The sequence below is a fragment of the Zea mays genome, chromosome 6 (genome assembly GCF_902167145.1).
Source record: "Zea mays cultivar B73 chromosome 6, Zm-B73-REFERENCE-NAM-5.0, whole genome shotgun sequence".
In the NCBI taxonomy this organism is placed as follows: Eukaryota; Viridiplantae; Streptophyta; class Magnoliopsida; order Poales; family Poaceae; genus Zea; species Zea mays.
In genome coordinates this window covers 141,395,172-141,467,260 of record NC_050101.1, presented here as the reverse complement: position 1 = coordinate 141,467,260, position 72,089 = coordinate 141,395,172, and the positions used below count along the sequence as shown (strand labels likewise).

At 48.2% G+C, this 72,089-nt stretch overlaps 1 protein-coding gene and 1 long non-coding RNA gene across 2 annotated transcripts; one reads left to right on the top strand and one right to left on the bottom strand.

Annotated features, from left to right (window-relative positions):
- Positions 1-37,265: 37,265 nt before the first annotated feature.
- Positions 37,266-39,301, top strand: LOC103630119 (UDP-glycosyltransferase 75C1). Its single transcript, XM_008651208.4, has one exon. The coding sequence runs from the start codon at positions 37,566-37,568 to the stop codon at positions 39,120-39,122; it is 1,557 nt and encodes a 518-aa protein (XP_008649430.3). The 5' UTR covers positions 37,266-37,565; the 3' UTR covers positions 39,123-39,301.
- Positions 39,302-43,597: 4,296 nt separating this feature from the next.
- On the bottom strand, positions 43,598-64,151 carry LOC103630118 (uncharacterized). Its single transcript, XR_554845.3, has 6 exons — positions 63,946-64,151; positions 63,700-63,843; positions 63,463-63,588; positions 44,402-44,489; positions 44,249-44,329; positions 43,598-44,166 (listed from the first exon to the last, which is right to left on the bottom strand). It is a non-coding gene; the product is annotated as an uncharacterized lncRNA (long non-coding RNA).
- Positions 64,152-72,089: the final 7,938 nt, after the last annotated feature.

Genomic DNA, 72,089 nt, shown 5'->3' with positions numbered 1-72,089 from the left:
TGCTTGATGATTTTCTTGGAGCCTTTGATCATCAATTCAAAGTTCACAAATTTTCCTATCACTTTCTCGGGAGACATTAGCTTGTATCTAGGATCACCACGAATTAATTGAACTTGAGTGGGATTAAGAAATACAAGTGATCTTAGAATAACCTTAACCATCTCATGGTCATCCCATTTGGTGCTCCTGAGGTTGCGCACTTGGTTCACCAAGGTCTTGAGCCGGTTGTACATAGCTTGTGGCTCCTCCCCTTGGTGAAGCATGAATCGACCGAGCTCCCCCTCGATCGTCTCCCTCTTGGTGATTTTGGTCACCTCGTCTCCTTCGTGCGCGGTCTTGAGCACGTCCCAAATCTCCTTTGCACTCATCAACCCTTGCACTTTATTATACTCCTCTCGACTTAGAGAGGCGAGGAGTATAGTAGTGGCTTGGGAGTTGAAGTGTTGGATTTGTTCGACCTCCTCCGAATCATAATCCTTGTCCCCTTCCTTTGGTACCTGCGCTCCATACTCAACAATATCCCATATGCTTTTGTGGAGTGAGGTTAGGTGATGCCTCATTTTATCACTCCACATAGAATAATCTTCACCATCAAACATAGGTGGTTTGCCTAATGGGACAGAAAGTAATGGAGTGCGTTTTGAAATGCGAGGATAGCAAAGGGGCATCTTACTATACTTCTTGCGCTCATGGCGCTTAGAAGTGGCGGATGTCGATTCCGAGCCGGAGGTGGAGGGTGACGAAGAGTCGGTCTCGTAGTAGACCACCTTCTTCATCTTCTTCTTCTTGTCACCCATCCGTTGAGACTTGGAGGAAGAGGATTCCTCCTTGTGCTTGTGGGCGGACTCTCTTGAGTGCGTTCTCCCCAAGCTTGCGGACTTGTCGCCAGTCCCGATCTCCCTTATGGCGGATGCTCCCGACATCACTTCGAGCGGTTAGGCTCTAATAAAGCATCAGGCTCTGATACCAATTGAAAGTCGCCTAGAGGGGGGTGAATAGAGCGAATCTGAAATTTATAAACTTAAGCACACACTATAAGCCGGGTTAACGTTAGAATTAAATGTGAGTCCGAAAGAGAGGGCGAAAAACAAATCACAAGCAAATAAGGCGGATGACACGGTGATTTGTTTTACCGAGGTTCGATTCTTGCAAACCTACTCCCCGTTGAGGTGGTCACAAAGACCGGGTCTCTTTCAACCCTTTCCCCCTCTCAAACGGTCACTTAGACCGAGTGAGCTTCTCTTCTCAATCAAATGGGACACTAAGTCCCCACAAGGACCACCACACAATTGGTGTCTCTTGTCTTGGTTACAATTGAGTTGATCACAAGAAAGAATTAAGAAGAAAAGCAATCCAAGCGCAAGAGCTCAAATGAACACAAGTTTCTCTCTCACTAGTCACTATTTGATTGGAATGATCTTTGGACTTGGGAGAGGATTTGATCTCTTTGATTGTGTCTTGTATTGAATGCTATAGCTCTTGTAAGGTGTTTGAAGGCTGAAAACTTGGATGCCTTGAATTGTGGTGGTTGGGGTATTTATAGCCCCAACCACCAAAAGAACCGTTGGTGAGGGCTTCTGTCGCATGGCGCACCGGACACTGTCCGGTGCGCCAGCCACGTCACCCGGCCGTTGGATTCTGACCATTGGAGCTTCTGACATCTGGGTCATCGAACAGTCCGGTGGTGCACCGGTCAGTCACTGTTCACTGTCCGGTGCGCCTTCTGGCTCTGCTCTGACTTCTGCGCGCACTGTAGCGCATTAACTGCTGTTGCAGACGACCGTTGGCGCTATAGTAGCTGTTACTCCGCTGGCACACCGGATAGTCCGGTGCTACACCGGACAGTCCGGTGAATTATAGCGGAGCGGCTTCCAGAATTCCCGAAGGTGAGCAGTTTGGAGTTTGGTTCCCTGGTGCACCGGACACTGTCCGGTGATACACCGGACAGTCCGGTGCGCCAGACCAGGGCACAGTTCGGTTGTCTTTCGCTCTCTTTATTTGAATCCTTTCTTGGTATTTTTATTGGTTTGTTGTGAACCTTTGGCACCTGTAAAACTTATAATCTAGAGCAAACTAGTTAGTCCAATTATTTGTGTTGGGCAATTCAACCACCAAAATCAATTAGGAAAAGGTGTAAGCCTATTTCCCTTTCAGAGATACCCATAATGAATTCTAGTTCTCCAACTTCTCCCTTGGGCATTTCAGAATCTACAACCGATTGTTCCTCACTTTCCATAGGGTCTCTAGCCATTTTTTGCAAAATTAGATTGTGCAAAAGGGCACATGCCATTATTATACGATATTGCATCTTTATAGGAAAATATGAAGCGGATCTAAGAATCACCCATTGCCCTTTAAGCCTTCCAAAAGCCCTCTCTATGATATTTCTTGCTCGAGCATGACACATATTGAAATACTCCCCAGCACTATGTGGTGGATTTTGCACTGTCCAACCACCCAAATGGTACTGTCGACCTCGATAAGGTTCTAGAAATCCATTGGCATTTGTATAACCCGCGTCAACAAGATAATAACAACCTAAAAGGATATTTTCAAGTTAATATCCACACTTAAAACACTATACCAACAAACCAAATGGAAGTTATTGAAATAAAACTCGCCTTGAGGGACACACAATCCGTTTGGCCTCGAGATAGCATCACACAACACACGATCGTCATGCGATGAACCCTCCCAACTAGGCAGCATATAGATGAATTGCATATCAGGTGCACAAACACCAAATACATTTGTCATAATGTCCGCTTTCCTCGACCTATATCTTCCTTTTAGATGTGTTGGCACAGTTACCTTGATAGCGGTTCCGTCTAATGCACCCAAACAATCCTACATATATGTCATAAAAGAAATATCACTTCAATGCGTCTATTTATAGTTGAAGAAAAACTAAAGAACCCTATAGGTCTTATGTATTTACCTTAACAGGGCGTTTGGATCGCTTTATTTTAGAGGAATTGGAATTCACTCAATAAAGTAACTTATTTAGTTTAGAATTTGACATTCCACCACTTTCCAAAGTTCAGATATAAGTCTATCTCAAATTCATGGGGTGGAGGATGGGAAATGATTTTATGCATTAGTATAATTTGTTTCTACTCTGTAACTTACATGACACTCTTCATCTCACTCCTCTATAGTAAAAATGTAGCACATAAATATCTCCAAACTTGCTAAGAATAGTATACAAATATATTTTGTATAAAACTGAATTAGCTTAATTGATATATGTCTCAATTACTATTATTAGTATGGAATTCAATTCCAATGATCCAAACGGGACGTAAAGTTTTTCCAAGTATTATCCGTGCTATTCTCTAGAATTGGCTCAGGGGTCTTAAGAAGCAAATGTTGCAACTTTAGAACACCTAGAAGGCATAAGTTGAACTGCCTACTAACTGTCTCACCGCTTCGAAAGAAAAACCTTCCAATTGTTCGGTTCTTTGAATGATGAGCCAACATATACAAAAAATGAGTCACTATCTCCTCTAGGGTCATATTGTGAAGCGCCCCGATCCTTTGGGACTCAAATGTGATACAATTACTAGTCCCAGGAGGCTAGTAACCACATTCCTTACTTCAAATAGTACAGAGTTCGAATAAAAGTTATTACAATACCAGAGTACAAGCTCGAGAGCCAGAAATACAAAGCGCAGTAGAAGATAAACTAGCCCAAGCCAGAGGCAGAACTGGGTGAAGACACAACCCCCTCAATCAAGCATAGCAGAAAAGAAGTCTCCAGCTGCTGAAAAACATAAATAAATTTGGGTGAATACACTAAGTATTTCGCAAGCCCACCCCGCTCCCGTAAAGAGAAAGAGACCTATATCATACATGCTTCATATGGTGGAGTTGAAGTCACTCTTCTTTTTCTTAGAAAGGCCGTACTGTTTAGGGTTTTCTCGAAGAAATAGAAATAACACGTTGCTTAACCACCACTGAGCTTCCCGCTCCCGTGGCACCATTTTCTTTTTCAGAGACACACTCACACACACATATTTCCCTGTTCACGGATGTTGTAAAACACTAATTGTCATACCACACCAGACTCATCCATTCCAGTGGACATGGACTATTCGAATAGGTTTGAACTCTGCGCAGAGGGGTACACTTTACCCACTAGTCCGGCTCTGCGATCTCATGGCCAATGAGATCTGAATCCGAATCTCTTTCCTTCCTCGCATGTCCTAACCTTAACGGTTATCCAGGAAGGAGTCAGGCCACCGCCATGTCCAAATCGGACAAAACATTCCCCCTCCTTATCCTCCCGGTGCTTCCTAGCCTTCATAACCCTAGGGTTGGACCGTACGAGTTCAGATCGAGTGACTGCCCACACAGCCTCGAGTGGTTGTACTTTTCATGAGTACCGGTAGTGAAGGATGACAAACCGGTCCTTATATGAAGGGACAATCCTTCTGCTCACACCTAAACTAGCTGAGCCAATACCTTAGGCCCTCCCCTAAACCAGGGAGTCCCTGATCATCCCACTCCCCAGGTGATGAGGGTGAATACCCTTCATCGCACACTTTTTAAAAACATCGTTTGGTTAAAACAACTGCCCCTTTTTCCCATCCCATATCTTGTGATCAAAAGATGTTAGTTAATGTGGCTATCTCTCTACTCACCATGAAATTAATTCCATCCCTTAATCCCGGCTTAGGTAGTGGTAGAGAGAATAAGTAAATTATGCATCAAGGGAAGGATGGACTTGCCTTCGTCGAAGCTTTCCTCGCACAAAAGATTTATCTCGGAGGGGTCGGGTTCCTGGCTTTTTTCCGGAGCTACAAATTCCGGAGGATCGGATCCCTCTTCCGCTAACAAGCACAGATAAGAACAATACATCAATCATGGTGACTTAGTGGGGTGTGACAATTCTTATACCTTATTATTTTTGTGCCCTATAATTTATTTAAACTATTTTGGTGCATAAAATATCAGCATATAATCATATATCTGAAAAGGGGAAAAAGAAATGGAAAAAGTAAAAAAGAAAAGGAATTCCAGGTTAACCGGGCCGGGGGGGGGGATTTCGGCCTGGTCGGGCGCGGGCGCGCGCGCGGCCGCAGCCAATTGGGCCCAGACGGCCCACGAGCAGCGGGGGACGGCGTGGCGGACGCCGTGGGCGTGGGCCCACGTGCTAGGGAGAGGGGGGAGGCTGACGGCGTTTGAACAGTGGCGGGGGAGAGGGAGCCGGCCAGGGTTCAGTCATCGGTGAAATCCCACGGCGGTTCTCCATCGTGGGTCCGGTTTTGCAACGGAGAAGTGGTGGCGAGGCATGGGCGGGGGTAGGGGGTCACAGATGTAAGGAAAATGGACCCCGGGTCATTTGGCTAATTGAGTTTTGGTGTTTGATGAACAACACAATCCGTGAACTAATGTATTTCCCAAGTGTTTGTGTGTTGTAGTTCACAGGATGCAAAGTGGATTGCACTGAGGCTCTGAGGATGCAACACCTCAAAGAAGACATTATAAGACTCATAGAAGACATTACAAAGTAATATTGAAGACACTTTATATATGCTAAGAGTCCAACACATCAAGAAGTAGAAGTGAGATACAAAGCTACAAAACAAAAGTGAAGTTGATAAAGTTGAGAGGAAGGGCTGACTGAATTGGAAGTGTTTCATAACATCAAATCTGTTCAAACTGACATGGCTTCAACTCTGAGATGTAGACAATTTTATAAGCTTTCCAAAAAGTCCAAGATCATCAAAATCGGAGTTCGGAGCTAAAAGTTATGCCCATAATACGAAGTCGGAATTGCTGAAAAACTGCAGAAGCATATGGGATGTCCGGTGCACACCGGACTGTCCGGTGTGCCAAATTTGCTCAAACTGGTATGGCTTCAACTTTGGGATGTAGGGAATTTCATAAGCTTTCCAAAAAGTACAAGATCATCGAAATCGGAGTTCGGAGCTAAAAGTTACGGCCAAAATACGACAAGCGGACATGGGCTGTCCGGTGCACACCGGACCGTCCGGTGCGCCATGTCCGGTGCGCCATCTTCGGAAGCTCAAACGGCTACTTTTAACGGCTAGTACACGTGGGATGTCCGGTGCACCACCGGACAGTCCGGTGCACCTGTCCGGTGCGCCGCAGAAAGCTGCAGAACTGCTTTCCAACGGCTATATTTGAGTTGGGGCCTATATATACTTCACCCAACCGGCCATTTGGAGGTGTGGGAGCCCAAGAAACATACCAAGGCATATTGTAGACATTTCCAAGTGCTCAAACACCCAAGTGCTTAATAGAATCACTCGGTGATTAGCGTAGGTGCTGTGTGAAGTGCTTAGGTTAGTTAGACCGCATTAGCGCTTGCTCTAGGTGAATCCTAGTTAGTTGAGTGAGTTTTGTAAAACCACACAACCCCTCGGCTCTTGCGTGAGTCGTTGTAATTGTACCGAGTGGGGCGAGAGTCTTGCGAGACCGTGACAACCGCGTTTGTGTCACGGCCGCCACCGTGTACCGGAGGGAACGAGGCCCACGGCGTTTCGGCCGGAAGCTCGATAGTGGAGACGGCGGGGAGCGTCCGAGAGGAGCCGGAAGCGGAGCACCACTTGCGCGTGGAGAAGGCCCGCGGCTCTCTACGGAGTTACTCGACCGAGGTGCTTGGCCCTCGCGTGGGCTTCCCTTTGCATAGGGGCACCAACGAGGATTAGTCGGGACCTTGCGTGGTTCCGGATACCTCGGTAAAAATACCGACGTCATCCACGAGAGTTTGCTTCTCTACCTAGCTCTTTACTTTCCATATTTATATTAAGCATTTAAGTTTCAATCTTGTAGTCAAACTTGTTTAGTGTAGATTGAAACTTAACCTTTGCGGTAGAGATAGCAACACTTAGACAAAACCTAGTTTGCACACTCTAGTTTGATTACTTGCAAAGGTTTTGCTCTAGGGATTTAATTGTGGCCTAGTTTAGTAAAAGTTTTGGAAGTCCTAATTCACCCCCCCCTCTTAGGCGTCACCCGTTTCCTACAAGTGGTATCAGAGGCCGGTTTGGCTCATTTGAAACGTTTTAGCTTCACCGCTAAAAGAGCCGACGTTTTTTAGAGGAAGGGATGGATACCCATAGGCCACCACACTTCGACGGCACTAACTTCCCATATTATAGTGCTAGAATGGCTTGTTACCTAGAGGCCGTTGATCTAGGTGTTTGGAGAGTCACTCGTGACGGGATGAAACCCCTCAAGAATCCCGAGAAACCCACCACGAGTGAAGAAAAAGAAATTCATTTAAATGCTAGAGCCAAAAATTGCTTGTATGAATCTCTTAGCATGGATATTTTCAATCAAGTATTTACCCTAAAAACTGCTAATGAGATTTGGCTAAAATTGCATGAGCTCCATGACGGCACATCAAATGTCCGTGAGCAAAAACATTGCCTAGTCTTAAATGAGTATAATTCTTTTGCTATGAAAGATGATGAGCTTGTTAGAGACATGTATTCTCGCTTGAATCTAATTATCAATGAGCTCAATTCTATTGGCATTAATAAGCTAGGTGATGCGGACATTGTGAGGAAGATTATCTCCCTGCTACCACAACAAAGATATGGGAGCATCATCACCATCCTTCACAACATGGAGGACTTAAGCAACATGACCCCGACCATTGTGATTGGGAAAATCGCGGCCTTTGAGATGTCGCGAAAAATGAGTCGGGGAGAGGAGCCAACTTCCTCAAGACCATATGCTTTTGCATGTGATGAAAGGAAGGGCAAAAAGAAGGCTCCCACTCCAAGTTCCTCAAGTGAAGAAGAGGAAGAAGAAGAAAGTGATGATGATGAAGATAATCAACCATGCACATCATCCTCCGAGGACGAAGAAATGATTCGACGCGTCGGAAAGGTAATGGGGATGATCCGCAAGATTAATCTAATGGGTGTGCCCCTGCAGGTCGAGGATCTTCTCTTTAACATTGACAGGAAAAAGCAAAGGAAGAGAGGATGCTTCGCATGTGGGGAGAAGGGTCACTTCAGGGACAACTGTCCAAATATGGCCAAACCCAAAAAGGAGAGGAGCAAAGGCAAGGTGCTAACAAGTGTTAGAACTTGGGATGATTCTTCAAGTGAAGATGAACCTCCAAGGACACGCACCCACCGGTCCTCATCACGATCATCACGGTCATCACACAAATGCCTTATGGCAAGAGGTAACAAAAGCATTCCATCCTCTAGTGATGAAAGTAGTAGTAATGATGAAGGTGAGGGAAAGCCCTCTCTAGATGAGCTTGCGGAAGCCGTAGAATTTTTCCAGGATGTTTGCACTAAGCAAAAAGCTCAACTTAAAACTTTGAAAAATAAGTTGGTTAGCTCTCAAAATGATTACAAAGGTTTGCTAGAAAAATTTGAAACTTTTGCAAACTTAAATAGTGAGCTATCAACTAAAATTGAGCTATTAGAATATAGTGCTCCATCCACTGCTACCGATGATAGCCTTATTAAAAAGAATGAAAAACTTAAGGCTAAGTTAGCTAGCTCCCAAGAAGCTATTGAAAATTTGCTAGAGAAAATGGAAATTCTTAGCATACACAATAATGAGCTAACTACTAAGCTAGAAAACATTGGTAGCACCCCAGCAGCATCTTTAGTTGAAATACCTGAAATAATTAAGAAAGATGCTTCTACTTCCTGCTTTGATTTAATTGATGATTCTAACCCCTGCAACCAAGTCGTTGTTGAGAATATTGTTGTAAAGACATGTTCGGATGAGGTTGCAAAGGAAAATGAACAATTAAAGCAAGAAGTGGCTCGCCTTGGCAAGGCTTTGTATGACAAGAAAGGCAAAGCCAAACAAATCCGACCTTCACAGGATAACACCACTGCGGGAGTGAACAAGCCTATGGAGGGAGAAACTGTGATTTGTAGACTATGCCACATGGAAGGCCACAAGTCTTTCCAATGCAAGGCGATGATCGGGGATAAACAAAGGCGAAAGCTCAAGCAAAAGCCATCAAGCAAAATCTCCAACACCTACATCAAAAAGGTGAACAAAAAGGATGCTACACCATATTTGATCAAGAAAAAAAAGAACGGAAAGGTGATAGCAATCAAGGCCAACAAGCAAGCCAACAAAGGAAAGGGGGCCAAACGCATCTGGGTGCCAAAGGAGATAATTTCAACCATGAAAAGCACCAAGAAGGTTTGGATCCCGAAAGGGAAGTGAGTGGACCGAAGGTCCTTGGGAAATTTGGAGACTTGGCAAATTTGGATGTATATCATGGGATACATCATATTAGATCAAGTTTATTGCCAAGTGGGTTAGTGAAAATTTTTGACCCAAATTTCCCACCCATGACTAAGGTAACTAGTTGTATTATATTTCTCGTTTTTAGATATGCGTATCTATTTACCTTTTATCTAGTTTACCTTTCTTGCCTAGTATTACATTTGTTATGTACTTTTGTTCAAAATCATGCATACTAGGTAAATCATATTGTAGGATTGCTTGTTTTTAAATTCATATACTTGAGCAAACCTACATGGCTTAAAATGTTTATTTAAGCACGGCACATAGCTTCTATATCTCTCCATAGTAAATGATGCATAAATTGAAAATTTTGATTCCTACAAGTTGTATCATTTAACTTATATGTGCCAAAGTTAGGATTATGAATAATTTACCCCTCTTGATATCAAATCAAAGTGCATGTCTCCTACAAGTATTCAAAACTTGTATGCACACCTTTAGGGGGAGGTTACTCTATAATCTAACACTTTGAGACTAACACCTTTTCAAGTCTATTTCTTGTGATAGTCTCATTGTAAGGAAAATAAGGTCCCCGGAGAAAGACAACAATCTTCCACTGCAAAATCTCCAAGAACTCTCATGTCTCTCAAGCTCGTCATTGATCTTCAATCGGTATCTTTTGAGACTACATTCAGTATCGTTTACATGTCTTCTCCAATATTTGATTAGACTATATTTCATATCATATGCTTCCATGTTGCTAAAAATGCATAAGTAGTTAACTCATATTCTGTTACCTATGCATAAGGGAAGTTAGTCTTTTCAAATCATGTCTTGCACCTCTAATTTTCACATGCTTTTTCCTAAGTAGAGGATCTCTGTCAGGGGGAGTATTTCTTCATCTCTAAAAAGGGGGAGAAACTTCTTTCTAAAGAGAACACTCATTTAGGGGGAGTTCCTTTCAACTGGTATCATTCATGTGGTTTAATTTAATATCCTTCTAAGTGATATCATTTGATAAGATTCTTGATGAGGGCAAGCTTTTTTTTTACTTCCTACATGCTTTTAATGTCTTCCTTTTCGGTGGTTGATGCCAAAGGGGGAGAAGTTTAAGGACCAAAGCAATGAAAACTATATCAAACACCAAACACCACCAATTTTAAATTTTATATCTACAAATGGTTTTTCCAGTGGTTTTGGTTATTTGGTCCAAAATAGGAAGTAAGTGAATTATGGAGTTAGGGGAGGCTTAAGTCCATAATATCACATTGTGGGGACAAACTTGCATCCTAGCAAGTAGATTGCATATTTTCATTCAAATACTTGTAATATTTGCTTGCTTTGGTTGTGTTGTCATCAATCACCAAAAAGGGGGAGATTGTAAGGAAAATGGACCCCGGGTCATTTGGCTAATTGAGTTTTGGTGTTTGATGAACAACACAATCCGTGAACTAATGTATTTCCCAAGTGTTTGTGTGTTGTAGTTCACAGGATGCAAAGTGGATTGCACTGAGGCTCTGAGGATGCAACACCTCAAAGAAGACATTATAAGACTCATAGAAGACATTACAAAGTAATATTGAAGACACTTTATATATGCTAAGAGTCCAACACATCAAGAAGTAGAAGTGAGATACAAAGCTACAAAACAAAAGTGAAGTTGATAAAGTTGAGAGGAAGGGCTGACTGAATTGGAAGTGTTTCATAACATCAAATCTGTTCAAACTGACATGGCTTCAACTCTGAGATGTAGACAATTTTATAAGCTTTCCAAAAAGTCCAAGATCATCAAAATCGGAGTTCGGAGCTAAAAGTTATGCCCATAATACGAAGTCGGAATTGCTGAAAAACTGCAGAAGCATATGGGATGTCCGGTGCACACCGGACTGTCCGGTGTGCCAAATTTGCTCAAACTGGTATGGCTTCAACTTTGGGATGTAGGGAATTTCATAAGCTTTCCAAAAAGTACAAGATCATCGAAATCGGAGTTCGGAGCTAAAAGTTACGGCCAAAATACGACAAGCGGACATGGGCTGTCCGGTGCACACCGGACCGTCCGGTGCGCCATGTCCGGTGCGCCATCTTCGGAAGCTCAAACGGCTACTTTTAACGGCTAGTACACGTGGGATGTCCGGTGCACCACCGGACAGTCCGGTGCACCTGTCCGGTGCGCCGCAGAAAGCTGCAGAACTGCTTTCCAACGGCTATATTTGAGTTGGGGCCTATATATACTTCACCCAACCGGCCATTTGGAGGTGTGGGAGCCCAAGAAACATACCAAGGCATATTGTAGACATTTCCAAGTGCTCAAACACCCAAGTGCTTAATAGAATCACTCGGTGATTAGCGTAGGTGCTGTGTGAAGTGCTTAGGTTAGTTAGACCGCATTAGCGCTTGCTCTAGGTGAATCCTAGTTAGTTGAGTGAGTTTTGTAAAACCACACAACCCCTCGGCTCTTGCGTGAGTCGTTGTAATTGTACCGAGTGGGGCGAGAGTCTTGCGAGACCGTGACAACCGCGTTTGTGTCACGGCCGCCACCGTGTACCGGAGGGAACGAGGCCCACGGCGTTTCGGCCGGAAGCTCGATAGTGGAGACGGCGGGGAGCGTCCGAGAGGAGCCGGAAGCGGAGCACCACTTGCGCGTGGAGAAGGCCCGCGGCTCTCTACGGAGTTACTCGACCGAGGTGCTTGGCCCTCGCGTGGGCTTCCCTTTGCATAGGGGCACCAACGAGGATTAGTCGGGACCTTGCGTGGTTCCGGATACCTCGGTAAAAATACCGACGTCATCCACGAGAGTTTGCTTCTCTACCTAGCTCTTTACTTTCCATATTTATATTAAGCATTTAAGTTTCAATCTTGTAGTCAAACTTGTTTAGTGTAGATTGAAACTTAACCTTTGCGGTAGAGATAGCAACACTTAGACAAAACCTAGTTTGCACACTCTAGTTTGATTACTTGCAAAGGTTTTGCTCTAGGGATTTAATTGTGGCCTAGTTTAGTAAAAGTTTTGGAAGTCCTAATTCACCCCCCCCTCTTAGGCGTCACCCGTTTCCTACAACAGAGATGGGGTCAATTTGACCGGTGGAGGCTTGGGGTGGCTGGTCCACGGCGGGTGGCGGGCGCTCGCGGCGGTGAAGCCGCCGACGAGGCCACCGGGCGCAATAGGTGATGAGTTTGTGTGCGCTAGGCTCGTGACAGAGTGGCGGGCCTTAAGAGCTAGAGCAATTCGACCGAACGCTACTAGAGAGTGGAGGACGGAGCTCACCGGAGCGAAGGGAGGACGCGGCGGCGCTGGCTCAATTGGGCTCAGGAAGGGGAGGGGGAGGTAGCCAAGGCTGGTGTGGAGAAGGCGGAGCTCGGGCGGTCCCTTTTATAGGCGCCTGGGGAGGGGGAAAGGGAGGAGGGACGACAAGCGCCGAGGAGCTCGCCATGATGGCGGTGATGGCGCAAACGGCGACGGGACGGCTCGGGTAGGCGGGGGGTGAAGGGACGGTTCGTGCACAGTGAGCGGGTGCGCATGGCGCCAACCGGGCTGGTGAGCGCGTTAATGGCGAGGAGACGGGGCGGCGGTGGTCGACGGCGAACGCACCGGTGAAGGCATGGGCGGGACGAGGGATCTGACGAGCGGGCCCGGGCTGCTAGCGGGAGAGCGACGCGAGAGGGAGAGGGGAGGAGCAGCTGACGGGTGGGGCTGGGCTGTCAGGTGCGGGCGCGGGCGCTGCTGGGCTACTTGGGCCGCGGGAGGAGAGGAGAGGAGCGGGCGCGGGAGTGGCTTGGGCCGGAAACGGCCCAGCCGAGGGGGGAAGGGTTTTTCCTTTTTCTTTTTCTGTTTTCTATTTCTCATTTCTCATTTCTATTTCTATTTTCTTTTTATCTCCTTTTCTTTTGAACAACAATTAGCTAAATAATCTTAGGTGCTAAAAATAATCTATGTGAGGTGCTCTAACAATCAAAGCGTATGCACATGATGAGATGACCTAAGGGGTGGAGTTTAGGGAGAGATAAAATAAGGGGGGTTAGGAGATTAGGGTTCCAAACCTTGGGTTGAAATTTTGGGATGTTACAAACCTACCCCACTTAAAGGAATCTCGCCCTCGAGATTTAGACTGGATTTTGAGAAAAGATAAGGGTATTCCCTCCTCAAAGAGTCCTCACTCTCCCAGGTAGCTTCCTCTTCTCCTTCTCTGCTCCACTGAACTTTACAGAGTTTCAATTCTGAGTTGCGGGTCTTCCGGACTGTTGAGTCAAGAATCTTTATCGGCTTCTCTCGGTACTAAAGATCTTTCTGAATCTGTATTGCCTCCTCTTCGATGTGACTTTCTGGTGCTTGCAGGCATTTGTGGAGCTAGGACATGTGAAACACATTGTGGATATCAGACATGGATTCTGGTAATTCAAGACGGTACGCTGCGGGTCCCACTCTGCCAATGATGGGATAGGGGCCGACGAATCGCGGTGCTAGCTTTCCTTTCACTTGGAACCTTCTGACACCATGCATCGGGGAGACCTTGAGGTAGACGAAGTCTCCTTCCTCAAATCTGAGTTCTCTCCGCCTGTTGTCCGCATAACTCTTCTGCCGACTCTGAGCTTCAAGTAATCTTCTGCGGATCAGGGCAACTTTCTCCTCAGCCTCTTTAACAAAGGCAAGTCCTTCTAGTGCCTTTTTTTCCTACGTTGGACCACATGAGAGGGGTCTGGCATTTTCGTCCATACAATGCTTCGAACAGTGACACCTTGATGCTGGCCTGATGGCTGTTGTTATACGAGAACTCCGCATAAGGCAAACTGGATTCCCAGCTTCTATCGAATGTTAACACATAGGCTCTTAATAAATCTTCGAGGACCTTGTTGACCCTTTCTATCTGACCATCTGTCTGAGGGTGATAGGCGGTGCTGAAGTCTAGCTTGGTGCCCATAGCTTTCTGAAGGCTCGTCCAAAATTTGGAGGTGAACTGGGTTCCTTTGTCTGACACTATCTTTCTTGGGATGCCATGGAGTCTGACTATCTCTTTAAGATAAATTCGGGCAAGGGTGGCTCCTCCAAAGGTAGTTTTCACTGGGATGAAGTGGGCTACCTTGGTAAGACGGTCTATTATTACCCAGATAGAGTCGTTCCCTTTTTGCGTCCAGGGTAGTCCGGTTACAAAATCCATGCCTATTTCCTCCCACTTCCATTCAGGCACTGGAAGGGGTTGCAATAGGCCTGCAGGCTTCTGTTGCTCGGCTTTCGTTCGTTTGCAGGTGTCACATCGGGCCACATACTGTGCTATCTCTCTCTTCATCCCTCTCCACCAGTATCTGTTTTTGAGGTCTAGGTACATCTTGGTAGTTCCTGGGTGGATGGAGTAGGCTGAGTTGTGAGCTTCATCGAGCAGGACTTCTCGTGCCTCCCCTTTTGGTACACACAGATGATTCTTGAACCAAAGGACTCCTTGATCATCTGTCCTGAGGTCTGGAAGTCGTTCTTTGCGAGCTTTTTCCATAAGTCTTGTTGTCTCTGAGTCCAGGCGTTGAGCTTTGCATATGAGGTCTTCTAGCATTGGTTTGACTTCGAGGCTGCCGTTGTTTCCCAAACATGCATTTAGTTGAGCTGATTCCTTCTTTCAATCTTCTAAAAAGTTGGTTCCCTTTATCTCAAAAGGTTTTCGGCTAAGGGCGTCTGCTACCACGTTGGATCTTCCGGGGTGATAATGAATCTCAAGGTCATAATCTTTGATTAGTTCCAGCCATTGTCAGGTACCATAATTAGGGGTACCCCCAAGACTCCTAAACTCGGCTGGTAATCACCATCAGCGCAAACTGCAGAGGCTGATGGGCGCAATTCAGGTCAAGGCTCCGTCCACTCAAGGGACGTGATCTCGCCTCGCTCGAGCCCAGCCTCAGGCAGGAACAGTAGACCCAGGTGGGTTCACGCCTCGTCCGAGGGCCTCCTCAAAGCAACGGGCGCACCCCCGACTCGCCCGAGGCCCAGCTCGGGCAGGCTTCGCCGTGAAGCAACCTTGGCCAGATCGCCTCGCCAACCGACCATATCGCAGGTGCATTCAATGCAAGGATCGCCTGACACCTTATCCTGACACACGTTCCTCAGTCGGCAGGACCGAAGTGACCGCAGTCACTTCGCCTCCCCCCCACTGACTGACCTGATAGGAAAGCAGTGCTGCCTGCCCCGCTTCGACTGTTGTGCCACCTGCCAAGATGAGGCTGATAGCAGCTGAGTCCAGCCTCAGGCACCACAGAAAGCTCCGCCTCGCCCGACCCTAGGGCTCGGCCCCCGCCTCGGCCTTGGAAGATGGACTCCGTCTCGCCCGACCCTAGGGCTCGGCCCCTGCCTTAGCCTCGGAAGATGGGCTCCGCCTCGCCCGACCCCAGGGCTCGGCCTCAACCTCGACCGCGGGCGGAATCGTGTCCTCGCCCGACCCCGACCTCGGCCTCAGGAGGAGTCTCCGCCTCGCCCGACCTTGGGCTCAGACCGACCACGCCATAGGGGGGATCATCATTACCCTACCCCTAGCTAGCTCAGGCTACGGGGAACAAGACCAGCGTCCCATCTGGCTCGCCCCGGTAAACAAGTAATGATGGCTCCCCACGTGCGCCCATGACGACGGCGGCTCTCAGCCCCTTACGGAAGCAAGGAGACGTCAGCAAGGTCCCGACAGCCCCGACAGTTGTGCTTCTACAGGGCTCAAGCGCTCCTCCGACGGCCACGACATCGCATGCACAGGGCTCTAACACCTCTCCGACACCCACGTTGGCATGTACATAGGGCTCTGGCTCCTCTCTACCGGACACGTTAGCATATTGCTACACCCCCCATTGTACACCTGGACCCTCTCCTTACATCTATAAAAGGAAGGTCCAGGGCCCTCATAGAGGAGGGTGGTCGCGCGGGAGGACGGGCTGACGAACGGGCTATCTCTCTCTCCCTCGCGAACGCTTGTAACCCCCTACTGCAAGTGCATCCACTCTGGCGCAGGACAACACGAAGCCGCGGTTTTCCCCCTCTGTGTTCCGTCTCGCGCCAACCCATCTAGGCTGGGGCACGCAGCGACAATTTACTCGTCGGTCCAGGGACCCCCCGGGGTCGAAACGCCGACAGTTGGCGCGCCAGGTAGGGGCCTGCTGCGTGTTGACGAACAACTTCCCATCAAGTTCCAGATGGGTAGTCTCCAGCAACCTCTTCAATCGGGGACGCTGCTCTGTTTCGGGAGTCTCGAGTTCATGTCCCTCGACGGCAGCTACGACATGGTGCTCCTTCCCCCACAGCGCGACAGCGATAACGGCGGCCGTCAGCCCACCCGACGGCGGTGGACTCGGCGACGTCTTCCCCCATTGGCGGAAGAGCAGCATCCGGGTTTGTCTCGTCACCTTCCTCGCCGCAGGAGAAGGAGGCGGGGCAACCGTGGCCAAGCAGGAGGCGGCACCTCGTCGGCTGTCGAGCGAGTCGACGACGCCGGCGCCCCAGCGGGGGACATGTCGGGCGTTGACCTCGCGCCTAAGACGACGACGAGCGTCGTTTCCCCGCAACACACCAACCCCAAGCGGACAGATGACGCCAGCACGCTCGCGACGGGCCTGCTGGGCGTTAGCCTCGTACCTGAGATAACGGTGCAGTCCGTCCCTGACGCGACTTCGTCACCATCCATCGATCGAGAGGTACCATCCGTTTTCCACCCTGTGCCTTTTAGATTCAGCTTCGATCCACCAAGCGATCCCGCTTCGGTGAGCGCTTTCATAAAGGCATATCCTAACCTTCCAGGGTACCATATGTGGTCGACCTGGGACCGACTGATGGCCATCTCAACCTACGGGCCCCCGGGCTCCGAGGAAGACGACGAGCCCGACTCTGGTTGGGATTTCTTCGGGCTCGGTAATCCTAGCGCCATGCGAGACTTCATGACCGCATGTGACTACTGCCTCTCCGATTGTTCCGATGATGGCCACAACCTTGACGACGAAGGTTGTGGCCCAAGTCGCGAATGCTTCCACGTCGATCTAGGGGGTCACAACGAAGGCAACCACCTGGGTATGCCGGAGGACGATGATCCCCCTTGGCCTGTGCCTCGCGTTGACATCCTTCGGGAGCTAGCTGTGGTCCCAGTCCCTGCGGGGGTCAGTACACACAGCTCGAGCAAATCCGCGAGATGCAGGCCAAGCTCGACGAAAAAGCAGGACAACTTGTGCAGCTCCGACAAAACATCGGGCAGGAGTGGGCAGGCCGAGCACTAGCCGGAGAAGCACCTCATCAGGCCTAGGACATCCAGCGTCGTATCACTGACGATGGCAGGGCAAGGCTGCCCCCGGCTTCCAGTGGGGTCGGCCAGAACCTGGCTGCAGCGGCAATACTACTCCGAGCGATGCTGGAGCCATCCACCACCGAGGGGCGGCGTATCTAGGGAGAACTCAAGAATCTTCTGGAGGATGCCGCGGTCCGACGGGCCGAGAGCTCTGCCTCCCGGAGGCAAGGGTACCCCCCAGAGCATCACGCCGCGACTTCCCGATTCATGCGGGAAGCCTCGGTCCACACCGGGCGCACGCGGGACGCGACGCCTGCGGCCCCGGGTCGCCTCGGCAACGAGCATCGCCGCCACGACCGTCGAGCTCGCCTCGACGAAAAGGTGCGCCGAGGCTACCACCCCAGGCGTGGGGGACGCTACGACAGCAGGAAGGATCAGAGCCCCTCGCCGAACCACCCGGTCCGCAACCTTTCAGCCGAGCCATACGACGAGTGCCGTTCCCGACCCGTTTCCGAGCCCCAACTACCATCACTAAGTACTCGGGGGAAATGAGGCCGGAACTGTGGCTTGCAGACTACCGGCTGGCCTGCCAGCTAGGTGGAATGGATGATGACAACCTCATCATCCGCAACCTCCCCCTGTTCCTCTCCGACGCCGCCTGAGCCTGGCTGGAGCATCTGCCTCCTGCGTAGATCTCCAACTGGGACGACCTGGTCAAAGCCTTCGCTGGAAACTTCCAGGGCACATACGTGTGCCCTGGGAACTCCTGGGATCTCCGAAGCTGCCGCCAGCAGCCAGGGGAATCCCTGCGAGACTACATCCGGCGATTTTCGAAGCAGCGCACCGAGCTGCCCAACATCACCGACTCAGATGTCATCAGCGTGTTCCTCGCCGGCACCACTTGCCGCGACCTGGTGAGCAAGTTGGGTCGCAAGACTCCCACCAGGGCGAGCGAGCTGATGGACATCGCCACCAAGTTCGCCTCTGGTCAGGAGGCGGCCGAGGCCATCTTCCGGAAGGACAAGCAGCCACAGGGACGCCAACAGGAGGACGTCCCCGAGGCGTCCGCCCAGCGCGGCACGAAGAAGAAAGGCAAGAAGAAGTCGCAAGCGAAACGTGACGCTACCGACACAGATCTTGTCGCCACCGCCGAGCACAGGAACCCTCGGAAGCCTCCCGGAGGGGCCAACCTGTTCGACAAGATGCTCAAGGAATAGTGCCCCTATCATCAGGGCCCCGTCAAGCACACCCTTGAGGAATGCGTCATGTTTCGGCGCTACTTCCATAAGGCCGGGCCCCCGGGAGAAGGTGGCAGAGGCCACGACAACGACAAGGAGGGCAAGAAGGCAGAGGAGTTCCCCGAGGTCCACGACTGTTCCATGATCTACAGTGGGAAAGTGGCGAACGCCTCGGCTCGGCACCGCAAGCAGGAGCGCCGAGAGGTCTGCTCGGTGAAGGTGGCGGCGCCAGTCTACCTAGACTGGTCCGACAAGCCCATGACATTCGACCAAGGCGACCACCCCGACCGCGTGCCGAGCCCAGGAAAGTACCCGCTTGTTGTCGACCCCGTCATCGGCAACGTCAGGCTCACCAAGGTCCTCATGGACGGAGGCAGCAGCCTCAACATCATCTACGCTGAGACCCTCGGGCTCTTGCAGATCGATCTGTCCACGATCTGGGCTGGTGCAGTGCCTTTTCACGGGATCATCCTCGGGAAGCGCGTCCAGCCCCTTGGACAACTCGATCTGCCCGTCTGCTTCGGGATTCCCTCCAACTTCCGAAAGGAAACCCTCACGTTCGAGGTGGTCGGGTTCCGAGGAACCTACCACGCGGTGCTGGGGAGACCATGCTACGCCAGGTTCATGGTCATCCCCAACTACACCTACCTCAAGCTCAAGATGTTGGGCCCCAACAGGGTCATCACCGTCGGAACCACATACCGACACGCGTACGAATGCGACGTGGAGTGCGTGGAGTACGCTGAGGCCCTCGCCGAATCCGAGGCCCTCATCGCCGACCTGGAGTGCCTCTCCAAGGAGGTGCCTGATGCGAAGCGCCACGCCGGCAACTTCGAGCCAGTAGAGGCGGTTAAGTCCGTCCCTCTCGACCCCAGCAACGACGCCTCCAAGCAGGTCCAGATCGACTCCGAGCTCGACCCCAAATAAGAAGCAGTGCTCGTCGACTTTCTCCGCGCAAACGCCGAGGTATTTGCATGGAGTCCCTCGGACATGCCCGCCATACCGAGGGATGTCGCCGAGCACTCGCTGGATATCCGAGCTGGAGCCCGACCCATGAAGCAGCCTATGCGCCGATTCGACGAAGAAAAGCGCAGAGCCATAGGCGAGGAGATCCACAAGCTGACGGCTGCGGGTTCATCAAAGAGGTATTCCATCCCGAATGGTTAGCCAACCCTGTGCTTGTGAGAAAGAAAGGTGGGAAATGGAGGATGTGTGTAGACTACACTGGTCTAAACAAAGCATGTCCGAAGGTTCCCTACCCTCTGCCTCGCATCGAACAAATCGTGGATTCCACTGCTGGGTGTGAAACCCTGTCATTCCTCGATGCCTACTCAGGGTATCACCAAATCAGGATGAAAGAGTCCGACCAGCTCACGACTTCTTTCATCACACCTTTTGGCATGTACTGCTATATTACTATGCCATTTGGTTTGAGGAATGCAGGCGCGATATACCAAAGGTGCATGAACCACGTGTTCGGAGAGCACATCGGCCGAACGGTCGAGGCTTACGTCGATGACATCGTAGTCAAGACGAGAAAAGCCTCCGACCTCCTCTCTGACCTTGAAACGACATTCAAGTGTCTGAGGGCGAAGGGCGTGAAACTCAATCTCGAGAAGTGTGTCGTCGGTCCCCGAGGCATGCTCCTGGTGTTCATCGTCTCTGAGCGGGGCATCGAGGCCAACCCGGAGAAAATCGCGGCCATAACCAACATGGGCCCTATCAAAGACTTGAAAGGAGTACAGAGGGTCATGGGATGCCTTGCGGCTCTGAGCCGCTTCATCTCGTGCCTCGGCGAAAGAGGCCTACCCTTGTACCGCCTCTTAAGGAAGACCGAGCGCTTCTCTTGGACCCCCGAGGCCGAGGAAGCCCTCGGAAACTTAAAGGCACTCCTTACAAGTGCGCCCATCTTGGTGTCCCCACTGCAGAAGAAGCCCTCTTGATCTACGTAGCCGCAACCACTCAGGTGGTCAGCGTCGCGATCGTAGTCGAGAGACGAGAAGAAGGCCATGCACTGCTCGTCCAGAGGCCGGTCTACTTCATCAGCGAAGTGCTATCCGAGACCAAGATCTGCTACCCACAAATTCAGAAGCTACTATATGTAGTAATTCTGACGCGGCAAAAGTTGCGACACTACTTCGAGTCTCATCCGGTGACTGTGGTCTCATCCTTCCCCCTGGGGGAGATCATCCAGTGCCGAGAGGCCTCGGGTAGGATAGCAAAATGGGCGGTGGAAATCATGGGCGAGACAATCTCGTTTGCTCCTTGGAAGGCCATCAAGTCCCAAGTCTTGGCAGACTTCGTGGCTGAATGGGTCGACACCCAGCTACCAACAGCTCCGATCCAACCGGAACTCTGGACCATGTACTTCGATGGGTCGCTGATGAAAACAGGAGCGGGTGCGGGCCTGCTCTTCATCTCACCCCTCGGGAAGCACCTCTGCTACGTGCTGCGCCTCCATTTCCCGGCGTCAAACAATGTGGCCGAGTACGAGGCTCTGGTTAACGGGTTGCACATCGCCATCGAGCTAGGGGTTCGGTGCCTCGACGCTCATGGCGACTCGCAGCTCGTCATCGACCAAGTCATGAAGAACTCCCGCTGCCGCGACCGGAAGATGGAGGCCTACTGCGACGAGGTTCGGCGCCTAGAAGACAAGTTCTACGGACTCGAGCTCAACCACGTCGCTCGACGGTACAACGAGACTGCGGACGAGCTGGCTAAAATAGCCTCGGGGCGGACAACGTTTCCCCCGGACGTCTTCTCCCGAGACCTACATCAACCCTCCGTCAAGACCGACGACACGCCCAAGCCCGAGGCACCCTCGGCCGCCGAAGGTGAGGCACTGCGCGTCGAGGAAGAGCGGAATGGGGTCACGCCTAATCGAAATTGGCAGATCCTGTACCTGCAATATCTCCACCGAGGAGAGCTCCCCCTCAACAAAGCCGAAGCTCGGCGACTGGCGCGGCGCGCCAAGTCGTTCGTCTTATTGGGCGATGAAAAGGAGCTCTACCACCGCAGCCCCTCAAGCATTCTCCAACGATGCATATCCATCGCTGAAGGACAGGAGCTATTGCAAGAGATACACTCGGGGGCTTGCGGTCACCACGCAGCACCTCGAGCCCTCGTTGGAAACGCCTTTCGACAAGGTTTCTACTGGCCGACCGCGGTGGCTGACGCCACTAGGATTGTACGCTCCTGCCAGGGGTGTCAATTCTACGCAAGGCAGACACACCTGCCCGCTTAGGCCCTGCAAACAATACCCATCACCTGGTCGTTTGCTATGTGGGGTCTGGACCTCGTCGGTCCCCTGCAGAAGGCACCCGGGGGCTTCACGCACCTGCTGGTCTCTATCGACAAATTCTCCAAGTGGACCGAGGTCCGACCCCTAAACAGCATCAGGTCCGAGCAGGCGGTGACGTTCTTCACCAACATCATCCATCGCTTCGGGGTCCCAAACTCCATCATCACTGACAATGGCACCTAGTTCACTGGCAAGAAGTTCCTGGACTTCTGCGAGGACCACCACATCCGGGTGGACTGGGCCGCCGTGGCTCACCCCATGTTGGGGACCTTCGGCATCCGAAGGTCCTCAAAAACAGGATTTAACAGTATTTCTGGAGTACAATGTGTGAACAGGTATCTTCGGACTCAAGTCGGCATCACAGTAGACTAGAATAATACGAAGGTTGGTACAGCGCCGAAGGTGTGAGCAGGAAAGCTTCGGCGTGACAGCAAAGAGTGAAACCGACTTAAAGATGAAAAGGCTATTTAGACCTCGACAGATTACTATAGAATTATTATCAAGTGTAAAGGGCATGAATGTAATTTTGTATGGGTTGTGTCTCGTGCCTATAAATAGGTGAACAGTGTCCCCGTACTGTTCACGCTGACTGGGCATTCGCTTTTTGCGTCACGCTTGTACTATCATCTCCTTCCAGTTGAAGGTACACTTGTAATTCAACGTTATTTCTGTTCATGCCTGATAATAATATATAATTGTTTATGTTGACTTTTATATTCCTTACATTTCATCCTTCGTCATTGTACAATGAATTTATGAAGGTACGCCCTTCATAACCTTCGTCCGAAAACCATTATATCCTAAGGGAGATAATGCTTCGAAAGACGAAGGACTTTAACAATTAACATTTTCTATGTTGCCTTGTTCTTGACTCATAGCATTTGAGAACAAGTCTCCAACATTGGCGCCCACCTCCGGTGAACTCACTTCCACTCTGAGTTTTTGAACACCTTCGGCGATCATAAACCTTCGTTATGGCGCCGAAGAAAGCTTCAGCGACTGGGGCTGCAGCTCTGCAACCGCTGGATCACAATCAGGAGACAGTCTCCCTTCGGGAGGCCCGAAGCCAGAAAAGGAAGGCTGTCAGCCCGACACCACCAGAGGACGAGATAGATCAAGAAATCAGAGATATGGAGATGCTTCATCAACAAGTACAGAGGAAGAAAGAAAAGATGGCCAGGCTAGCTGAACTGCAGAGGCAGATAGACGAAGCCTCTGAAGAAGTTTGTCATCTTGCCCAGGATGAGCAACACCGAAGGCCTCAGCACCAAGACCTTCATCAGGAGGGTTTTCCCAACGAAGATGACTGGTATGACAATTTCCATCATGGGAATTTTGTTTTTGATGATGCTTCTCCTCTGTCCGCTGAGCTGCAGGCTACACCTTGGCCTCCGTCCTACAAGCCGCCTCAGCTTCCCGTATTCGATGGCCACTCAGACCCGAAGCAGTTTTTGATGAGCTACGAAGCAACAGTATCTTCGTATGGTGGCAATGCTGCAGTCATGGCCAAATCTTTCGTTATGGCTGTCAGGAGTGTTGCTCAAACCTGGTATTCCTCCCTTCGACCAGGAACGATCACTTCATGGCAGAAGCTGAAGGACTTGTTGTTAACTAGCTTCCAAGGGTTTCAGACGAAGCCGGTCACTGCTCAAGCTCTGTTCCAGTGCACCCAGGATCATGAAGAATACCTTCAGGCGTATGTCCGAAGGTTCTTGCGTTTGAGGGCACAGGCACCAACGGTGCCCAATGAAATTGTCATTGAGGCCATGATCAAGGGGCTCCGGCCAGGACCATCAGCTCAGTACTTCGCTAGGAAGCCCCCTCAAACTTTGGAGAAGCTACTCCAGAAGATGGACGAGTACATTCGGGCCGATAATGATTTTCGCCAAAGAAGGGAGGAGGCTTTCAGGTTTTCTGAAATGACCAGGGGCTTTAGAGGGAGGTTCTACCCGAGGCACGTTAGATCAATTCATAACTCTACACAAAATGATGATAGAGGGAGCCAACAACAAAGGCCACAATGTTCCTCACAGGCTTCGGGGCAACAGCAAGGCTCCTTCCGACCACCAGCTCCAAGAGGCAGAGGCGCCAGGGGCTTCGGAGGAAGATTTGGTGATCAACCGAGAAGAATCTTTTGCTTATTCTGTGGTGAGAACAAAGGTCATACCACCAGGATGTGCCATGTTACCATCCAGAAGCAAAAAGAAATAGCCGAAGCGGCAGCACAACAGGCTCAGCCGAAGCAGGTCATGCACACTGCTTCGTATCATTCGCCTTACATCCCAGAGTATGTAGGCAATCACCCTGCAGTTTCTGTTGCTTCGGCGAGTCAACCTCAGGCTTCCTGGCAACAACCTCCGCCTCCACCACCGCTGCAACAAGGCCAGTAGCCAGAAGGGAGCCAATATGCTCCACACCAAAGGGACTTCAGAGAACAGTCCGAAGCTCGCACATTCAACAGCACTGTGCCAGAGTCAAAGCACATCTATTGACAAATATCCTACCTTAATAGCAATCTTTTTCATTCAATTTTATTTGCTGTAATAAAGGACATTGTTCAAGTTTCATGTAAATAGTTTCGTTGATTCCCACAAGGAAAATATATTTTCTTCACAGGCTTAAATTGTTGAAAGACTTGTGACAACAAAGAGGACCTTCGAACTATCGAAAATTCTTCGAAGTAACAAAAAGTCGTTCTAAGGAACGCAGAGTAAGTTTGCCGAAGTCACAAAAAGCCGCTCCAGAGGGAGCGCAGTGTAAGTTTTCTGCTCCAAAGTCGTTCCAAAGGGAATGCAGAGCATACAGCGAAAAGTCAACGCTGATACCGCCTAAGTAAAAGGCGAAGCGCGAAACGTCAACGCGAATACCGCTGAAAGTAAAAGGCGAAGAAGCTCCTAAGGGAGGCTTACAGCGAAAAATAAACGCTGATTCCGCCGAAGTAAAAGGCGAAGAAGCTCCTAAGGGAGGCTTGTAAAAGATTATGTGTTTTATTGCAGGGATGCGTGTGCATCTTCGGAATAAGCAACGCCTCACATAACATAACATCATCGCATCATTTCGCATAGCATAAGCATCATACATCATGTTGCATATGGCACAAGAGGTGGACACAATATTAATCCACAGAAGAACGTTTTGAAAATATTCTCCTAAGGGAGATACATTATTGATCTTCGGAGGTGTAGCTTCGGAAAATATTTTCACGAAGCCTGGATATTATTCATCAGAACACTGGATATTGTTGAAAAAATTCTTCTTCACGAAGCATGAAAAGAAGGGAAGGTGTTTTTTCGTCAAAGACTCAAAAGTGGTACGTGTAAAGTTTCATGCATCGTAAAGAATTAAGCAAGAAAAACAGGTATATTACATTCAGGGTTACAAAATGTTACAATATATTACATTTCAGAAGTTTTTACAATAATACTTAATCCTCTCTCATAACGACTTCTGCAGCTTCGTTTAGGAGTCGATTGACGACTTCGTCCATAATAGCTTCAGCCATCTTTTTTATTTCGTCGTCTCCTTTCGGCTGGGGGTCCGAAGGGGCTTTAGCAGAATCTGAAGTAGAACAGGATACGGCTACATTGCTATGATAAATTGCAAACGAATCTTAAAACCTAAAATTACAGCACAATAAAAACTATTAGATAATACCTAATTGACCTTCGGGCTCTACGCTCTTCTCAGCAGCCTCAGCTACTTCTCTAGCATCGTGAATGCCCTTTTCGCTTCTTTGAATAATCTCTCGGGCCATTTCTCGGCCACCATTATCCCAGATATCGGTGAAAAATTTTCCACCAACCATGCTAGCTTCGGCCGATGGATCCCTTGCATCTTCGAAGGACAAAGCACCTTCGGATTGCGCTAGAATCTTTACATGTTCGCAGCCTTTTTTCTCTAAAATGGTGGCAATTCCTCTGGCACCCGAGAAGGCACATATATCTCCACGGCTATTTAAAATTTCTTCGAAGGCTTCAGCTTCGTGGTCGATCCATTCGATGGGACCTTCGGGATTGCCTCTCGTAAAGTTTTCCTCACTTGAGAATGCGTCGACCCTGGCGAAGCTAGCCTTTAACTTCTTAACACATTCTATAGATTTGTTATAGCATCTCTTCTTGGACGACCGAAGCTCTTCAACAGTTCCTTCTAGGTGATCTGCCCATTGGTCGCTGAGTTCTCACTTTGTTTCTTCAAGTATACGTTCTTCCTTGGCTCTGGCCAGTTGTTTCCGAAGATCTTCAAGTTCGCGTTTATGAGCTTCAGCTTGACCTTTAAAAGCAGCTTCGTCTTCCTTTATTTTATTTATCAATGAGTGTAATATTTTATCTTTCTCGAGACCTTCGTTCCTCAGTTCAATTACTTCGGAACGAAGGTTGCTCAGGGCTATGGTACACCCTTCATCTTCAGCATCTTTCTGTGCCCTGAGGGCATTGCTAAGTATCAGGCCCTGCAAAGAGAAATATGTGTGTGTCAATAGGTTTAAACAAACGAAAAATTTTGGTCTCAACAAAAAAATGCAAAGATTCCATTTGTTGCACCTTCAAGCTATTATATGCCAGGCTGTCGGCCAAATCATTTTTCGATAGCACTGAGAGCCCGTCTTCCAGTGTTGGGAATCCGAAGCTCTTGCTCATCTCCCGACAGACAGAAATCTCTTTGCTGTCAGGGAGACAATACAAAAAGTCTTCTTCTCCACTGCCATTGAATATTAATGCCCCCTTTGGATACTTCAGTTTTTGGGCGTAAAGTTGGGCCTCTTGTTTTTCTTTTTCTGATAGTTGTTTCCCCGAAGCATGGCGAATAATATAATCAAGGACTTTGGGGGATACTTCGGGGGCAGCAGCATTGATTTCTTCAGCAAAAGTTGGCTCTGTAATTTTTTCTCCCTCGAGTTCCAGGGATTTTATTTTCGTGGGTTCTGAGGACCCAGCTTCGGCTTCAGTTTCTTGCTCTGGAGTTTTAGTATCAGAGACTTCAGTTTTTTCTTCGGGGATGACAACAGTCTCCTTCGGAGGTGTGCTTGAAGATTTAATTGTCTCCAGAACATCTAGCACATTGACCATTCTCTTCCTTTTCGGAGTCACTGCTGGCACCTTTTGGTTTTTTACTGTCTCAATATTTGCTGCAGGACTCAAAACTTCTGATGTTTTTGATCCCTCAGTTGCTTCTTTTATTTCTTCCATTTTTTCTGTGGACGGCGCTTCGGCCTTCTCTTTCGTTTCTGATAACAAAATCTTTGATTGTTCCAATTCTATCTTTGTTGACACTTCGGCCGTTTCTGCGACTTCTGGCAGCAAGGTTGGCTTGGTTGGTTTTTCAGCTTCGGTGGCCGAAGCGGTTTCTCCGGTAAACTCAGGCACCGAAGCTGGTTCAATATAGCGCGGCCGATGTGTGAGGACCTTTATCTTCTTTCTTTTCGGTTCTGGCTCGCTAGGAGCAGTTGCAGCTTCTTCTTTTGCAGAGGTTGTGTTTTTTCTCTTCTACCTTCGAATGGGATAGCAATAATCAGGGTTGACAAACCCGATTGCATCAAATACCCGATTCAGCCTTTTCTTTTTTCGGCCTCCGAAGGCTGCTGACATTGCAGTGTCTTCGGCGTTCGAGTAAGCCCCAAGCAGTTCATCACTTAAATTTTCAATGCTTTTTAACCAGTCATCATCTGGCTCAACGAATTTATCTCCAAATTTAAAAGTGTACTTCAACCTGATAAGTCCACCTTCGTCGGCCTCTTTTATGGTTTCTTGTGGCATTTCCCATTTCTCCGCGAGCGGCCATACCCTGAAGGCAATATGCTCTTGTACTAAGTCTCTCGTTCCAATAAAAGAACAGATAACGCCGAAGGCCCTCTGGCATTCTTCAGCAGCTTCATTCATTTCAATCTTCGGCCTCCGAAGGCCGAAGCTTTGCCAAATAGGGCGCATAATTATACCTTTGATATCTTCTCGTACTGTCAGATCATTCTTCACATAAAACCATTCTGTCATCCAGTCGCCGGGCCATCTCTTCCGAAAGGTTGGCACGGGGCAGCTTGACCCGGACCGAGAAACGAAACTGTAGCAGCCAAAATTATTGTGATACTGTTCCTTACCCCAAGGTTTTGTTTCATATGATAATTCGTGTATATTGCAGAAGCTTTTTGCATCGGGCTTCAGACCTTGGCTTCTCACGGCCCATACGAAGATATTCAGCCTTATAATTGCATCAGGGGTAAGTTGATGGAGATAGACTTCGAATATTTTCAGCACCTCTACAACGAAGCTGCTCAAGGGAAATCGCAGTCCAGCTTTCAAAAAGCTTCGGTACACTACGACTTCATTCTCTTCAGGGTGTGGGCAAGTTTTTTCCCCTTCATCGGCCCTCACAATGGACAAATCCCGGAAATACCTTCCTCTCATGTTGACAAGATGATTCTCTTTGATAGTTGATTTACCATAAACTGAATGGCTTGGTCGCCAGGGACGATCTTCGGAGTCTTCACCACCACTGTCCACATCATAGCTGTCACTGTCACCAGTATCTTCAGACAAACCTTCCAGAATCTCCTTGGTGATTTTTTCTGTATTGGTCTTTGACATTGCTATAAGAAACTCCAAGTTTTTCTCTTCGTCGAGGCTCAGCTTCATCTCAGCAGCAGTCTTCTTATCTTCAGACATCTTCGGAGACACTAAAAAACTATTTTCAAAGCCGAAGCTTCAAAACTAAAAGCTTAGCAAATCTTAGTGTGCAAGAGCTAAAAATTGAGTGAGCGGGAGCAGTTGGCCAGAGAGCGTGTCAAATGAGTTTGCGGTATGGCCGTATTTATACGCCAAGTGCGTTGAAAATTGAAAGACCCCGCTTGTCAGTGAATGTTGCTATTCTAGCAAAGGGAAGGTGTTTTTTCGGACCTTCGGCGTAAAGCCTTCGTCCATGTCGCAATCTAAATTTATTATTTTAAACAATTTAATATTGCGAGGGGCTACTGTTGGGGACCTTCGGCATCCGAAGGTCCTCAAAAACAGGATTTAACAGTATTTCTGGAGTACAATGTGTGAACAGGTATCTTCGGACTCAAGTCGGCATCACAGTAGACCAGAATAATACGAAGGTTGGCACAGCGCCGAAGGTGTGAGCAGGAAAGCTTCGGCGTGACAGCAAAGAGTGAAACCGACTTAAAGATGAAAAGGCTATTTAGACCTCGACAGATTACTATAGAATTATTATCAAGTGTAAAGGGCATGAATGTAATTTTGTATGGGTTGTGTCTCGTGCCTATAAATAGGTGAACAGTGTCCCCGTACTGTTCACGCTGACTGGGCATTCGCTTTTTGCGTCACGCTTGTACTATCATCTCCTTCCAGTTGAAGGTACACTTGTAATTCAACGTTATTTCTGTTCATGCCTGATAATAATATATAATTGTTTATGTTGACTTTTATATTCCTTACATTTCATCCTTCGTCATTGTACAATGAATTTATGAAGGTACGCCCTTCATAACCTTCGTCCGAAAACCATTATATCCTAAGGGAGATAATGCTTCGAAAGACGAAGGACTTTAACAATTAACATTTTCTATGTTGCCTTGTTCTTGACTCATAGCATTTGAGAACAAGTCTCCAACACCCCATGACAAATGGGTAGGTGGAGCGTGCCAACAGCATGATTCTGCAGGGACTTAAGCCGAGGATCTACAACGACCTCAACAAATTCGGCAGGTGGTGGATGAAGGAACTACCCTCGGTGGTCTGGAGTCTGAGGACGACGCCAAGCCGAGCCACGGGTTTCTCACCGTTCTTTCTAGTCTATGGGGCCGAGGCTGTCTTGCCCACAGACTTAGAATATGGTTCCCCGAGGACAAGGTCGTACGGCGACCAAACCAACCAGACCAGTCGAGAAGACTCACTGGACCAGCTGGAAGAGGCTCGGGACGTGGCCTTGCTACACTCGGCGCGATATCAGCAGTCTCTGCGACGCTACCACGCCCGAGGGGTTCGGCCCCGAGACCTCCAAGTGGGAGACTTGGTGCTTCGGCTGCAGCAAGACGCCCGAGGGCGCCACAAGCTTACTCCTCCCTGGGAGGGGCCATTCATCATCGCCAAGATTTTGAAGCCCGGAACATACAAGCTGGCCAACAATCAAGGCAAGGTCTACAACAACGCTTGGAACATCCGACAGCTACGTCGCTTTTACCCTTAAGATGTTTTCAAGTTATTCATATACCTCGTTTTCTATACATACACAAATAAAGTCTAACCGTCAAGGAAGGGTCAGCCTTGCCTCGGCAAAGCCCGACCCTCCCTCGGGGGCTAGAAGGGGGGAACCCCCTCTGCGTCAACGTTTTCCTCGGAAAAAGTCTTTCTGCTAGAACATCTTTCGCGCTTTTCGACTGCTTCGATAGCAGGGATCCTGAAAATGACGGAGTACACGTAAGCGGCAAGGTCGACCGAGCCGAGGGACTCCTACGCCTCTGGGATATGGATACCTCACTCATCACCTTCTATGATAAGTAACTCACGCTCGGATAAGCGATTTCTGCTGACCAAACAAGTCTTGAACGCTCAAAAACTTTTTCTGCCAAAACGATTTTCGTGCCTTCTCGACTATATTGATAACAGAATCCTACGAACGGGTAAGAGTGCACATAAGCGGCGAGGCCGACCGAGCCGAGGAACTCCTACACCTCTGGGATACGGATACCTCACTCATCACCATCCGTGAAAAGTAACTCTCGCTCGGATAAACGATTCTGTTACCGACGAACAAGTCCTAATACTCGAAACAAGAGGAAAGGAAACACAGCTTTACAACACGACAATGATATGTTTGGGCCTCGGCGGCCGCGAAAAACATACGCACACTACAGACAAACTCTCCCTGCAGATTCAGACATCAACAGAGGGAGCAGCAGCACCCTCGGCGTCGTCTCCACCTTCGGCGGAATCTGGCCCGGCCTCGGACGGCGACGCGGGCGGAAGGATCTCCACCTCGAAGATGGAAGCCAGCACCAACCTCGGACCATCATAGCCAAGGTCTCCGTAAGGGTCCCGGCCCGGGCGAACACCTTGACAGGCCGCTCCATAGCCTCAGCCAACTGTCCCCCGAGGACATCAGCCCGGCTCATGGCCTCGGCAGCCCGACTCCGAGGTTGGTCCCGCCAGTCGATGACCTGGCCAGGTTCCAGCCACCGCTGCTGCACCTCCTCGGCCAGGGAGCCCACGTGCTCCCGGGCCGACGAAGCTTCTTCCCGAGCCGACTCCGCCTCTGTCCATGCTGACACCGCTGCCTCCGGCTCATCGCAGAGCAGTCGAGGGTTTCTTTAACTGAGCAAGAGAAGCCTTGGGTGGCAAGGCCGACCGAGCCGAGGGACTCCTACGCCTCCGGGATACGGATACCTCACTCGTCACCTTCCGCACAGGGCAACTCACACATGGTTAAGCGGTTCAGCTAGCCGACAGGCGAGTCCTAGTGCTCGAAATGAGGAAGAAACACGGTATTACACTCAAATACCTAGATGTTCAGGCCCCGACAGCCACAATGAACAAACACTGGCACTCAAGGTGCCATTACAAACGGAACTCCGGTTGCACTCCCGCGGGTATGAACAACCTCCACATCGGAGGGCCTGCGGGACGACAAACTCCGGTTGGCTCGTCGCCGACCGCTCCATCAGCAGCGACAACGACCTCCCGGGCGGCTAAACAGCAGCAGCGATGACCTCAGGGCAGACGCTGCTGCGACAAGGCCCTCGCCCGCGTCCCCACTCGAGGGGCGAGGACAAGCTATCAAAGCCAAAGAGCCGGAGGTCGGTCCATGGGTGGCACCGATGGTCTCGTCGGCAGAGAAACCTCCTCTGGCTGCCACCACCTCAGCACCGACGATGGCAGCCACCTGCCCACCGGCAGATCTACACTCAAGTCCTCCCGGACGGGCGAGCGACGACCTCCGCGTGGAGGCGTCGTGCCGGAGCGAGGGCAGGACAACCCAAGAACACGAACGCCGCCCTAGCGGCGTGCGACGTCTTGGGCGGTCCCCCGGTGCGCACGACGCAACAGCCACCCGTACGGCGGGCAGACAGCCACACTCTGCCCCAGCGGTGGGAGGTGGCACCGGAAGCTACGCCAAAGCCAGCTGAGTCAGCGAGCCAGGCATGCTGGAGCTGACGACGCTTGCGGCCGATCGGCCCCGCGTTGTCGAAGTCCGCCCCCTCCGCTAGGCCGGTGAGCGCCCTCTCCCCTGAATGCTGAAGGAAGAGGTGGCCCGCCGGCCCATACGGGAGGTAGAGCTCCGGCTCAACTTGCCCCCCGCCCCAGCAAGGATGATGAAGATCATTGAAGCTGAGGGCAGGGCAGAGGCCGCAGCCCGGCTTGCTTCTCCTCACCATCGAGCTGGTGGTCACCATCCTGGGTGACCATCGGTGGGGGAATGCAGTCGGGCTGCCTGATGAAAATCCTTGAAGCCGAGCGATGGCTGAAGGGTGCCCACCTCCGTAAGGTTGCGCTCCTCCAACGACAAGACGAAGGCAACGCGGACGCTCCCCATCCGGGGGCTCGGAAGGTGGGAGGATGCGATGCATGAGGGAAGTGCGGAGACATGGCTACCGCCTGAGGGGTCGATCCCTTTTTAAAGGCGGCTCTCCCCACTCGCGTCCTCAGGCGTCGTGGACTAAGTCTTCACTGACGTGCCCCAAGGTCCTCCCCCTATGACATGGGGGCTGGGTCCCACGCGTCATGCAAGTTGGCCCAGGACAGAAGAAGCCAGACCGCCGCGCGCGGAGCGTGTAATTGCTCCGCGGTTACAAGCACTCCTCCATCCTCGCCAAAACCAATGGTTGAAAGGGCGGACCGCCATGCAGGCGGCGTGCAACCACACCACGGAGACGCACCCCTTCGACTTCGACGCATCCAGCATGGAGGCCCAGGCCCACACGTCATGTAACCGGCGCACCGGTTACTATGTGCAAAAAACTGCACCGCCACTTGCGCTAATACCGTGCCTTCTCGACTGTGGAACCGGTGCCGCGACTCGAGGCAAACCTGCGCATGGCTCAACAGTGCCAACCGAGCACATCGGTCACGGGTCAGTCAGTCGCGGGAGAAGGCGCGACGGTCGATATGGCCAAAAGTGGGCCGACAGTAATGGCGGCAGCAGGCGAGCGGAAGCGGCGGTCAAATCGTCTGCATGCTCACGTCCTCTCCTGGAGCAACAGGGGAGCCCTCTCCCACGACGTGAAGACGATGTGCCCGTGTTCCATCCCTCGAACGGCTCGCACAACGGCTGCCCCGCGAACCACCCGTCCCGTTGCATTAACCTCGCGGCAGGGCAGGCGACACCTTCGGCAGGCAAAGCGGGCGACGTTTCACCTCCGCCATGATGACCGCGTCAAAAAAGGTGCGCCACACCGTTTAATTCCGTATCATTTTCCTCTTCCCCTTTCTCTCTCTCTTGCTACAGGGACCGAAAAGGGGATATTTCGAAAGGGATCCTTCTCCGCGAAGGAAGCGGGCCCCGAGCCCTCCTACTGATCAGGGGTTCGAAGGCTGGCCCCTCGGAAGGGTTTCGACAGCCGCCCCAGAGCACTCGGGCTTCAGGCTCATTACTGATCAGAGGTTCGAAGGTTGGCCCCTCGGAAGGGTTCGACAGCCGCCTCAAAGCACTCGGGCTCCGCGCCCACTACTGATCAGGGGTTCGAAGACTGGCTCCTCGAAGGGTTCGACAGCCGCCCTAGAGCACGCAGAGCGAGGGATGACACTGGGTACATCCGATACATGGCCGAGGCTCGGGATACGCTCCCGAAGTACCCTAGGACATTTCCGAGACCAGCAGGAGCGATCTTGTAATGGAATCCCATCAGAGGGAGGCATCGAGACCTCGGACCCTATCAAACGGGACCGGGTCCGGCAAATCACCTGCAGGTACTTTTGGAGCGCGCCTCTAGGCCACTAGCCGACCCTTATCGAACGGGGCACGGGCGTCCACTCGGATCACCCGTTAGCAACTCACTAGAGACACCATGTTCGGCGCCCTCCGAGTGCAACATGGCGCTTCCCCCCCCCTCCTTGTAAAAAGGCAACGAAGGGACGTATGATAAAAGCCGAGTCAGTCCCTGATCGTCCTCTCGCTCTGTGCAGAGGCTTGGGGGCTGCTCTCGCAAACCCGGCTCCGGCCAAACCGTTCACAGCGTCAACAGACCAGCCCGAGAACTCGGAACCTAACCATGCACCCGGGCTACGATCAGATCGCATAAGGGAACAACCAGACCGGCCAAGGCAACACGAAAGGCATTAAGACCTCGGAAGAGTCAAACCACTCCTCCGAGGCCTCGGGGCTACACCCGGCGGGTGCGCTCGCGCGCACCCACCAGAACAAAATGTACCCGAGAAAGGCCGGCCCCCTTGCAAAAAAGTGTGACAAAGCCTCCAAGCGAGTACCAGCACTCCCTTTGAGGCTCGGGGGCTACTGTTGGGTACCATAATTAGGGGTACCCCCAAGACTCCTAAACTCGGCTGGTAATCACCATAACCGCAAACTGCAGAGGCTGATGGGCGCAATTCAGGTCAAGGCTCCGTCCACTCAAGGGACGCGATCTCGCCTCGCTCGAGCCCAGCCTCGAGCAGGAACAGTAGACCCAGGTGGGTTCACGCCTCGCCCGAGGGCCTCCTCAAAGCAACGGCCGCACCCCCGACTCGTCCGAGGCCCAGCTCGGGCAGGCTTCGCCGTGAAGCAACCTTGGCCAGATCGCCTCGCCAACCGACCGTATCGCAGGAGCATTCAATGCAAGGATCACCTGACACCTTATCCTGATGCACGTTCCTCAGTCGGCAGGACCGAAGTGACCGCAGTCACTTCGTCCCTCCACTGACTGACCTGACAGGAAAACAGCGTCGCCTGCCCCGCTCCGGCTGCTGTGCCACCTGCCAAGATGAGGCTGTCAGCAGCTGAGTCCAGCCTCAGGCGCCACCGGAAGCTCCGCCTCGCCCGACCCCAGGGCTCGGCCCCCGCCTCGGCCTCGGAAGATGGACTCCGCCTCGCCCGACCCCAGGGCTTCGCCCCCGCCTCGGCCTCGGAAGATGGGCTCCGCCTCGCCCGACCCAAGGGCTCGGCCTCAACCTTGACCTCGGGCGGAATTGCGTCCTCGCCCGACCCCGGCCTTGGCCTCAGGAGGAGTCTCCGCCTTGCCCGACCTTGGGCTCGGACTGACCACGCCACAGGGGGGATCATCATTACCCTACCCCTAGCTAGCTCAGGCTACGGGGAACAAGACCGGCGTCCCATCTGGCTCGCCCCGGTAAACAAGTAATGATGGCTCCCCGCGTGCGCCCATGACGACGGCGGCTCTCAGCCCCTTACGGAAGCAAGGAGACGTCAGCAAGGTCCCGACAGCCCCGACAGCTGTGCTTCTACAGGGCCCAAGCGCTCCTCCGACGGCCACGACATCGCATGCACAGGGCTCTAACACCTCTCCGACAGCCACGTTGGCATGTACATAGGGCTCTGGCTCCTCTCTGCCGGACACGTTAGCATATTACTACACCCCCCATTGTACATCTGGACCCTCTCCTTACATCTATAAAAGGAAGGTCCAGGGCCCTCATACAGGAGGGTGGTCGCGCGAGAGGACGGGCTGACGAACGGGCTCTCTCTTTCTCTCCCTCGCGAACACTTGTAACCCCCTACTGCAAGCGCATCCACTCTGGCGCATGACAACACGAAGCCGCGGTTTTCCCCGCTCTGTATTCCGTCTCGCGCCAACCCATCTGGGCTGGGGCACGCAGCGACAATTTACTCGTCGGTCCAGGGACCCCCCGGGGTCGAAACGCCGACAAAAATTGTAGAGCTTAAATAGATCTATAACATTGTAGTACATCAATTTTTTGTTGAGACATATCTTTAGGCCAAAATCATTGAAATAATGTCCAAATTTATATCAAATATATAGACTTTATCATTTTTCTGTGGGGGTTTAAGGTTATCTTCAGTTCTCCACGTGGGAACTTAAGGTTATCTTTTTATAGACTATTTATTAGTATTGGTAACTTATTTGTAATTTTCGGTCGATGCTACAATATTTTAAGGATTTAATTGTATTTTGATGATTTTCTATGACAAGAAATTAATAATACATAAATAGCCTCAGAAAATCGTGAAATTTTACAGAGGCACAACATTTGTCCATATATAACCATAAAAATGTTTGGATTATAAGATCTATATGATGCCCTCGTTTCTTCCATTTCACTTTCACTTATTTGTATAAGTTACATGTGAAATCATTGTAAGTATCTAAGTTTCAACATAATCAGTACTTTACTTTATAATTTTCTTATGAGGACTTGATTTATCTTCCCATAAAATGTTTATTAGTTCTTGTAACTTATTTGCAATTTTTGAGTGAAACTAGAATAATTTATGAATTTTAAATATTGTGGTGTTGGTTTTTACAATGTCCTTGTGATTAGTAACTTTGAACTACATGATGCCAATTTTATTGGTTTCCTTTCTTACATTTGATCATCATATACATGATTATGTATTGCTTAATTTATGTGTTTGTTGGATGGTTGGACAATTAATATCATCGGACGAACTACCCGACAATTATCTGGTACCTACCCCAGTAGTATCCGTTATCTGTTTCTTACTCGTCTGGATTATTACCCGATCCCATCCTGTATCCGACCTGAATCTTAACTACTCGTATCCGAGAGAAATACATTAGGGTAGGATACGAGATGACCCTGTATCCGACTGTATCCGTTCCATTTTCATCCCTAGTCGTGATTAACTAGAAGGAGGCGAGGAAGGCGGTTGCATGGGCACGAAGACTCCTGGTCTGCATTCCGTGCATGCAAAAGACATGCGAACTCCCTGAAGACTCGCTGACCTTCGGAGAAGTCAACATGATTTTTGTAGACATGGGTGTACTGAGAACGTTCACCACATCTTGTGTGCAACTCCTCTTCTATCGAGAATAAGGCAGAGGGGGAACCCCTACGAAAATAAGGGACACTAGTATGCATAGCTATTTTCTACCTCGAGAACCCTCAGTAATAGAGAACTCAATGCAATACACCTCCACAAACCCACAGGACGTAGGGTGTTACGCGTTCGAGCGACATAAACCTGTATAATATTTTGCGTTTCGTCGTGTTTAGCACGAACAATCGAGCTGCGATCGATCTCGTCGTCCTCCTCAAAAGCGCTACGCAGGATACCCTATAGTGTACCGTCGGTACCAAACACTAACACCATGTACTTGGAAGGACATCAAATTCATACCCTGTTTTCATACATTTCGATTTAGAATTCTAGATGTAGTCAAACCATTAAAAATTTTGTGAGTCGCTTTCATAATACTCTCATACCCTTCCTATAACAAAATGGAGAAAGAATTGCATATGAAAATGTACCACTTTTCTTGCACAGTGGCACGGCAAAGATGGCAAAAGTCCATTTGGATTGGAGGATAAGGAGGTGGAAAAGCAGAGCAAAAGGAGGAGCACAACAGAAGTAGAATCTTATCGGTTCCCGCGCAAACGTGCCCGAGTCGCCTCGCCTCACTTTCTCATTCTGCGGCTCTGCTACTGGTAGGTGCTAGGCTAGGGCGCTATGCATAAGAGCGCGCGCCAGCCTCGTCAGTTCCTAGTTGCAAGCAACGCAACACTGGTGGAACTCCAATACTCACACGGCATGGCGGCGAAGCACTACCAGCAGCACCACTTCCTGATCGTCACGTACCCGGCGCAGGGGCACATCACCCCGGCGCGTCACCTCGCGCGCCGCCTCGGCAGCGTGTGCCGCGGGGCACGCGTCACCATCTGCGCCCCGCTCTCGGCGTTCCGGAAGATGTTCCCGGGCGCTGCCGGTGTGACTGTGACGGAGGAGGAGTGTGGCGACGGCGATGCGAAGGTCAAGTACGTGGCCTACTCGGACGGCTACGACGGCGGGTTCGACATCGCCGTAGACAGCTACGCGCGGTACATGGAGCAGGCAAGGATGGCGGGGTCGCGCTCGCTGGCCGGGGTCCTCCGCCGCCTCCGCGACGACGGGCGCCCCGTCACGTGCGCCGTGTACACGCTGCTCCTGCCGTGGGTGGCGGGCGTGGCGCGGGACCACGGCGTGGCGGCGACGGCCGTGTTCTGGATCCAGCCGGCCACCGCGCTCACCGCGTACTACCACTACTTCCGCGGGCACCGGGACGCCGTCGTGGCCGCCGCGGCGTCCGGAGACCCGTGCGCCGAGGTGGGGCTCCCGGGCCTCCCGCCGCTCCGCGTCCGCGACCTGCCGTCGTTCCTTGCCGTCACCTCCGAGGACGACCCGTTCGCGTTCGTGCTCCCGGAGTTCGGCGAGCTCGTCGACGCGCTCGAACGAGACGACGGCTCCTCGGAGCACCCGACGTACGTGCTCGCCAACACCTGCGACGCCATGGAGCCCGACGCGCTCGCGTCGCTGAGGCCACACGTGGACGTCTTCCCCGTCGGGCCCGTGCTCTCGTTCCTGCACGAAGCGGATGACGGCAGGCGCGCCCCGTGTCCTCCTCGTGACGTCTTTGACCATGACAAGAGCGGGTACCTCGGCTGGTTGGACACCAAGCCGGCCAAGTCGGTGGTGTACATCTCCTTCGGCAGCTCGTCGGTTATGTGCAAGGACCAGGTCGCGGAGATCACCGACGCCATGGTGCAGGTGAAGAGGCCGTTCCTCTTGGTCCTGAGGAAGGACAGCCGCAAGGGCCACGACGACGACGCGGTGGCGGCGGCCGATGCGGACAGCGCCGGCGGGATGGTGGTGGAGTGGTGCGACCAGGCGCGCGTACTGTCCCACCCAGCGGTCGCATGCTTCGTGACGCATTGCGGGTGGAACTCGACCCTGGAGAGCGCGGCGTGCGGCGTGCCGACCGTCGCGGTTCCGCAGTACTCGGACCAGGGCACGGCCGCGTGGCTCGTGGCGGAGCGGATGGGCACCGGCGTCCGCGCGGCGGCGCGCGCGGACGGCGTCGTGGAGGCCCAGGAGCTGAGGCGGTGCGTGGAGGCCGCAGCGTCGGGGGCGGTGGCGGCGCGCGCCGCGGCGTGGAAGCGGAAGGCGTGGGCTGCCGTAGCCGACGGCGGGAGCTCGCACCGGAACCTGACGGAGTTCCTGAGGCAGATCGGCCACGGCCGCGGCGACTAAACCGGAGACGACGTCGTATTGTATTGTATCACCACGTTGTGGTGGCGTTGCAGCCAGCTGCCAGCGTGCATTTCTAGCGAAACCATGCATACAGTTGATTGCAATTTGAGCGAGGACGCAATCCATGTCTGGTTTCTGAAGTCTGGCAACGTATTCCCTTCGGCTCGACGTCCATCTGATGGTTCCAAAACCAAAAGTGCTCGTCTGTGCCTAGTCCTAGTTTTGCATGCTCCGGACGTGCATGCGCCTGCAGCCATGGAGTGAACCCAGGCAAACCGCAAACGTGTCGCCGCAAAAGGCTCGAGGACGACGGTCCATCGGATTAATAAACGGCGAAAGTGCTGGGCCACCCGACCACGACGCGATCCTCATCCCATCGATCGTTGCCAGACGGGACGCACGCACTGAATGCCTCCGCCACCACCACGGACCACGGGGTAGAGGACGATCGAGACGGACGGCCGGCGGACCAACACAAGCGCGCGCCAACTACGCCTGACACTGGGGCGGATGCAGATGCAGTGTGTCCATCCGTCTGTCCTCTTCCTCGCTAGCGGTTGGGGCGGTGTCCTCCACTCCAGCCTGCGTCCTCTCGCTGCTCTGTTGCATTATTCACCCGTCCTCCTCTTCGCTGGATGTTCGCTGCTGAATCCTCAGCGCATGATACCGGAATGAAAAGATTTAAATTTTATTCCTCCTTTTTCTATAAAATTGGAAAGAAATCTGAGAAATTGGACAACGTGGACACGTGGTGACCCCATCACCAGCAACTGAAATCGATATGTTGCGTATTTGAGTAAAATAAGAAGAGAAGAATGTGTCGGTACCCTAAATATGGGATACACATTCCTACTGGATCAGACGAGATCCCCGTAGCCATTTATAGGCACATAATTATTAGCTAACCAACCTGACTCAGGATTGGGACCCACCATAAGGGGTTTCGGGTCAGGTGGGTTCGTTTCCTGGACTGAACAGGTATCACTACAAGTTTCATAGAAGAGAGTAGTCAACAACTTCGACCATAGGTTTGGGTATCCATGGACGGGACCTGGACCTATACATGGGTCCACTGGATCCCCTTTCTGGAGGTCCGGAGCAGCTCCATGACCCCAGAGTAAAAGCACCCCTTGTCTACAAGATCGGTTATGGACCTCAAGCAAGCCGAGGTCCAATGCCGCCACATGTCCGGACCATTATGGCTAGGGCCCGGACCCCCTCAAGCATGTTCCAAACCCCCAGTCAAGGGAGGTCTGGTGGTGCCACGTCGCCACAGGTTCTCAAGCCTGCTCTCGGCCCAGGCAGAGGTCCGGTGTCGACGTGTGGTTGGGGACGCCTGATGTAAGCCGTCGGGCGACGCCTGACGTAAACCTCTGATATGAGGCTCACCAGCATTAAGTGCGGATGAGATGTGCGCTTGCCTGCGCTAGTGGCAGGTAGTGTGCGCCCCGCGTTAAATGCACGCGACGTGTGAAGCCCACAAGGTCTAGGCTACGTCAGTAACCATTGACTTAATGTGCCGCTTGGGCGCCCTTCACTATGACTCCTATTGTTCCCTGCGCGTTATCAAGGCGAGGTGGAATAGGGGGGAGCGGACAGGACGACACCGCCCTTGCCCCCCTATGCACGACAGTGTATCATGCTACGCCACAGCCTACATCAGAGCCTTCGTCCACACGATAGCAGGACGAAACGACAACAAGTCTGATCAGAGGAGCCTGCACCACGACCAAGAGAAGGTACACGTCTAGAAGATCTAGCACCACCAACTCTACCCCCGACGCCTCGCGCTTCATATTATAGTAACTTCTGGGCCCACCTGTCGCGACCCAGCTCCCTTGTAACGTGCCTCCCTTGGACTATAAAATGGAGGGTGCCTGTGATACAAAAGGGGAGGAGAGACTAATTAAGACCTACAATACTCAAGCTCTCAAGCAATAGAACTCACATTTGATGTAGGGTATAACGCTCCGGCGGCTCAAACTACTCTAAACTCTTGTGTGTTCTTGTGTTCATTCTTACAATCAAGCAAGCCTCGAGCCTCCTCATCATCTTAAGATTAGGATGGGTGCATTCCGTCATCCGACCAGAGTTTTTCTTCTCCGATAGAATGCTTTCAGAATTTGACATTCCAATTGTTCCCAAATAACACACACAAGCATAATTCAGCTATCGTACTCTGCATTCTGCAGCACTACACTATCTTAATTTGAACAGAAGCTACAATCTCATAACTCATTTTTTCGTCTATTTTGCTAATTTTTCTTAGCATTATTGTCTGGTTTGCAACCCACTAGAGCATTGGTGAAACACTATTTCATTATTCTTGTGTCGCTTTTGAATTTGTTACATTAGAGGGTGCATACGGCATCAGTTCTCGATCGGGAGAAAAGAAATCCTTCTGTATTCCCCCCTCTCTCCCTTACTCTCTTGTTTTTAAGACTCATTGACTTCCAATACTAGTAAGGTGCCCGTGCTAACAATACGATAAATTTAAAAGTCAATAAAGTAAATACATATTAAGAATATGACAAAAGTGGTCATGACAAAGGAAATGAAGTAAATATACATTAAGGCCCTGATGTGCTTAATAATTTCTTATATATTTCTTCTGAAATGTTGTATGTAATGTTGGTGGTTGAAGTAATGAGCAGCTCGTATACTATGGCTTCTATTAATATCCACTAGAAAATATTAGCACGATAGATAATTAAGTAAGCAACAAGATGGCAATGAATAACTCATCCAAGACAAAGTTTGTATTTGAAAAATAAACTATCTTCACATATGAAAGCTGCTACAGAATCATGACATCAAGGCAATACATACAATATCTTTTATTATTCTAAAAATAATTAATGCATTACCAAAATAAAATATGACATAGCATGATAAGTCTGGCATAATCAGAAAAAACAAAACTAAGATATTTTGTGTGATGCTATTTCGTTCATGTTTTAACTATTAACCAGGTATCTTATATGTAATATCTATATTTCTTTTTTCTTCTCATTTTTACAACACTGATTGACTCAAAGACTCTTTCCGCGAGCTCAAACAAAAAAGTCAAACACCACGCAGAGTCAACAAAAACTTAAAAGGTAGCGGCGAGAGCTGGTGGTCACCTACGCCAAAGGGTGAGTCCGGACTTTCCCTTGATATGCTGCTTTTCAATTTATTCATCCTAATTTGACTGCAGATGTGCTGGTTGTCATATATTGAAATGACCATCCAAGGCACAACCGCAAACACAAAAAATGATTAAATAGGCTTGCAGACACACAAGTGCCTTTGTGGTCAATGGTGTGGAGCCTTTGTGGTCAATGGTATGGAGTTTCCAAATATGATGTAGCATCATCGCCCTTGGTATAACACTACATTACGCACATTGGGGCTCAACTGCAGCTTGGTAGCATCAGAGTTGGCTGTGACCACATGTTTCTGAAATTGAAGAATGTCAATAGGTTGGATGATACAAGTGTGAACATTTGTTGAGAAAATGATAAAGTGGCATCACACTGCTTACAACGCACAGGCGCAACAAGCAATGAACGTGAGTGTCTTATTTATTCTCAACACGGTCGATATTTGTCCTATAACTAATATATTGTATATGCAACAGTCTTGGTTTTCAGAGCAGGCACAACAACAACCATTCGTTTTCCCTCAATTTCAGCCGCCGATGTCTTAGTGGGGATTACATGCTCCGCCACATCCACCTCAGGTGCTTCAATTTAGTTTAGACTTGTTGTTTGTATTAACCTTTCAAATCTTGACTAAACTTGATTTTGTAGGGATCCGGGGTTATTGGCTACAACACGCCACCACCGGTGATACCAGCACCAGGAGGAGCTTATGCAGGGGAGGGATCTGCTACATGAGAGATTAGATTGACAAACAATTTGTTTGAATAGTGGTCATATAAACACTATCGTTATTAATGTCTTTTTTTCTTTAGAATCTAAACCAGTTACACGACTTCGTCAACGAGTTATTCGCTTTTGAAGGTAGTGGTCACAACTCCAACAACCCCGATATATGATGGTTTGAGTCTTATGCCAAATTGTGAGTTTGTTTTATGTTGTAATAGACTACTAGGTATGTGCCCGTGCGTTGCTACGGAAGTAAAAAATTATATGAAACATAGATACGAAACGACAAACATCGCTATGATATGCAAAATAAGTGTGGTAAACATTATCAATATTGCACAAATTATTTACAAAGAGTCAATATAGAATTTTTAATGACAGCCAAATGAAGTCGTTGTCAAAAAGCTTAGCAATTGTCACATTTATTCAAGTGATCCAGGAGTATAGAAACGAAGACATTTTGATCACAAAAACTTAATCTTATCTTTTGGTTTCTGCAGTCATGAAGATGAGAAATCACTTAACTTGGAGTACTTACCTAACAAAAGCTTACACGCTTACATTCTGTATTAAATAAGTTAGACCATCAAATTCACGGTAAACTGCAGCACAAGGTTTTTTTTATTTGCAAAACAAAAAAAAACATGTAGACAAAACAATGTACAATAGTAATACACTAATACTATCATTTTCAATTTTCAATGTGGAAATAATGTTACAGGACCATAGGGCCAACATGGATATGAAGCAATCTGGTCTTGACTGAAGCTAAATCCATTGTATATTGGTCTTGACTGAAGTTGAATCCATTGTATTTGTTCAGTAACAGGCTATATTTATCTTGAATAAACATGTCACAGTTGATCACTATATTTATCTTGAATAATCAGGATGTGATTAAGCTCTAATACCAGACTCTGTGGCTGTTAGTGAAGATGGATTAGTCAAAAAGAGAACAAGGCGTCCAAAACCTGTTGGCAATGAGGGGGCTGTCAGAAAGAGAAGAGGCTCTGATAATAAGGTAGGGACAAATATAATAACGGAATCAACATATGACATCCAGATGACTCTTTGCATGCACTTACAAGTTACTACTACCTGTATATGTGGCGCCAGTTTTCGAATCAACAGATGACGTCCAGATGACCCTGGTTCTGTCTAAAAAAACATCCCTGCATAAGAGCGAGGCAGCACAGTAATGCATCGGCAAAACAAGCTCATTATAATTGATGCCCTCCAGTAGTTAAAAGAGACCTTGTGTAAGGGAATCTGCTGTGGAGCTGCTCACAAACAAGGCAATGTGCCTGATGACACTCCAGCTTATTGGGCGTCATCCTGAACAGGGAGAAACAATAAGAAAATTTCTCATCCCTTGAGTCTGGATAGATCTAGATCACAATTTACTACCTTTGAGCATTCCACGCGTACTGACTGCAACCTCCACACGCAAAACCATCATCACAGGTGAAATTAAACCCTTTTCAAGGGGCAGTTTCTACAGCCACAAAAGCAAGCAAATGTCAGTACGATAAGGCAGCAGAAGAGGGTAACAGATTACAAAACAAATCACAAATATATTAAGGTCTTTCAGATGCAGCAATTCTCAATGATATTTGAAAGGGAATTAGGCTTACACCTAGTCCCTAATTAATTTTGGTGGTTGAATTGCCCAACACAAACAATTGGACTAACTAGTTTGCCCAAGTGTATAGATTATACAGGTGTAAAAGGTTCACACTCAGCCAATAAAAAGACCAAGTTTTGGATTCAACAAAGGAGCAAAGTGGCAACCGAAGGCTCTCTGGTCTGGGAGCACCGGACTGTTCGGTGCACCACCGGACAGTGTCCGGTGCACCAGAGGACTCCAGCTCAAACTCGCCACCTTCGGGAATTTCCAGAGGCACTCGCGCTATAATTCACCGGACTGTCCGGTGTACACCGGACAGTGTCCGGTGCGCCAAGGAGGAGCGGCCTCAGGAACTCGCCAGCTTCGGGAAACTCCAACGGCTAGTCCGCTATAATTCACCGGACTGTCCGGTGTGCACCGGACTGTCCGGTGCGACTCCAGAGCAACGGCTAGTCGGCGCCAACGGCTACCTGCGGCGCAATAAATGCGCGCGCAGCGCGCGCAGATGTCAGGCGCGCCCATTCCGGCACACCGGACAAGGAACAGTAGATGTCCGGTGTGCACCGGACACCCAGGCGGGCCCACAAGTCAGAAGCTCCAACGGTCAGAATCCAACGGCAGTGATGACGTGGCAGGGGGCACCGGACTGTCCGGTGTGCACCGGACTGTCCGGTGCGCCATCGAGCAGACAGCCTCCCAACGGCCACTTTTGGTGGTTGGGGCTATAAATACCCCAACCACCCCACCATTCATTGCATCCAAGTTTTCCACTTCCCAACTACTACAAGAGCTCTAGCATTCAATTCTAGACACACCAAAAGAAATCAAATCCTCTCCAACTCCACACAAGCCTCTAGTGATTAGCGAGAGAGATTTGCCGTGTTCTTTTGAGCTCTTGCGCTTGGATTGCCTCTTTTCTTTCTCACTTGTTCTTGAGATCATAACTCCATTGTAATCAAGGCAAGAGGCACCAATTGTGTGGTGGCCCTTGCGGGGAAGTTTTGGTTCCCGGCTTTGATTTGAGAAGAGAAGCTCACTCGATCCGTGGATCGTTTGAGAGAGGGAAGGGTTGAAAGAGACCCGGCCTTTGTGGCCTCCTCAACGGGGAGTAGGTTTGCAAGAACCGAACCTCGGTAAAACAAATCTCCGTGTCTCACTTGCTTATTCGCTTGAGATTTGTTTTCCGCCCTATCTCGCGGACTCGTTTCTTTATTACTAACGCTAACCCCGGGTTGTAGTTGTGTTTATATTTGTAAATTTCAGTTTCGCCCTATTCACCCCCCCTCTAGGCGACTTTCAATTGGTATCAGAGCCCGGTGCTTCATTAGAGCCTAACCGCTCGAAGTGATGTCGGGAGATCACGCCAAGAAGGAGATGGAGACCGGCGAAAAGCCCACTACAAGCCACGGGAGCACTTCATCGGAAGAGTCCCGCACCAAAAGGAAGGAGAAGAAGAAGATCTCCTCCAACAAAGGGAAGGAGAAGAAATCTTCTTCTCACCACAAAGAGAAGAAGGAAAAATCTCCTTCCCACAAGTCGCATCGGAAAGGTGACAAGCACAAGAGGATGAGGAAGGTGGTCTACTACGAGACCGACACTTCATCAACATCGACCTCCGACTCCGATGCGCCATCCGTCACTTCTAAGCGCCAAGAGCGCAAGAAGTATAGTAAGATCCCCCTACGCTACCCTCGCATTTCCAAGCATACACCTTTACTTTCCGTCCCATTAGGCAAACCACCAACTTTTGATGGTGAAGATTACGCTAGGTGGAGCGATTTAATGCGATTTCATCTAACCTCGCTCCACAAAAGCATATGGGATGTTGTTGAGTTTGGTGCACAGGTACCATCCGTAGGGGATGAAGACTATGATGAGGATGAGGTGGCCCAAATCGAGCACTTCAACTCTCAAGCGACAACAATACTCCTCGCCTCACTGAGTAGAGAGGAGTATAACAAAGTACAAGGGTTGAAGAGTGCCAAGGAGGTTTGGGATGTGCTCAAAACCGCGCACGAGGGAGACGAGCTCACCAAGATCACCAAGCGGGAAACGATCGAGGGGGAGCTCGGTCGGTTCCGGCTTCGCAAAGGGGAGGAGCCACAACACATGTACAACCGGCTCAAGACCTTGGTGAATCAAGTGCGCAACCTCGGGAGCGTAAAATGGGACGACCACGAAATGGTTAAGGTTATTCTAAGATCTCTCATTTTCCTTAACCCCATTCAAGTTCAATTAATTCGTGGTAATCCTAGATATACTAAAATGACCCCCGAGGAAGTAATCGGGCATTTTGTAAGTTTTGAGTGCATGATCGAAGGCTCGAGGAAGATCAACGAGCTTGATGATCCATCTACATCCGAGGCTCAACCTGTCGCATTCAAGGCGACGGAAGAAAAGAAGGAGGAGTCTACCCCAAGTCGACAACCAATAGACGCCTCCAAGCTTGACAATGAGGAAATGGCGCTCGTCATCAAGAGCTTCCGCCAGATCCTCAAGCAAAGGAGAGGGAAAGACTACAAGTCCCGCTCCAAGAAAGTTTGCTACAAGTGTGGTAAGCCCGGTCACTTTATTGCTAAATGTCCATTATCAAGTGACAGTGACAGGGATTACGACAAGAAGGGCAAGAGGAGAGAAAAGAAGAGGTACTACAAAAAGAAGGGCGGCGATGCGCATGTTTGTCGGGAATGGGATTCCGACGAAAGTTCAAGCGACTCCTCCGACGACGAGGACGCCGCCAACATCGCCGTCACCAAGGGACTCCTCTTCCCCAACGTCGGCCACAAGTGCCTCATGGCAAAGGACGGCAAAAAGAAGGTAAAATCAAGATCCTCCACTAAATATGAAACCTCTAGTGATGATAATGCTAGTGATGAGGAAGATAATTTGCGTATCCTTTTTGCCAACCTTAACATGGAACAAAAAGAAAAATTAAATGAATTAATTAGTGCTATTCATGAAAAGGATGACCTTTTGGATTCCCAAGAGGATTGTCTAATTAAAGAAAATAAGAAACATGTTAAGGTTAAAAATGCTTATGCTCTAGAAATTGAGAAATGTGAAAAATTATCTAGTGAGCTAAGCACTTGCCGTGAGATGATTGACAACCTTAGGAATGAAAATGCTAGTTTAAATGCTAAGGTTGATTCACATATTTGTAATGTTTCAATTCTCAATCCTAAAGATAATAATGATAATCTGCTTGCTAGGATTGAAGAATTAAACATTTCTCTTGCTAGCCTTAGAGTAGAAAATGAAAATTTAATTGCTAAGGCTAAAGAACTAGATGTTTGCAATGCTACCATTTCCAATCTTAGAGATAAAAATGATATTCTTCATGCTAAGATTGTTGAACTTAATTCCTGCAAACCCTCTACATCTATTGTTGAGCATGTATCTATTTGTACTAGATGTAGAGATGTTGATGTTAATGCTATTCATGATCATATGGCTTTAATTAAACAACAAAATGATCATATAGCAAAACTAGATGCTAAAATTGCCGAGCACAACTTGGAAAATGAAAAATTTAAATTTGCTCGTAGCATGCTTTATAATGGGAGACGCCCGGGCATCAAGGATGGCATTGGCTTCCAAAGGGGAGACAATGTCAAAATTAGTGCCCCTCCTAAAAAATTGTCCAACTTTGTTAAGGGCAAGGCTCCCATGCCTCAGGATAACGAGGGTTACATTTTATACCCTGCCGGTTATCCCGAGAGCAAAATTAGGAGAATTCATTCTAGGAAGTCTCACTCTGACCCTAATCATGCTTTCATGTATAAGGGTGAGACATCTAGCTCTAGGCAACCAACCCATGCTAAGTTGCCTAGAAAGAAAACTCCTAGTGCATCAAATGATCATAATATTTTATTTAAAACTTTTGATGCATCTTATGTTTTGACTAACAAATCCGGCAAGGTAGTTGCCAAATATGTTGGGGGCAAGCACAAAGGCTCCAAGACTTGTGTTTGGGTACCCAAAGTTCTTGTGTCTAATGCCAAAGGACCCAAAACCATTTGGGTACCTAAAGTCAAGAACTAAACTTGTTTTGTAGGTTTATGCATCCGGGGGCTCAAGTTGGATACTCGACAGCGGGTGCACAAACCACATGACTGGGGAGAAAAAGATGTTCTCCTCATATGAGAAAAACCAAGATCCCCAAAGAGCGATCACATTCGGGGATGGAAATCAAGGTTTGGTCAAAGGTTTGGGTAAAATTACTATATCTCCTGACCATTCCATTTCCAATGTTTTTCTTGTTGATTCTTTAGATTACAACTTGCTTTCTGTATCTCAATTATGTCAAATAGGCTACAACTGTCTATTCACTGATGTAGGTGTCACTGTCTTTAGAAGAAGTGATGATTCAATAGCATTTAAGGGAGTATTAGAGGGTCAGCTATACTTGGTAGATTTTGATAGAGCTGAACTCGACACTTGCTTAATTGCTAAGACTAACATGGGTTGGCTCTGGCACCGCCGACTAGCCCATGTTGGGATGAAGAATCTTCACAAGCTTCTAAAGGGAGAACACATTTTAGGATTAACAAATGTTCATTTTGAGAAAGACAGGATTTGTAGCGCATGCCAAGCAGGGAAGCAAGTTGGCACTCATCATCCGCATAAGAACATAATAACGACCGACAGGCCACTGGAGCTCCTTCACATGGATCTATTCGACCCGATCGCTTACATAAGCATCGGCGGGAGTAAGTACTGTCTAGTTATTGTGGATGATTATTCTCGCTTCACTTGGGTATTCTTTTTACAGGAAAAATCTCAAACCCAAGAGACCTTAAAGGGATTCTTGAGACGGGCTCAAAATGAGTTCGCCTTAAGGATCAAGAAAATAAGAAGCGACAACGGAACGGAGTTCAAGAACTCTCAAATCGAAGGCTTCCTTGAGGAGGAGGGCATCAAGCATGAGTTCTCTTCTCCCTACACACCTCAACAAAATGGTGTAGTGGAGAGGAAGAATAGAACTCTATTGGACATGGCAAGAACCATGCTTGATGAATACAAGACTTCGGATCGGTTTTGGGCCGAGGCGGTCAACACCGCTTGCTACGCCATCAACCGGTTATATCTACACCGAATCCTCAAGAAGACATCATACGAACTCCTAACCGGTAAAAAGCCCAACATTTCATATTTTAGAGTCTTTGGTAGCAAATGCTTTATACTTGTTAAAAGAGGTAGAAAATCTAAATTTGCTCCTAAGACTGTAGAAGGCTTTTTACTTGGTTATGACTCAAACACAAGGGCATATAGGGTCTTTAACAAGTCCACTGGACTAGTTGAAGTCTCATGTGACGTTGTGTTTGATGAGACTAATGGCTCTCAAATAGAGCAAGTTGATCTTGATGAGATAGGTGAAGAAGAGGCTCCATGCATCGCGCTAAGGAACATGTCCATTGGGGATGTGTGTCCTAAGAAATCCGAAGAGCCTCCAATTGCACAAGATCAACCATCCTCCTCAATGCAAGCATCTCCACCGACTCAAATTGAGGATGAAGCTCAAGTTGATGAAGTAGAAGATCAAGCAAATGAGCCACCTCAAGATGATGGCATTGATCAAGGGGGAGATGCAAATGAGGAAGACAAGGAGGATGAGGAACAAAGGCCGCCACACCCAAGAGTCCACCAAGCAATCCAACGAGATCACCCCGTCGACACCATCCTCGGCGACATTCATAAGGGGGTAACTACTAGATCTCGTGTTGCACATTTTTGTGAACATTATTCGTTTGTTTCCTCTATTGAACCACACAGGGTAGAGGAAGCACTACAAGATTCGGATTGGGTGGTGGCGATGCAAGAGGAGCTCAACAACTTCACTAGGAATGAGGTACGGCACTTAGTTCCACGTCCTAACCAAAATGTTGTAGGAACCAAATGGGTCTTCCGCAACAAACAAGACGAGCATGGTGTGGTGACAAGGAACAAAGCTCGACTCGTGGCCAAAGGATATTCACAAGTCGAAGGTTTGGATTTCGGTGAAACCTATGCACCCGTAGCTAGGCTTGAGTCAATTCGCATATTATTGGCCTATGCTACTTACCATGGCTTCAAGCTTTATCAAATGGACGTGAAAAGTGCCTTCCTCAATGGACCAATCAAGGAAGAGGTCTATGTTGAGCAACCTCCCGGCTTTGAAGATAGTGAGTACCCCAACCATGTATATAGGCTCTCTAAGGCGCTTTATGGGCTCAAGCAAGCCCCAAGAGCATGGTATGAATGCCTTAGAGATTTCCTTATTGCTAATGGCTTCAAAGTCGGAAAGGCCGATCCTACACTCTTTACTAAAACTCTTGAAAATGACTTGTTTGTATGCCAAATTTATGTTGATGATATTATATTTGGGTCTACTAACAAGTCTACATGTGAAGAGTTTAGTAGGATTATGACACAGAAATTCGAGATGTCTATGATGGGGGAGTTGAAGTATTTTCTAGGATTCCAAGTCAAGCAACTCCAAGAGGGCACCTTCATTAGCCAAACAAAGTACACTCAAGACATTCTAACCAAGTTTGGAATGAAGGATGCCAAGCCCATCAAGACACCCATGGGAACTAATGGGCATCTCGACCTCGACACGGGAGGTAAGTCCGTGGATCAAAAGGTATACCGGTCGATGATAGGTTCTTTACTCTATTTATGTGCATCTCGATCGGATATTATGCTTTCTGTATGCATGTGTGCAAGATTCCAAGCCGACCCTAAGGAAGCTCACCTTACGGCCGTAAAACGAATCTTGAGATATTTGGCTTATACTCCTAAGTTTGGGCTTTGGTATCCTAGGGGATCCACATTTGATTTGATTGGTTATTCGGATGCCGATTGGGCGGGGTGTAAAATTAATAGGAAGAGCACATCGGGGACCTGCCAGTTCTTGGGGAGATCCTTGGTGTCTTGGGCTTCAAAGAAGCAAAATTCGGTCGCTCTTTCCACCACCGAAGCCGAGTACATTGTCGCAGGTCATTGTTGCGCGCAACTACTTTGGATGAGGCAAACCCTGCGGGACTACGGTTACAAATTAACCAAAGTCCCCTTGCTATGTGATAATGAGAGTGCAATCAAAATGGCCGACAATCCCGTCGAGCATAGCCGCACTAAGCACATAGTCATTCGGTATCATTTTCTTAGGGATCACCAACAAAAGGGGGATATCGAGATTTCATACATTAATACTAAAGATCAATTAGCCGATATCTTCACCAAGCCACTTGATGAACAATCCTTTACCAAACTTAGGCATGAGCTCAATATTCTTGATTCTAGGAACTTTTTTTGTTAAATGCACACATAGCTCATTTATATACCTTTGATCATGTCTCTCTCATATGCTATGACTAATATGTCTTTCAAGTCTATTTCAAACCAAGTCATAGGTGTATTGAAAGGGAATTGGAGTCTTCGGCGAAGACAAAGGCTTCCACTCCGTAACTCATCCTTCGCCATCGCTCCAAGCCACTCCCCATCCTTGGGAGAGAGAGCAAAAGGACTTCGTCTTTGGTATAATCTTAACTCATGTATTTATGACCAAAGGGGAAGATAGCGCTTCGAGGGCTCTAATGATTCCGTTTTTGGCGATTCATGCCAAAGGGGGAGAAAGTAAGAGCCCAAAGCAAAAGGACCGCACCACCACCAATTTCAAAAACTTAAGTGTTGAATATTTTCCATTGGTATCCTATTATGTTAAAAAGGGGGAGAAAGTAGTATTTCAAAATGATATATCAAAACCCTCTTGAACACTAAGATGAGGATCTCATTTAGGGGGAGTTTTTTGTTTAGTCAAAGGAAAAGCATTTGAAACAGGGGGAGAAAATTTCAAATCTTGAAAATGCTTTGCAAAAATCTTATTCATTTACCTTTGACTATTTGCAAAAGAACTTTGAAAATGATTTACAAAAGAGTTTGCAAAAACAAAACATGTGGTGCAAACGTGGTCCAAAATGTTATATAAGAAAGAAACAATCCATGCATATCTTGTAAGTATTCATATTGGCTCAAATTCTAAGCAACCTTTACACTTACATTATGCAAACTAGTTCAATTATGCACTTCCATATTTGCTTTGGTTTGTGTTGGCATCAATCACCAAAAAGGGGGAGATTGAAAGGGAATTAGGCTTACACCTAGTCCCTAATTAATTTTGGTGGTTGAATTGCCCAACACAAACAATTGGACTAACTAGTTTGCCCAAGTGTATAGATTATACAGGTGTAAAAGGTTCACACTCAGCCAATAAAAAGACCAAGTTTTGGATTCAACAAAGGAGCAAAGTGGCAACCGAAGGCTCTCTGGTCTGGGAGCACCGGACTGTCCGGTGCACCACCGGACAGTGTCCGGTGCACCAGAGGACTCCAGCTCAAACTCGCCACCTTCGGGAATTTCCAGAGGCACTCGCGCTATAATTCACCGGACTGTCCGGTGTACACCGGACAGTGTCCGGTGCGCCAAGGAGGAGCGGCCTCAGGAACTCGCCAGCTTCGGGAAACTCCAACGGCTAGTCCGCTATAATTCACCGGACTGTCCGGTGTGCACCGGACTGTCCGGTGCGACTCCAGAGCAACGGCTAGTCGGCGCCAACGGCTACTGTTGGGCCTATGCTTCGTCGCCGAAGGTCTTACAGGGAGAAGCAGTCTTCGGCGGAAGCTGTTTGTATAAAATGGTCGAAGGTTCCTCTTTGTAAAGCTTCGGTATTGCAAACCGACTTAAAGATAGAATGACCTTTTAGTCCATAAAGGTCTGAGTCAATGTTGTAAGCTTTTATAAGGGGCTTACTTGTAATTCCTCACAGGCTGCGTCCTGTGCTTATAAATAGTGAACAGTATTCCATTACTGTTCACGCATTCGAGTTATTGCAATCGCATCTTCTGGAATCCAACCTTTTGCCAAGGCAAAGGTATTATTGTATTCAATGATTCCATACATTAAATAGATACAATGTAATTTGTCTATGATGTATTTATCCCTTTTATACCTTTTTATGTTATCTTATAATTTTTACTGAAATTTTATTACGAAGACTTAAACTTCGTAATTATGCTCTTATCAGCCTTCGTCCAAGGCCCATTATCCTCAAGGGAATAATGTTTCATGGACGAAGGACATTGACATTTAACACTTTATGTTGTCTTGTTCTTAATTCATAGCAGTTGAGAACAAGTCCCCAACATTGGCGCCCACCTCCGGTGAACTCACTTCCACTTTTTTGAGCTAATGGCTTCGTTCAACGACCAAACTGGAGCTGCTTCGGACCCGAAGCTGGTGCTCCCGATCACAGGTGGCTCGTCCTCAGAGCCAGCTAACAAGAAACAAAAGAAGGAAGCACAGAGAAGGGTACAACATGTTGGGGGTGCAAGGACCCTTCATCAAGTCAAGATGGTCTCACATTCCTATTACCTTCTCCCAAGAGGACCTTCAGCTCAAAGATTACCCACACAACGATGCCATGGTTATCTCTTGTGTTATCAAAGGATTTCTGGTCCACAATGTCTTGGTTGACACAGGCAGTGCAGCTGACATTATATTTGCTAAGGCCTTCAGACAAATGCAAGAGCCAGAAGATAAGATTCATGATGCTACACATCCTCTCTGTGGCTTCGGAGGAAGACAGATTGTAGCACTGGGCAAGATCACCATGTCAGTGACCTTCGGGTTCATCAACAACACTAGAACTGAGCAGGTTGTGTTTGACATTGTTGACATGGAATACCCTTACAATGCAATTATTGGTCGTGGTACCCTCAATGCCTTCGAAGCAATCCTTCATCCTGCCTATCTTTGCATGAAGATACCTTCGGATCAGGGACCCATTGCTATCCATGGAAGTCAGGAAGCTGCAAGAAGGGCCGAAGGCAATTGGACCGACTCAAAAGCAATCCATAACATAGATGGAGCTGAAGCTTGTGAACAGTACAAATTCAGAAGGGAGAAAGCAGCTTCAGCAGATCAGCCGAAGCCTATGCTCTTATGTGAAGACATAGCAGAGCAGAAGGTGCTGTTAGGCTCTCAATTATCCGAAGAGCAGTAGAAAACCTTGATAAGGTTTTTGTTCAATAACAAAGATGTTTTTGCATGGTCAGCCAATGATCTCTGCGGAGTTAATAGAGATGTTATTGAGCATTCGCTCAATGTCGATCCATCCTTCAGACCCAGAAAGCAAAGGCTTCGGAAAATGTCAGATGATAAGGCCGAAGGTGCTCGCAACGAAGTCAAAAGACTCCTCAGTGCAGGAGTTATCAGAGAAGTGAAGTACCCGGAATGGCTAGCTAACACTGTTATGGTAAAAAAGGCCAATGGCAAGTGGCGAATGTGCATCGATTTTACAGATCTTAACAAGGCTTGTCCGAAGGATGAATTCCCATTACCAAGGATAGACTCTTTAGTTGATGCAGCAGCTTCTTCAGAGCTCATGAGTCTGTTAGACTGTTATTCAGGCTATCACCAAATTTGGATGAAGAAGGAAGATGAGCCGAAGACTAGCTTCATAACTCCAAGTGGCACATATTGCTATCTTCGGATGCCTGAGGGGCTCAAAAACGCTGGAGGGAGTTTCAGCCGAATGACTGCGAAGGTTCTCCAATCTCAAATAGGCAGAAATGTGCTAACTTATGTTGATGACATCATTATAAAAAGCACGAAGCAGGAGAATCATATTGCTGATCTGCAGGAGACCTTCGCCAGTTTCAGGCAGGCTGGCTTGAAGTTAAATCCAGAAAAATGCGTCTTCGGAGTAAAGAAGGGGAAATTTCTGGGATGCTTGGTTTCAACAAAGGGAATTGAAGCTAATCCAAGTAAAATTGAAGCTATACTTCGGATGGAGCCACCAACTACAAAGAAGGGGGCTCAAAGATTGACAGGAAGATTGGCATCTCTCAATAGATTCATATCCAGATCAGCAGAGAGAAACTTACCATTCTTCGAAGTGCTGAAGTCAGCCGAAGTCTTTCAATGGGGACCAATCCAGCAGAAGGCTTTTGAAGAGTTGAAACAGTATTTGATAGATCTAACAACATTGACTCCACCAATACCAGGGGCTCCTTTATTATTATATGTGGCAGCTTCGCACTCAGCGGTAAGTGCAGCGCTTGTCCAGGAGAAGCTTGATGGTCAAGTCAAGAGGCAGTCCCCAATATATTTTGTTTCCGAGGTTCTTAGTTTATCAAAGAAAAATTATACAGAGTTGGAGAAGGTACTGTATGCTGTCTTGATGGCCTCCAGGAAGCTTCGGCACTATTTCCAAGCTTACAACATAATTGTTCCTTCCTCACAACCTCTAAAGGATATTATGAGGAACCGAGAAGCTACTGGAAGGATTGGAAAATGGGCTGCAGAGCTCAATGAATTTTGTATTGAATATGTTCATAGATCTTCGATTCAGTCCCAGGCGTTGGCAGACTTCATTGCTGACTGGACGCCAGGGGCTCAGGAGGAAGAAACGAATAAAGACAACGAAGCATGGACAGTATTTTGTGATGGATCTTGGGGAACCTTCGGAGCAGGAGCGGCTGCTGTGTTGGTTTCACCTTCCAAAGTCAAAACTTGTTATGCGGTAAAGCTTGATTTTAGTTGCACAAATAACATTGCCGAGTACGAAGCATTGCTTCTAGGTCTTCGGAAGTTAAAAGCAATGAGAATCAGAAGGGCCATACTTAAAACTGATTCCCAGGTTGTTTCGGGTCATATTGACAAAAGTTGCAAGGCTAAAGATCCGAAGCTTGAAAAGTATTTGGATATGGTTCGAAGAGTTGAAGCTTCTTTCGAGGGATTTTCTGTCAAAAATATCCCTCGAGGACAAAATGAGCATGCTGATTTGTTAGCTAAGTCAGCAGCGCAGGGGCTGCCCTTACCTTCGGATGTGTTATTCGAAACAATAAAAGCACCTTCGGTGGAACTTCTTGAAAGAGCAGTCCTCAGTATATCTCCTGTTTACAGCGAAGATTGGAGAACTGAGATCATCTCTTACCTTCAGGGTAAATTCCTTTCAGATGACGAAGCTTATAACAAGAGGATAGAGGCAAGAGCTCGTCCATATGTCATAATAGAAGGGGAGTTGTACAAGCATGGAGTTTGTGCTCCGCTACTCAAATGTTTATCCAGAGCCGAAGGTATAGAGTTAATGAAAGAAATACATGCAGGCCTGTGTGGATCTCACATCGGATCTAGGCCATTACTTGGAAAAATTTTCCGCCAAGGATTTTATTGGCCGAAGGCAGCTTCGGATGCAGCAGAGTTGGTTCAAAAGTGCGAAGGTTGTCAGAAATGTGCAAGAGATCAAAAACAACCTTCGTCCTTAACACAGCTCATACAACCCACTTGGCCATTGCAAAGGTGGGGCCTTGATTTGTTAGGTCCATTACCACCAGCCCAAGGGAACCTGAGATATGTTATAGTAGCTGTGGAATATTTTTCTAAATGGATTGAGGCGAAGCCTTTAGCCACAATAACTTCGGCCACCGTCCAAAAGTTTTTCTGGCAGAATATCGTTTGCCGTTTCGGGGTGCCAAAGGCTATCACTGTGGATAATGGGACACAGTTTGACTCCGAAGTTTTCAGGGATTTCTGTGACCAAATTGGTACGAAGATCCATTTTGCATCAGTTAGGCACCCGGAGTCAAATGGACTCGTTGAAAGAGCCAACGGCATCATAATGACAGGAATAATGAAATTAATCTTCAACCAACCCAGGGGAAAATGGCCAGATCAGTTAACCAAAGTGGTGTGGGGTCACAACACAACAACATCAAGGTCTACAGGCTTTACTCCATTTAAGTTGTTATTTGGTGACGAAGCAATAACTCCGGAGGAAGCTAAAACCGGATCAATAAGGATATTAGCTTCGGCAGAATCAGATTCCGAAGCTACTTATTCTGTAGAAAAAGATGCTTTAGAAGGGATCAGACTGCAAGCCGTGGAGAATATCAATAAATATCAAGCCGAAACAATAAAATGGCGGGATAGAAAGGTTCGGCTAAAAAATATTGAGCCAGGGCACTTGGTGCTTCGGAGAGTGGCCAACCCAGAAACAGTGGGCAAGTTGCAGTTGAAATGGGACGGACCTTTCTTAGTAGCATCTTCGTCAAGACCCGGTTCATACAGATTGAAGGATATGGACGGCAACGACATTCCTAGGTCGTGGAATGCGGATGAGCTTCGGCGATATTATGTATAACTCGATGTAATTTTTCATATTTTTTTATTTTTTCTTTCATGGCACCCTTTTCCTTTCCGAAGGGGGAGAAAGGTTTTTAATGGGGCCAGCACATGTAATTTCCTTTTTTAGTTCTATAAGAGCAAAATCCCCCAAGGAATGTAAATGTAAAAGCCGAGAACGCACCATCGAGTGCCAAAAAGTAAAGGCGAAGAAGCTCCAAAGTCGTTCCTAAGGGAATGCAGAGCTTACAGCGAAAAGTCAACGCTGATTCCGCCAAAAGTAAAGGCGAAGAAGCTCCAAAGTCGTTCCTAAGGGAATGCAGAGCTTACAGCGAAAAGTCAACGCTGATTCCGCCGAAAGTAAAGGCGAAGAAGCTCCAAAGTCGTTCCTAAGGGGATGCAGAGCTGAGGTGTGATTGTTTTTAAGGAAATAATGGCTATGAGTATGGCTTGAAGTGGGATTGTTTGGCCATTCATTTGCACATCGCATTACATCATAACATTTGCATTCATAAACATTCATCCAGGCATATGTAGGATAATCATCTTCATAGCATAAGCGGTTGCTTCGGCAAGTAAAAAAAGAGAGCTTCGGAAAGAAAGAGCTTCGTGTACAAAAAGGAGAGCTTCGGGAAAAAGGAAAATGTTGTTTTCTATGCTTCGTTGCGTACGAAAAGAAGGGAAGGTGTTTTTTCGCCTTCGGCTCAAAAAAGAAAATTTCGTCCACATCAAAGCATTTCTCATACATCAATGAAAGGATAAGGATATATTACAAGGTATGAACAGAATACATTAAAAACAAGTTTTGTTTACATTTACAAAAGGTATCTCAAAAGTTTCTCAAGTACTGTCTACAGTCTACTATCTAATCCCTAAGGAGCTTCGGCTTCGGTGTCATTCTTGATCTTCGGCTTCGGCTTCGTCATCCTACATGAATAAGGTCGTTGTAAGTCAAAATCAAGCTTACAAGAAAAGGTAAGCACAAGGTATGGTTTCTTACTGGTTCAAGGTGGCTACGAGCTTCGTCTCCAGCCTTCTCTCGCCCACCTTTTGTCTATATCATTTTTACAAATCTGTTTGAGATACTTCGGGCAAGGTCAGGAATGTCGTCCAGGATTGATGGTGTTAAAGTGAAATTTGGCCTATTGACAATCTTTCCATGATCACAGCCAGCCTTCAGGAAAGCTGCAACAGTCCCTCGAGAAGCCACCCAGGCACAGAAGTCACCATGCCCAGCTATGACTTCGTCGAGCTCGTCAATCTCCCCCTCAATATGTTCGAAGGTCTTCGGTAGATCTTCAGCTGAGGGGGTGAATTTTTCACTACTGGCTCCAACTGAGTAAAAAATCTTTCTTAATCGTTGAATGCACTTGTTGCTAAATTCCAAGCATTTTTCTTGAAGACTTGTCAGTAGTTTTCTCAAATCTGAATTTTGTTGAGCTTCGGCTTCAAGTTTTGCATTAAGATCTTGTTTTTCTCGTTCGAACTGCTCAGACTGGCGGAGAAGCTTCGTGTTCAGTTCTGTTATTTTTGCTTCAGCTTCCGCCAATAAACCTTCGGTTGCCTGGAGCTCAAAGTTCTTTTTCTCGAAAGCATCTAATTGTTCCTTTATTTTGCTTTCCAAATTTTCAATTATAACTTCATGCTTTTTATCTTCAAAATCTTGTTGCATTTGCAAGGCTTTGCTCAACAGCATACTCTGCACGAAATCAACCTTCGTCAGATATGTTTTTATTATTAGAAACAATAAAAGTTAAGGGACAAGTAGTTCACCTTGAAGTTGGAATAAAATAAACTACCAACGACATGTTGTCGTCGGTAGCGGCTGATGTCTGTTTCTAGCTTCGGGAATCCGATACTCTTGGACAGAGTACTGATAACTTTGGCTCCTGTTTGATCTCGAATGCAATCTATTTTTTCATCATCAACGCCTCCAAAGAGGAGTGCCCCAGGTTTGTATCCACAGGATTTGGCATACTCTCTAAGCTCTTCTATTTCAGCTTTTGATAGTTGTTCTCCAACTAAATTCTGGAACATGAAGGCTTCGTTTTCTGAAGCTTCATCAGCAATTTCTTTTCCTTTCCCCGACACTGCGGTCACGGCCTCTTCGGCGGCGGTGGTAGCTTCTTCTGCAGCCATGTCTAGCAGTATTTGGTCAATATGTTCAATTGTGCTCTCCAGATTCAACTCTTCAGCTGAGGCAGCTTCGGCAGCTGCGGCCTCCGAAGGTGCAATTTCAATATCTGTCCCCTCTGCAGCCGCTTGTGTTTTCTGGGCTGAAGCTCTTGGCGGCGTCTTGTCAATTACCTCTGTTACAGTGATAATTCTTTGTTTCTTTGCCTTGATTGTTTTCTTCGATTTTTCGGGCTCCTTGTCCTTCTGAAAAAACTTTGTCAGTTGAGGGCCCAGTGGACTTAGCTTCGCAGGTAAGGATTCAGTCATTACCTTCAGAATTTCCTCAACGACAGCAGCAGAAGGTGATGCGGGGGTTTCTTCTGCCTCGGATATTTGTTGCTTCGGAGAAGAAGTTTTCCTCTTCTTCGGAATTTTCTTCTTTGATGGTTCTTTTTCACCTTCAGTTAAGGCTTCAGTTATCCTTTTCCTTTTTTGGCCTCCGGCACCTTTGTTCAGATTTTCGTAATCAGGGTATTCGAAACCCAGGGCGTCCAGCACTCGGTTTAGTCTTCGCTTCGGACGGGTGCCGAAGGCCGCGGTCATCAATTGATCTTCTTTTTTGGAATAATTCCCAAGTATTTCGTTGCACATTGCTTCAATTGTTTCCAGCCACTCTTGGCAAGGTGTTTTAAAGTATTTCTTAAATTTGTAATAGTAAGGCAAACGCACAAGTTCACCTTCTTTCTTTTTCCCCTTCAGCTTCGGCATTTCCCATTCTTTTAAGCTAGGAAAAACTTGGAAAGCCAAGAACTCCTGAACCAGGTCTCTTGTACTAATATGATCTGCAACAATTCTGAATTCATTCATTGCTTGTTGTGTGGGACCGTCTATTGACATGTTGCAGAGAGGTCGGGTTTCTCCGAAGATTAGTTCGAGTGGACTTTGCACGAGCTTCTCCTTGTCATCATTAACCTTGACGTAGAACCACTCAGACTTCCACCCTGCTGCCCATTTACTCCGATAGCTGATTACAGGAAACTTCGTAGTTTTCCGATAAGCAAAATTGTAGCAACCAAAATTGTCATGCAATCCATCCTTTCTAGCCTTCGTCTGATAATGCAGCTCGTGAACCCGGCAAAAGCTGTCCGCAAATGGCTCCACTGCTTGGCTTCGGAGTGCCCAGATATAAACACTGAGCCTAACGATAGCGTTAGGGGTCAGCTGGTGAAAATAGATACCGAACCTCTTCAGCACCTCTGCAATAATCCCATGAAGGGGGAATCTTAATCCAGCCTTTAAAAAGCTCTTAAAAATAACAATTTCATCCTTTTCCGGCTTCGGGGTAGTCTCTTCTCCCCCGAAGCGTAATAGCTTCTTCTGATCTTCATTGAAAAAGCCTGACTTTACCATTTTGGAGAGATCAGCCTTCGAAACAGTGGATTTTCCAAAGTCCAAGTGGCTGGGCTTACTTGGCATGGCAATACGATAATCGTCTTCGGGATCAGTTTCCTCAATAACGTCTTCTTCTACTCCGGCAGGTGCTTGTTGCGCTTGTTCTGCATCTTCACTAGGGATCTTTTCAGAAACTACCAGCCCGGATCGTTGCATGGCTTCGGAGATGGGAACAGTCTCCGAAGCTTCAGTTTCGCCTCCCTCACGTTCAACCCTGGCAGTAGAACGCACTCTGGCCATTTAATTATGAATATGTGGAAATTTAACACTTTCTTCTTCCGAAGTTTTTTCTGACGAAGCAGGCTTCAAACTGGAGCTTCGTTCGATTCCGACAGACAATCTTCGGCGACGGTTAAAAATTTTGGCAGCAAAACAGTGCAAATAGCAATGAATGCTGTGGTAACTTCACATCTACTCGTCTGTTTATATAGTGTTGCAGGTAAGAAGGCGAAGCGCCAGAATTTTTACACCAGGTGGACACCCGCTCGCACTCGCTGCGTGGTGGACCGCAGAGACCGAACAGTAACTCTGCAAGGTGGGGCTGCTACGCGCTGGGAAATTGAATCGTTTCTCGACAACGAGCTCAGGGAAGGTGTTTTTTAGACCTTCGGCGCTCTGAAGCTTAAGAGACTTTTTTCACGGATCAAGCTCGTTACGAAAAACGATCTAGCACCGCGAAAGGGGCTACTATTGGGCCTATGCTTCGTCGCCGAAGGTCTTACAGGGAGAAGCAGTCTTCGGCGGAAGCTGTTTGTATAAAATGGTCGAAGGTTCCTCTTTGTAAAGCTTCGGTATTGCAAACCGACTTAAAGATAGAATGACCTTTTAGTCCATAAAGGTCTGAGTCAATGTTGTAAGCTTTTATAAGGGGCTTACTTGTAATTCCTCACAGGCTGCGTCCTGTGCTTATAAATAGTGAACAGTATTCCATTACTGTTCACGCATTCGAGTTATTGCAATCGCATCTTCTGGAATCCAACCTTTTGCCAAGGCAAAGGTATTATTGTATTCAATGATTCCATACATTAAATAGATACAATGTAATTTGTCTATGATGTATTTATCCCTTTTATACCTTTTTATGTTATCTTATAATTTTTACTGAAATTTTATTACGAAGACTTAAACTTCGTAATTATGCTCTTATCAGCCTTCGTCCAAGGCCCATTATCCTCAAGGGAATAATGTTTCATGGACGAAGGACATTGACATTTAACACTTTATGTTGTCTTGTTCTTAATTCATAGCAGTTGAGAACAAGTCCCCAACAGCTACCTGCGGCGCAATAAATGCGCGCGCAGCGCGCGCAGATGTCAGGCGCGCCCATTCCGGCACACCGGACAAGGAACAGTAGATGTCCGGTGTGCACCGGACACCCAGGCGGGCCCACAAGTCAGAAGCTCCAACGGTCAGAATCCAACGGCAGTGATGACGTGGCAGGGGGCACCGGACTGTCCGGTGTGCACCGGACTGTCCGGTGCGCCATCGAGCAGACAGCCTCCCAACGGCCACTTTTGGTGGTTGGGGCTATAAATACCCCAACCACCCCACCATTCATTGCATCCAAGTTTTCCACTTCCCAACTACTACAAGAGCTCTAGCATTCAATTCTAGACACACCAAAAGAAATCAAATCCTCTCCAACTCCACACAAGCCTCTAGTGATTAGCGAGAGAGATTTGTCGTGTTCTTTTGAGCTCTTGCGCTTGGATTGCCTCTTTTCTTTCTCACTTGTTCTTGAGATCATAACTCCATTGTAATCAAGGCAAGAGGCACCAATTGTGTGGTGGCCCTTGCGGGGAAGTTTTGGTTCCCGGCTTTGATTTGAGAAGAGAAGCTCACTCGATCCGTGGATCGTTTGAGAGAGGGAAGGGTTGAAAGAGACCCGGCCTTTGTGGCCTCCTCAACGGGGAGTAGGTTTGCAAGAACCGAACCTCGGTAAAACAAATCTCCGTGTCTCACTTGCTTATTCGCTTGGGATTTGTTTTCCGCCCTATCTCGCGGACTCGTTTCTTTATTACTAACGCTAACCCCGGGTTGTAGTTGTGTTTATATTTGTAAATTTCAGTTTCGCCCTATTCACCCCCCCTCTAGGCGACTTTCAATATTATACCTCAACTTCAATTATCTTTTGTTCCTGTCGATTCCTTTCATACGGGCAAACGACAGGCAATTGACAAGTCATGTGAATGTTGAGTTTTTATCAGCATCCTCTTCAGGCATGTTTATCTGCTTGGGTCTATAAACAACAGGGTGTAAAAAAATTAGGAAACAACAGCTACCCTTCATCTCGAAGTTATATGCATGCACCAAAAAAGATAAAAGCAAACGACAAAGTAAAGCGTGATACCTCGGAGTTGATTTTCTTCTGCCTTTATCCATGTTTCCAACATCAACAGCTCTTTCTTTAGAAGTTGCACAAGGAAAGTCCAAGTCAGGGACAACATTCGGTACACCCTCCTCTGTTGGCAAATTAACTTCAGCTAATTTCCTCCTGAAAGGGCAAAAAAACAATCTTGATGTTACATAACTCCACAAGGAGATCGATGCAAAATCATACGAGTCTCTATGAGGAACCACTACATAGAAGTGCTACCTTGATGACACTATCTTCCTTTTTCTCACAGCACCAAGATTCTCGGTGGAGACAGAACATATCCTTCTCTTGTTGACCATGCCATCACCACCAAGATTCTTTAGTGCCAACAGGTTTTGAGCGTCTCGTTTTCTTTTTGACTACTTCCTCCTCCCCAAACGCAGAATTCATCATTGTATTTGTTCCTGCCTCATCATAATTATTGACAATTGCTATGGATTTATGACTCGGCACACACTGTACAGTTTGAAATGTCGAAACATAAATGTGAAGGAACAAAGTTAGACTTTATTAGCTACCTAAGCATGTGTGGAAGAATTTAGAGATGTCAAAAGAACAAAGGATCCTAGTTATCAAAAGACAAAAAAATAATCTTCTTAAGTACATTTTCTTATTCATCTCAGCTATCTTCAAATCATCTATAAAGCTATCTTCAGTGACGTGATCAGTTTCGAACTTTTAGGGATAGTTTCGAGCTTTGTTTTTTGAATTAATCATATGTTTTGTTGTAGGATGGCTTTAAGAAATACTCTGGTATAAACAGGTTTTGATGATACGTAATGCTCTGCGGCAAATACGAAACTGATATACGATGCTGACTTACTACACATGGGGACCATTTTTCTTCTATGGCACTTCATTAATCTACCTGTTTAAGCCAGACTCACTAATGTAACAGACAGGAAGGGGAAAACGAAAAGAGAAGAATCTCAAAGCGCATTCAGACCACTCTAAGAAGTGAGACACAAACAACATGTTGAGGTTAGAAATGAACCTTTCTTTCAACTGAATCTTTTCTCGTCAAGGATGCCATCTCGTCGGTACTGATCCAACTGTATTTCAACTTCATCTGGAGTTGCTTTGTGCTTGGTGATGACACTGCATCCAAATTGGCCTTGCCAGAGAAGGAAGCGAGCCTCCTCTCTCAACCTGCGTTAAGAGAGATGGGCTTACACACCCGCGAGCCGAGCTGTCAAGGAGGGGCTAGAACTGGAGCGCACCGCGGTGCCGGCGCCCTGAGCTTCGGGGAGGGTGCCACAAGGGACACACGTGGAGGAGGAGGCTCCTAGTGTCGGTGCTGTAGAGGAGGACCAAAGGAGGAGGAAGACGCCCTCGTGGCGGAAGTGGCAGAGCGGCCAGGCGGCATGGCCGAAGGCGCAGCGGTCCTTGCCGCAGCCGCCCTTGGGAGAGGGGGTCGACGGGATGGACGGAAAGGGAAGGAGACAGAACTGCATACTCCTCCTCGAGACCGGGAACGCCTCCTCGGTGAGCTCCTCAACCTGCCTCTTGGTACGCCACCCTCCGTTACAGATGCGCCACCACAGCAGGCTTTGCCGCGACGGGCGAGACCAGGTCTATTGCCGCGTACTCCTCCTCGAGACCGGGAGCACGAGCGGCGCCACCACGCCGCGCCGGCGATGGCGAAAGGGCGAGGATGGCTGGGCGACCGCGGTGGCCTTGACGAGCGCCGAGCTGGCCATGACCATGGACGCAGTGACCTTGGCGCGCGTGAGGCGGCGGCGCTGCATCTCGGCGGGGAGCACGAAGTAGATCTGCGCCACATGGAGCTCCTTCCCCGGGGCGACCAGCAAGCAGGACAGACGCGCTCCGGCGCAGGCGCGCGGGAGACATCGGCCACGGACGACGCGCTCCAGGTTCGGTGGCGTCTCCGGTGGGCGGAGCGGCGGAAGGGACGACGTGTGAGGGTTAGCTCGGAAGGGAGAGGAACGCGGAACAGATAACTCTATTGAAGAAGTTTCGGGTCCAGGAGCGGACGCAGCTCGACGGATCTGCTGAATCTCTACCGCCGCCACGCGTCACGAGACGGATGGCGCGGAGGCCGCCGAATGCGGACGGGCGCCCAAAAGGGGTGGAGTTTTAATAACTTAGATATGTTAGTTGTTGCCTCTAATGGATTGTATGAGGACCGAACACGCAGTAACACTTGGGGATTGATCTTGTCCCTCCAAATATATTTTTCCTACAGTAGAATGATGGATTATAAAAAAAACTAATAACTATATCATATATATGTACAAGATGAGTCGCAATCACTTGACATCACCTTCCTCCTCGCTCTGTAATCACGTTGCCTTTTATTTTTCGCTTCCCTTTCATGTTTGAAAGGGAAATGTGCCCTTGGACCATTTCTAGTATATTTTGGTGATTAAGTGCCCAACACATATTGAGTGAGTAATTATATGCCAAATGATGGATGAAGTGCAAATCGACAAGAAGGTATGGTTCTAGACTTAGTACATTGGTTTTTGTGTACAATATTTGTCTAAGTGCTAGAATCAGGAAAAGAAAAGGATTGGAAAAGAGTTGGCTATGTACAGCCAACTGCTGCTCACTCTGGGTGCATCGGACTGTCCGGTGGTGCACCGGACAGTGTCCGGTGCGCCAGGTTGGACTCTACGAACTGGCCACTCTCGGGAATTCGTCGGCGGCGTACGACTATAATTCACCGGACTGTCCGGTGAGCCAACGGCCGCCAGAGCAACGGTCGGCCGCGCAATCCGCGCGCGACGCGTGGCCCACGCCAACGGTCGGCTGGGGGCACCGGACTGTCCGGTGTGCACCGGACAGTGTCCGGTGTACCAACCAGCCCGAAGATCCAACAGTCGCCTGCGCCAGGAATGGAAGGAGATCCGCACCGGACATGAACAGTGGATGTCCGGTGGTGCACTGGACTGTCCGGTGCGCCACCCGACAGAAGGCAAGAATTGCCTTCCAGGAATGCCTCCAACGGCTCCTAGCTGCCTTGGGGCTATAAAAGGGACCCCTAGGCGCATGGAGGAGATACCCAAGCATACTTTGAGCATTCTAAATCTTCCACACTCCGTCTCCGCGCACTTGATTGACTTTCTTAGTGATTTGAGCTCCGTTCTAGTGGTGAACTTGTTGCGATTCATTCGAGCTCAAGTCTTGGCTGTGTGTGTGCGTATTGCTGCAGATTTGTGTGTGTTGCTTCCCTCCCTTACTCTAGTGCTTTCACTTTGATCTTTGTTGTAAGGGTGAGAGACTCCAAGTTGTGGAGATTCCTTGCAAACGGGAAAGAGTATAAGAAAGAAAACAACTGTGGTATTCAAGTGGATCATTGGAACACTTGAAAGGGGTTGAGTGCAACACTCGTCCATTGGGACGCCACATCGTGGAGTAGGCAAGTGTTATACTTGGCCAAACCACGGGATAAATCACCGTGTCTCTTGTGCTTGTTTTCTTTGTGACCATTGTGTTTCACAAGAGCTCGGTCCTTAGCCACTTAATTCCATTGTGCTAACACTTAACCAAGTTTTGTGGCTATAAGTTTAAGTTTTTACAGGATAACCTATTCACCCCCTCTAGGTGCTCTCAATTGGTATCAGAGCCGTTCTCTTCACAAAAGGGACTAATCGCCCGAAGAGATGGATCCTAAGGGAAAGGGGATGGTGGTCAACGATAAGGAGAAGGAGTCCATCTTCAACGAGCCAAGAGACGATAAGCCCACTAACTCTGGCTCGAGTCACAAGAAGAAGGACGGGAAGAAGAAGAGGCGCATCAAGAAGATAGTCTACTACGACAGCGACGAGTCTTCTTCTTCCCAAAGAGACGACGACGACGAGAAGAAAAAATCGGTTAACTCAAACTTTTCTTTTGACTATTCTCGTATTCCATTTAACTCCAATGCTTATTTACTTTCAATTCCACTTGGGAAACCTCCGCACTTTGATGGAGAAGACTACATATTTTGGAGTCACAAAATGCGTAGTCACCTATTCTCTCTCCATCCAAGTATTTGGGAGATCGTTGAAAACGGAATGCTTTTTGATAGTACTAACAACCCCATTTTCAATAATGAGCAAATCCATAAAAATGCACAAGCTACCACTGTTTTGCTAGCATCCTTGTGCAGGGACGAGTACCACAAGGTGAGCGGCTTGGATAACGCCAAGCAAATTTGGGACACCCTCAAGATTTCTCATGAGGGGAATGACGCCACCATGATCACCAAGATGGAGTTGGTGGAAGGCGAACTAGGAAGGTTCGCAATGATCAGGAGGGAGGAGCCAACCCAAACGTACAACAGGCTCAAGACCCTGGTCAACAAGATCAGGAGCTATGGAAGCACGAGTTGGACGGACCACGACGTCGTCCGACTTATGCTCAGGTCCTTCACTGTACTTGATCCTCATCTTGTGAACTCTATCCGTAAAAATCCTAGGTACACCAAGATGACGCCCGAGGAAATACTCGGAAAGTTCGTAAGCGGGCGTATGATGATCAAGGAAGCAAGATACATTGATGAGGCATTGAATGGTCCAATGCCCATCTACGAGCCTCAAACGGTTGCTCTCAAAGCAACAAGTAGCAGGGAGGCGCTACCTAGCAAGGTGGCGCAAGTTGAGGCGACCGGGCTAAACGAGGATGAAATGGCCCTCATTATCAAGCGCTTCAAGACCGCATTGAAAGGACACAAGGAGTATTCAAACAAGAACAAGGCAAAAGGAAAGCGTTCCTGCTTCAAGTGCGGTAAGACATGTCATTTTATTGCTCAATGTCCCAATAATGAAAATGACCAGGGAGACGAAAGACATGGAAAGGTGGAGAAAAAGAAGGCCTACAAGAAGGCGAAGGGCGAGGCGCACCTTGGCAAAGAGTGGGACTCGGATTGTTCTTCGTCCGACTCCGACGACGAAGGACTCGCCGCCTCGGCCTTCAACAAATCGTCGCTCTTCCCTAACGAGCGCCATACTTGCCTAATGGCAAAGGAGAAGAAGGTAAACGCTCGAGAAACTCCTAAGTAGTCTACTTCTAGTGATGAGGACTCTAGTGATGACGAAGTAGATTACACTAGCTTGTTCAAAGGATTAGATAGAGCTAAAGTAGAAAAGATTAATGAGTTGATTGATGCATTGAATGAAAAAGATAGACTGCTAGAGAGGCAAGAGGACATTTTGTATGAGGAACATGACAAATTTATTAGTGTTCAAAAGTCTCTTGCCTTAGAAATTAAAAGGAATGAATTACTAGCTTCTGAGTTATCTATTTGCAATGAATCTATTTCTAGCTTGAAGATCTTGAATGATGAATTAAATGCTAAGCTAGAAGTAGTAAATAAATCTAATTCTTGTGTAGAGCACATTGTGATTTGTAATAGGTGTAAGGACTTCAATGTTGATGCATGTGTTGAGCACCTTACTTCTATTACAAAACTTAATGATAAAGTAGCAAGTCTTAATGCCCAACTTAAGACTTGCAAAAGTGACTTTGATAAATTAAAATTTGCTAGGGATGCCTACACTGTTGGTAGACACCCCTCAATTAAGGATGGGCTTGGCTTTCGAAGGGAAGCCAAGAACTTAACAAGTCAAAGGGCTCCCATTCTCAACAAGGAGAAAGGGAAGGCTCCTATGGCTAGTAGTAGTCAAAAGAATCATGCATTTATTTATGATAGAAAATTTTCTAGGAATGCTCATGTTGGGGGCCTTCAGCTTCCGAAGGTCCTCAAAAACGTGATTTGACAATGTTTCTGGAGTATAATACATGAGCAGGTACCTTCGGACACGAACCCTTTGGACAAGTCAAAATTACTGTATGAAGAAACACAAAGAGAACGAAGGATGGAACAGAGCCAAAGCTGTGCGCAAGGAAGCTTCGGCATGATGGCAGAAAAGAGGAAACCGACTTAAAGAGGAAAAGAGTATTTAGACCCCGATAGATTACTATAGAGTTATTATCAAAAGCAAGGGGCCTGGATGTAATTTTACATGGGCTGCGACCCGTGCCTATAAATAGGTGAACAGTACTCCCGTACTGTTCACGCTGACTTGGCATTTGCTTTTGCATCACGCTTGTACTTTTACCTTCTTTCAAGTCAAAGGTATATTTGTAACCCAACATCATTCCTATTCTTCTAGAGCAATAAAATAAAAATGAGTTGATAATAATACATAGCTATTCATGTTATCTTTTATATTCCATGTAATTCCCTTTTCATTATGATATATAATGTTTATGAAGGTAAGTCCTTCATAACCTTCGTCCGAAAATCATTATATCTCAAGAGAAATAATGCTTCGAAGGACGAAGGACTTTAACGTTTAACGTTTTCTGTGTTGCCTTGTTCTTAACTCTTAGCATTTGAGAACAAGTCCCCAACATTGGTGCCCACCTCCGGTGAACTCACTTCCACCTTTTGAGTTTTGAACACCTTCGACAAGCATCGACCTTCGTCATGCCGCCAAAGAAAGCTTCAGCGACAGGGGCTGCAGCTCTGCAACCGCTGGACCCGAACCAGGAGACCCTTTCTCTTCGAGAGGCCCGAAGCCAAAAGAGGAAGGCCACCAGTCCAACACCCCAGGAGGACGACTTGGACCAAGAGATCAGGAATATGGAGATGCTCCATCAGCAAGTACAAAGGAAGAAGGAAAAGATGGCTCGGCTAGCTGATCTGCAAAGGCAGATAGATGAAGCTTCTGAAGAAGTTCGTCATCTAGCTCAAGATGAGCAGAACCAAAGGCCTCAGCACAAAGAGCTTCATCAAGATGGCTTCTTCAACGAGGATGACTGGTATGAGGATTTCCATCATGGAAATTTTGCTTTTGATGATGCTTCTCCTCTGTCAGCAGAACTGCAGGCTACACCTTGGCCCCCGTCTTACAAGCCACCCCAGCTTCCCATGTACAACGGACACTCAGACCCGAAGCAGTTTTTGATGAGCTACGAAGCAACCATATCTTCGTATGGTGGCAATACTGCAGTCATGGCGAAGTCTTTCGTCATGGCTGTCAAAAATGTTGCACAAACCTGGTACTCCTCTCTTCGGCCAGGAACAATCACGTCATGGCAGAAGCTGAAGTACATGCTGATTACCAGTTTCCAAGGGTTTCAAACAAAGCCGGTCACGGCTCAAGCTTTATTCCAGTGCACGCAGGATCACGAAGAATACCTTCAGGCGTATGTCCGAAGGTTCTTGCGTCTGAGGGCACAGGCACCAACGGTGCCCAATGAAATTGTCATTGAAGCCATGATCAAGGGGCTTCGGCCAGGACCTACGGCCCAATACTTCGCCAGGAAACCCCCTCAGACCCTGGAAAAGCTGCTCCAAAAGATGGATGAATACATCCGCACTGATAATGATTTTCGTCAAAGAAGAGAGGAAGCTTACAGGTTCTCTGAAATGACCAGGGGCTTCGGAGGGAGAATCCACCCAAGACATGTAAGATCAATCCATTCTACTCAAAATGATGACAGAGGAAGTCAGCAACAGCGGCCATAATACTCCTCTCAGGCTTCGGGGCAACAACAGAGCTATCTTCGGCCGCCAGCTCCAAGGGGCAGAGGCGCCAGGGGCTTCGGAGGAAGATTTGGGGACCAGCCCAGGAAAATTTATTGCCTATTCTGCGGTGAGGACAAGGGCCATACTACCAGGATGTGCCATGTCACCATCCAGAAGCAGAAAGAGATAGCAGAAGCTGCATCCCAACAGAGCCAGCCGAAGCAAGTTATGCATACTGCTTCATATCACTCACCGTACATTCCAGAGTATGTGGGGTAACCATCCTGCAGCTTCTGTTGCTTCGGCAAGCCAACCTCAAGCGTCTTGGCAACAGCCTCCACCTCCACCACCAATGCAATGAGGCCAGCAGCCAGAAGGGAGCCAGCACACTCATCAGCAACGAGACTTCAGAGAGGAGTTCGAAGCTCGCACTGTCAACAGTACTGTGCCAGAGTCGAAGCACATCTACTAGAAGATATCCTACCTAGGCAACAGTTCTTGCATTCGTTTTCATTTTTCGTTTAAATAAGGAACAATCATTAAAGCTTAAGTTTTTCTTCTCATTTTCAATTTCTTGTAACAGCTTCGTTTTTTACCATAGTGAAAATATATCTTCTCCATAGATTTACGGCGTCAGAAAAATTGCCGAAGCACGAAGGCTCGGTCTTAAGAGCTCGTGATTATAGAAAAAGTCGTTCTATGGAACGCAGCGTAGGTTGCCAAAGTTACAAAAAGTCGTTCCTAAGGGAGCGCAGCGTAAGTTTTCTGCTCAAAAGTCGTTCCAAAGGGAATGCAGAGTTTACAGCGAAAAATAAACGCTGATTCCGCCGAAATAGAAGGCGAAGAAGCTCCTAAGGGAGGCTTACAACGAAAAATAAATGCT

What these genes read in the sequence shown, in the direction of transcription:
- LOC103630119 (XM_008651208.4), top strand. Translation starts at nt 37,566, where the DNA reads ATGCATAAGAGCGCGCGCCAGCCTCGTCAGTTCCTAGTTGCAAGCAAC.